Here is a 72,089-nt window from a genome sequence, read left to right as displayed (position 1 = left end):
TAATTTAAATATATAAAAGAACAAATAAAAAAAATTTAAATTAAATATATAAAAGAACAAATAATTAAAATTTAAATTAAATATACAAAAGAACAAATAAAAAATTTAAATTTAAAGTATAAAAAGAACAAATAAAGAAAATTTAGAATTAAATATATAAAAGAACAAATAATAAAATTTAAATTAATATATAAAAGAACAAATAAAAATTTAAATTAAATATATAAAAGAACAAATAAAAATTAAATTTAAATTAAAAGAACAAATAAGAAAATTAAATTAAAATATATAAAAGAACAAACTTAAAAATTAGAATTAAATATATAAAAGAACAAATAAGAAAATTTAGAATTAAATATATAAAAGAACAAATAAAGAAAAATTAGAATTAAATATATAAAAGAACAAATAAAGGAAAATTAAATTTAATATATAAAAAGAACAAAAATAAATTAAATTAAATATATAAAAGAACAAATAAGAAAATTTAAATTAAATATATAAAAGAACAAATAAAAAATTTAAATTTAAATATATAAAAGAACAAATAAGAAAAAATTAAATTAAATATATAAAAAGAACAAATAAGAAAATTAAATTAAATATATAAAAGAACAAATAAAAAATTTAAATTAAATATATAAAAGAACAAATAAGAAAATTAAATTAAATATATAAAAAGAACAAATAAAAAAATTTAAATTTAAATATATAAAAGAACAAATAAGAAAATTTAAATTAAATTAAATATAAAAAGAACAAATAAGAAAATTTAAATTAAATATATAAAAGAACAAATAAGAAAATTTAAATTAAATATATAAAAAGAACAAATAAAAAATTTAAATTAGAATTAAATATATAAAAGAACAAATAAAATTTAAATTAAATTAAATATATAAAAGAACAAATAAGAAAAATTTATTAATTTAAATATATAAAAAGAACAAATAAGAAAATTTAAATTTAAATATATAAAAGAACAAATAAAAAAAATTTAAATTAAATATATAAAAGAACAAATAAAGAAAAATTAGAATTTATATATAAAAGAACAAATAAAAATTAAATTAAATATATAAAAGAACAAATAAAGAAAAATTTAAATTAAATTAAATATATAAAAGAACAAATAAAAAAATTTAATTAAATATATAAAAGAACAAATAAAAATTAAATTTAAATATATAAAAGAACAAATAAGAAAAATTAGAATTAAATATATAAAAGAACAAATAAAAGAATTTATTTAAATTAAATATATAAAAGAACAAATAAAAAAATTTAAATTTAAATATATAAAAGAACAAATAAAAATTAGAATTAAGTATATAAAAAGAACAAATAAAATTTAAATTAAATATATAAAAAGAACAAATAAAATTTAAATTAGTAAATATATAAAAGAACAAATAAAAAATTTAAATTAAATATATAAAAAGAACAAATAAAATTAAATTTAAATATTAAAAGAACAAATAAAAATTAAATTAAATATATAAAGAACAAATAAAAAATTAGAATTAAATATATAAAAAACAAAAAAAAATTAAATTAAATATATAAAAAGAACAAATAAAAAATTTAAATTAAATTAATATATAAAAGAACAAATAAAGAAAATTTAAATTAAATATATAAAAGAACAAATAAAAAATTTAAATTTAAATATATAAAAGAACAAATAAAAATTTAAATTAAATATATAAAAGAACAAAAAGAAAAATTAAATTTAAATATATAAAAGAACAAATAAAATTTAAATTAAATATATAAAAGAACAAATAAAGAAAAATTTAAATTAGAATTAAATATATAAAAGAACAAATAATAAAATTTAAATTAGAATTATATATAAAAGAACAAATAAAAAATTTAAATTAAATATATAAAAAACAAATAAAAAAATTTAAATTAAATATATAAAAGAACAAATAAAAAATTTACCAAATTAAATATATAAAAAGAACAAATAAGAAAATTAAATTAAAGTATATAAAAAGAACAAATATAAAAATTAAATTAAATATATAAAAGAACAAATAAGAAAATTTAAATTAAATATATAAAAAGAACAAATAAAATTAAATTAAATATATAAAAGAACAAATAAGAAAATTTAAATTAGAATTAAATATATAAAAGAACAAATAAGAAAATTTAAATTAAATATATAAAAAGAACAAATATAAAAAAAATTTAAATTTAAATATATAAAAGAACAAATAAAAAAATTAAATTTAAATATATAAAAGAACAAATAAGAAAAATTAAATTAAATATAAAAAAGAACAAATAAAAAAATTTAAATTAAATATATAAAAGAACAAATAAAAAATTTAAATTTAAATTATATAAAAGAACAAATAAAATTTAAATTTAAATATATAAAAAAAAACAAAAAAATTTAAATTAAATTTAAATATATAAAAGAACAAATAAATTTAGAATTTAAATATATAAAAGAACAAAAATAAAAAATTTAAATTAAATATATAAAAGAACAAATAAAAGAATTTAAATTAAATTATATATAAAAGAACAAAAAGAAAAAATTTAAATTAATTATATAAAAGAACAAATAAAAATTAAATTAAATTAAATATATAAAAGAACAAATAAAAAATTTAAATTAGTATATAAAAGAACAAATAAAAAATTAGTAATTAATATATAAAAGAACAAATAAAAAAAATTTAGAATTAAATATAAAAAAGAAAAAAGAAAATTTAAATTAAATATATAAAAGAACAAATAAAATTTAAATTAAATTAAATATATACAAAAGAACAAATAAGAAAATTAGAATTAAATATATAAAAAGAACAAATAAGAAAATTTAGAATTAAATATAAAAAAGAACAAATAAAAGAAAATTTAAATTAAATATATAAAAGAACAAATAAAAAATTTAGAATTTAAATATATAAAAAGAACAAATAAAATTTAAATTAAATATATAAAAGAACAAATAAGAAAATTTAAATTAAATTAAATATATAAAAGAACAAATAAAATTTAAATTTAAATATAAATATATAAAAGAACAAATAAGAAAATTAAATTAATATATAAAAGAACAAATAAGAAAAATTTAAATTAAATTAAATATATAAAAGAACAAATAAAATTTAAATTAATTAAATATATAAAGAACAAATAAAAAAAATTTAAATTAAATATATAAAAGAACAAATAAAAAATTTAAATTAAATAAATATAAAAGAACAAATAAGAAAATTAAATTTAAATATATAAAAGAACAAATAAGAAAATTTAAATTTAAAATATAAAAGAACAAAAAATTTAAATTAGAAAATTTAAATATATAAAAGAACAAATAAAAAAATTTAAATTAATATATAAAAGAACAAATAAGAAAATTTAAATTTAAATATATAAAAGAACAAATAAGAAAATTTAAATTAAATATATAAAAGAACAAATAAAAAATTTAAATTAAATATAAAAAAGAACAAATAAAATTTAAATTTAAATATATAAAAAGAACAAATAAGAAAATTTAAATTAAATATATAAAAGAACAAATAAAATTTAGAATTAAGTATATAAAAGAACAAATAAAAAAATTTAAATTAAATATATAAAAGAACAAATAATAAAATTTAAATTTAAATATATAAAAGAACAAATAAAAAATTAAATTAAATAAAAAGAACAAATAAAAAATTAGAATTAAATATATAAAAGAACAAATAAAAAATTAGAATTAAATATATAAAAGAACAAATAAAAAAAATTTAAATTAATTATATAAAAGAACAAATAAAAAATTTAAATTAATTAAATATATAAAAGAACAAATAAGAAAATTTAAATTAAATATATAAAAGAACAAATAAGAAAATTTAGAATTAAATATATAAAAGAACAAATAAGAAAATTAAATTAAATATATAAAAGAACAAATAAAATTTAAAATTAAATATATAAAAAAAGAACAAATAAGAAAATTAGAATTAAAATATATAAAAGAACAAATAAAATTAAATTAAATTATATATAAAAAGAACAAATAAAGTAAATTAGAATTAAATATATAAAAAAAGAACAAATAAGAAAATTAGAATTAAATATATAAAAAGAACAAATAAGAAAATTTAAATTAAATATATAAAAGAACAAATAAAATTTAAATTAAATATATAAAAGAACAAATAAAAAAATTAATTTAAATATATAAAAGAACAAATAAGAAAAATTTAAATTAAAATATAAAAAGAACAAATAAAATTTAAATTAAATATATAAAAGAACAAATAAGAAAATTTAAATTAAATATATAAAAGAACAAATAAAAAAATTTAAATTTAAATATATAAAAGAACAAATAAAAAAAATTAGAATTAAATATATAAAAGAACAAATAAGAAAAATTTAAATTAAATATATAAAAGAACAAATAAAAATTTAAATTAAATATACAAAAGAACAAAAAAAAAATTTAAATTAAATATATAAAAAGAACAAATAAGAAAATTTAAATTTAAATATATAAAAGAACAAATAAGAAAAATTTAAATTAAATTAAATATATAAAAGAACAAATAAAAAAATTTAAATTAAAAATATATAAAAAGAACAAATAAAAAAATTTAAATTAAATATATAAAAGAACAAAAAGAAAATTTAAAGAATTAAATATATAAAAGAACAAATAAGAAAATTTAAATTTAAATATATAAAAGAACAAATAATAAAATTTAAATTAAAATATAAAAAGAACAAATAAGAAAATTTAGAATTAAATATATAAAAAGAACAAATTAAAAATTAAATTAAATATATAAAAAGAACAAATAAAAAATTAAATTAAATTATATAAAAGAACAAACCAAAAAATTTAAATTAGAATTAAATATATAAAAGAACAAATAAAAATTTAAATTAAATTAAATATATAAAAGAACAAATAAAAAAAATTAAATTAAATATATAAAAGAACAAAAAGAAAAATTAAATTAAATATATAAAAAGAACAAATAAAAAATTTAAATTAAATATATAAAAGAACAAATAAAATTTTTAAATTAAATATATAAAAGAACAAATAATTAAATTTAAATTAAATAAATATATAAAAAGAACAAAAGAAAAATAAAAATTTAAATTTAAATATATAAAAGAACAAATAAAATTTAAATTTAAATATATAAAAGAACAAAAAAAGAAAATTTAAATTAAAGTATAAAAGAACAAATAAATTTTAAATTAAATTAAATATATAAAAGAACAAATAAAATAAAATTTAAATTAATATATAAAAGAACAAATAAGAAAAATTAAATTAAATATATAAAAAGAACAAATAAGAAAAATTTAAATTTAATATATAAAAGAACAAATAAAAAATTTAAATTAAATATATAAAAGAACAAATAAAAGTAAAAATTAAATTAAATATATAAAAGAACAAATAAAAAATTTAGAATTAAATATATAAAAGAACAAATAAGAAAATTAAATTAAATATATAAAAGAACAAATAAAAAATTTAAATTTAAATATATAAAAGAACAAATAAAATTAAAATTTAGAATTTAAATATATAAAAAGAACAAATAAGAAAATTTAGAATTAAATTAAATATATAAAAGAACAAAAATAAAATTTAGTAAATTAAATATAAAAGAAAAATAAGAAAATTAAATTAAATATATAAAAGAACAAATAAAAAATTAAATTAAATATATAAAAGAACAAATAAAAAAATTAAATTTAAATATATAAAAGAACAAATAAAATTTAAATTAAATATATAAAAGAACAAAAAGAAAATTTAAATTTTAAATATATAAAAGAACAAATAAGAAAATTAAATTAAATATATAAAAGAACAAATAAGAAAATTAAATTAAATTATATAAAAGAACAAATAAAATTAAATTAAATATATAAAGAACAAATAAAAAAATTAATTAAATATATAAAAGAACAAATAAAAAATTTAAATTAAATTATATAAAAAGAACAAATAAATTTAAAATTTAAATATAAAAGAACAAATAAAATTTAAATTAAATATATAAAAGAACAAATAAAATAAATTTAAATTAAATATATAAAAGAACAAATAAAATTTAGAATTAAAAATATAAAAAGAACAAATAAAGAAAAATTAAATTAATATATAAAAGAACAAATAAAAAAATTTAAATTATATATAAAAGAACAAATAATAAAATTTAAATTAAATATATAAAAGAACAAAAAGAAAATTTAAATTAGAATTAATATATAAAAAGAACAAATAAGAAAAATTAGAATTAAAATATATAAAAGAACAAATAAAAAATTAGAATTAAGTATATATAAAAGAACAAATAAGAAAATTTAGAATTAAATATATAAAAGAACAAATAAGAAAAATTAAATTAAATATATAAAAGAACAAATAAAAAAATTTAGAATTAGAAATATATAAAAGAACAAATAAAATTTAAATTAAATATATAAAAAGAACAAATAAAATTAGAATTAAATATATAAAAGAACAAATAAAAAAAAATTAAATTAAATATATAAAAGAACAAATAAGAAAATTTAAATTAAATATATAAAAGAACAAAAATAAAAATTAAATTAAATATATAAAAGAACAAATAAGAAAATTTAAATTTAATATATAAAAGAACAAATAATTTAAATTTAAATTAAATATATAAAAGAACAAATAGAAAAATTTAAATTTAAATATATAAAAGAACAAATAAGAAAATTTAAATTAATATATAAAAGAACAAATAAATTTTAAATTAGAGTATATAAAAGAACAAATAAGAAAATTAAATTTAAATATATAAAAGAACAAATAAGAAAATTTAAATTTAAATATATAAAAGAACAAATAAAAAATTTAAATTAAATATATAAAAGAACAAATAAAGAAAATTTAAATTAAATATATAAAAGAACAAATAAGAAAATTTAGTAAATTAAATATATAAAAGAACAAATAATAAAATTTAAATTAAATATATAAAAGAACAAATAAAAAAAATTAAATTAAATATATAAAAGAACAAATAAAGGAAAATTTAGAATTAAATATATAAAAGAACAAATAAAAAAATTAAATTAAATATATAAAAGAACAAATAAGAAAATTTAATTAAATATATAAAAGAACAAATAGAAAATTAGAATTAAATATATAAAAGAACAAATAAAGGAAAATTTAAAGGGTAAATATATAAAAGAACAAATAAAAATTAAATTAAATATATAAAAAGAACAAATAAAAAAATTAGAATTAAATATATAAAAGAACAAATAAAGAAAAATTTAAAATTAGAATTATATAAAAAAAGAACAAATAAAAAGAATTAAATTAAATATAAAAAGAACAAATAGAAAATTTAAATTTAAATATATAAAAGAACAAATAAAAAATTTAAATTAAATATATAAAAAGAACAAATAGAAAATTTAGAATTTAATATATAAAAAGAACAAATAAAAAAATTTAGAATTAAATATATAAAAGAACAAATAAGAAAATTTAAATTAGGGTTAAATATATAAAAGAACAAATAAAAAAATTTAAATTTAAATATATAAAAGAACAAATAAAAAAATTAAATTAAATTAGTATATAAAAGAACAAATAAGAAAATTTAGAATTAAATATATAAAAGAACAAATAAAAAAATTTAAATTAGAATTATATATAAAAAACAAATGAAGAAAATTTAAATTAAATATATAAAAGAACAAAAATAAAATTAATTAAATTAAAATAAAAGAACAAATAAAATTAAATTAAATATATAAAAGAACAAATAAGAAAATTTAAATTTAAATATATAAAAGAACAAATAAGAAATTTAAATTAATTAAATATATAAAAGAACAAATAAGAAAATTTAAATTAAATATATAAAAGAACAACAAATAAATTTAAATTAGAATTTAAATATATAAAAGAACAAATAAGAAAATTTAAATTGTAAATATATAAAAGAACAAATAAAAAATTTAAATTAAAAATAAAGAACAAATAAAAAATTTAAATTTAAATATATAAAAAGAACAAATAAAATTAATTAAATATATAAAAGAACAAATAAGAAAATTAGAATTAAATATATAAAAGAACAAATAAAAAATTTAAATTTAAATATATAAAAGAACAAATAAAATTTATTAAATTAAATATATAAAAAGAACAAATAAAAATTAGAATTAGTATATAAAAGAACAAATAAAATTTAAATTAAATATATAAAAGAACAAATAAAAAATTTAAATTAGAATTAAATATATAAAGAACAAATAAAAATTAGAATTAAATATATCTAAAAGAACAAATAAAAATTAGAATTAAATATATAAAGAACAAATAAAAATTAAATTAAATATATAAAAGAACAAATAAGAAAATTTAAATTAGAATTAAATATATAAAAGAACAAATAGAAAATTTAATTTATATATAAAAGAACAAATAAAGAAAATTTAGGGTTTAGTATACAAAAGAACAAATAAAATTTAATTTAAATTTAAATATATAAAAGAACAAATAAGAAAAATTTTAAATTAATATATAAAAGAACAAATAAAGATTTAGAATTAAATATATAAAAGAACAAATAAAATAAGAATTAAATTATATAAAAGAACAAATAAAGAAAAATTTAAATTTAATATATAAAAGAACAAATAAGAAAATTTAGAATTAAATATATAAAAGAACAAATAAAAATTTAAATTTAAATATAAAAGAACAAATAAAAAAATTAGAATAAAATATAAAGAACAAATAAGAAAATTAAATTAAATATATAAAAGAACAAATAAGAAAATTTAAATTAAATATATAAAAAGAACAAATAAAAAACATTAGAATTAAATATATAAAAGAACAAATAAAATTTAAATTAAAGTAAATATAAAAGAACAAATAAAATTTAGAATTTAATATATAAAAGAACAAATAAGAAAATTTAAATTAAATTAATATAAAAAAGAACAAATAAAAATTAAATTAAATATATAAAAGAACAAATAAAAGAAGAATTAAATTAAATATATAAAAGAACAAATAAAAAATTTAAATTAAATATATAAAAGAACAAATAAGAAAATTTAGAATTAAATATATATAAAGAACAAATAAAAAAAATTAGAATTTAAATATATAAAAGAACAAATAAAATTTAAATTAAATATATAAAAGAACAAATAAAAAATTAAATTAAGTATATAAAAGAACAAATAATAAAATTAGAATTTAAATATATAAAAGAACAAATAAGAAAATTTAAATAAATATATAAAAGAACAAATAAAGAAAATTTAAATTTAGTATATAAAAGAACAAATAAGAAAATTAGAATTAAATATATAAAAAGAACAAAATAAAATTTAAATTAAATATATAAAAGAACAAATAAGAAAATTTAGAATTAAATATAAAAAAGAACAAATAAGAAAATTTAAATTTAAATATATAAAAAAAGAACAAAATAAAATTTAGTAAATATATAAAAGAACAAATAAAATTTAAATTTAAATATATAAAAGAACAAATAAGAAAAATTAAATTTAAATATATAAAAGAACAAATAAAAAAATTAGAATTAAATATATAAAAGAACAAATAAGAAAATTTTAAATTAAATATATAAAAGAACAAATAAAAAAAAATTTAGGGTAAATATATAAAAGAACAAATAAAAAATTTAAATTAAATATATAAAAGAACAAATAAAATTAGAATTAAATATATAAAAGAACAAATAAAAATTTAAATTAAATATATAAAAGAACAAATAAGAAAAAAATTTAAATTAAAAGTATATAAAAGAACAAATAAGAAAATTTAGAATTATATATAAAAGAACAAATAAAAATTTAAATTAAATATATAAAAGAACAAATAAAGAAAAAATTTAAATTTAAATATAAAAAAGAACAAAAAAAAATTAGAATTAAATATATAAAAGAACAAATAAAGAAAATTTAAATTTAAATATATAAAAGAACAAATAAAAAAATTAAATTTAAAATATAAAAGAACAAATAAAAAAATTAAATTAAATATATAAAAGAACAAATAAAATTTAAATTTAGAATTTAAATATATAAAAGAACAAATAAAGAAAATTTAAATTAAATATATAAAAAGAACAAATAAAAATTAAAATTAAATTAAATATAAAAGAACAAATAAAATTTAAATTTAAATTAAATATATAAAAGAACAAATAAAATTTAAATTAAATATATAAAAGAACAAATAAAATTAGAATTAAATATATAAAAGAACAAATAAAAAAATTTAAATTTAAATATATAAAGAACAAATAAAGAAAATTTAGAATTAAATATATAAAAGAACAAAAAAAATTTAAATTTAGAATTAAATATATAAAAAGAACAAATAAAAGGAAAATTTAAATTAAATATATAAAAGAACAAATAAAAATTTAAATTAAATATATAAAAGAACAAATAGGAAAATTTAGAATTAATATAAAAAAGAACAAATAGAAAAATTAGAATTTAAATATATAAAAACAAACAAAAAAAATTTAAATTAAATATATAAAAGAACAAATAAGAAAAATTAGAAGTAAATATATAAAAGAACAAATAAGAAAATTTAAATTTAATATATAAAAGAACAAATAAGAAAATTTAAATTAAATATATAAAGAACAAATAGAATTTAAATTAATATAAAAGAACAAATAAATAAAATTTAAATTAAATATATAAAAGAACAAATAAAATTTAAATTTAAATTAAATATATAAAAGAACAAATAAAAATTTAGAAAAATTAAATATATAAAAAGAACAAATAAGAAAATTTTAAATTTAATATATAAAAGAACAAATAAGAAAATTTAAATTAAATATATAAAAGAACAAATAAAATTAAAATTAAATTATATATAAAAGAACAAAAATAATTTAAAATTAGGAATTAAATATATAAAAGAACAAATAAGAAAATTTAAATTTAAATATATAAAAGAACAAATAAGAAAATTTAAATTAAATATATAAAAAGAACAAATAAATAAAAATTAAATTTAAATATAAAAAGAACAAATAAGAAAATTTAGAATTTAAATATATAAAAGAACAAATAAAATTTAAATTTAAATATATAAAAGAACAAATAAGAAAATTTAGAATTAAATATATAAAAGAACAAATAAGAAAATTAGAATTAAGTATATAAAAGAACAAATAAAAAAATTTAAATTAGTAAATTAAATATATAAAAGAACAAATAAGAAAAATTAGAATTAAATATATAAAAGAACAAATAAAAATTTAAATTAAATATATAAAGAACAAATAAGAAAAATTAAATTAAATATATAAAAGAACAAATAAAAAAATTAGAATTAAATATATAAAAGAACAAATATAAAAATTAAATTAAATATATAAAAGAACAAATAAGAAAATTTAAATTAAATTATAAAAAAGAACAAATAAAAAATTTAGGGTAGTATATAAAAGAACAAATAAAAAATTTAGAATTTAAATATAAAAGAACAAATAAAAAAATTTAAATTTAAATATATAAAAGAACAAATAAAAAATTAGAATTAAATATATAAAAGAACAAATAAATTAAATTAGGGTATATAAAAAGAACAAATAAAAAATTAGAATTAAATATATAAAAGAACAAATAGAAAAATTTAAATTAAATATATAAAAGAACAAATAAAAAATTTAAATTAGAATTAAATATATAAAAGAACAAATAAAATTTAAATTAGAATTATATATAAAAGAACAAATAAAAATTTGCAAATTTAAATATATAAAAGAACAAATAAAAAAATTTAAATTAAATATATAAAAGAACAAATAAGAAAATTTAAATTAATGTATAAAAGAACAAATTAGAAAAATTGGGAATAAAAATATATAAAAGAACAAATAAGTAAAATTTAAATTAAATATTAAATATATAAAAGAACAAAATAAAAATTAAATTAGTATATAAAAGAACAAACAAAAAAATTTAAATTTTAAATATATAAAAGAACAAATAAAATTTAAAATTTAAATATATAAAAGAACAAATAAGAAAATTTAGAATTAAATATATATAAAGAACAAATAAGAAAAATTTAATTAAATTAAATATATAAAAGAACAAATAAAAAAATTAGAATTTAAATATATAAAAGAACAAATAAGAAAATTTAAATTATTATATAAAAAGAACAAATAAGAACAAATAAAAAATTTAAATATATAAAAGAACAAATAAGAAAATTTAGAATTAAATATATAAAAGAACAAATAGAAAAATTTAAATTAAATATATAAAAGAACAAATAAAGAAAATTAAAAATTATATATAAAAGAACAAATAACAAAAATTTAAATTTAAATATATAAAAGAACAAATAAGAAAATTTAGAATTAAATATATAAAAGAACAAATAAAAAAAATTAAATTAAAATATAAAAGAACAAATAAGAAAATTTAAATTAGGGTAATATATAAAAAGAACAAATAAGAAAATTTAAATTTATATACAAAAGAACAAAAAAAAAATTTAAATTTAGAATTGAAATATATAAAAGAACAAATAAGAAAAGAATTAAATATATAAAAAGAACAAATAAAAAATTTAAATTAGAATTAAATATATAAAAAGAACAAATAAAAAATTTAAATTTAAATATATAAAGAACAAATAAAAAAATTAGAATTAAATATATAAAAGAACAAATAAAATTTAAATTTAAATATATAAAAGAACAAATAAAGAAAATTTAAATTAAAAGTATATAAAAGAACAAATAAAATTAGAATTAACAATATAAAAGAACAAATAAGAAAATTAAATTAAATATATAAAAGAACAAATAAAAAAATTAGAATAAATATATAAAAAGAACAAATAAGAAAATTTAAATTAGTATAAAAGAACAAATAAAATTTAAATTTAAATATATAAAAAAGAACAAAAATAAAAATTTAAATTTAAATTATATAAAGAAAAGAACAAATAAAAAATTAGAATTAAAGTATATAAAAGAACAAATAAGAAATTTAAATTAGAGGTATATATAAAGAACAAATAAAATTTAAATTAAATATAAAAGAACAAATTAAAATTAAATTTAAATATATAAAAGAACAAATAAGAAAATTTAAATTAGAATAAATATAAAAAGAACAAATAAAAAAAAATTTAAATAAATATATAAAAGAACAAATAAGAAAAATTAGAACAAATAATATAAAAAAACAAAATAAAATTTAAATTAAATATATAAAAGAACAAAAAGAAAATTAGTAATTATATATAAAGAACAAATAAAATTTAAATTAAATTATATAAAAAGAACAAATAAGAAAAATTTAAATTAAATATATAAAAGAACAAATAAAATTTAAATTAAATATATAAAAGAACAAATAAGAAAATTTAAATTAAATTATATAAAAGAACAAATAAGAAAAATTAGAATTAAATATATAAAAGAACAAATAAAAAAAGAATTAAATATATAAAAGAACAAATAAAGAAAATTTAAATTAGAATTAAATATATAAAAGAACAAATAAAAAATTTAAATATATAAAAGAACAAATAAAAAATTTAAAATTAAATATATAAAAGAACAAATAAGAAAAAGTAATTAAATATATAAAAGAACAAATAAAAAAAATTTAAATTAAATATATAAAAGAACAAATAAAAAATTTAAATAAATATATAAAAGAACAAATTTAAAATTAGAATTAAATATATAAAAGAACAAATAAGAAAATTTAAATTAGAATTAATATATATAAAAAGAACAAATAAAATTTAAATTTAAATATATAAAAAGAACAAATAAAAAAAGAAAATTAGAATTAAATATATATAAAAGAACAAATAAGAAAATTTAAATTAAATATATAAAAAGAACAAATAAGAAAATTTAAATTAAATATATAAAAGAACAAATAAGAAAATTTAAATTAAATATATAAAAGAACAAATAAAATTTAAATTAGAATTAAATATATAAAAGAACAAATAAAGAATTTAAATTTAAATATATAAAAGAACAAAAATAAAATTTAAATTTAAATATATAAAAGAACAAATAAAATTTAAATTAAATATATAAAAAAGAACAAATAAAAAAAAATTTAATTTTAAATATATAAAAAGAACAAATAAAAAAAAATTAAATATATAAAAGAACAAATAAAGAAAATTTAAATTAAATATATAAAAGAACAAATAAGAAAGAAATTTAGAATTAATATATAAAAGAACAAATAAAATTTAAATTAGAATTAAATATATAAAAGAACAAATAAAAAGAAAATTAGAATTAAATATATAAAAGAACAAATAAAAAATTAAATTAAATATATAAAAGAACAAATAAAAAATTTAAATTAAATATATAAAAGAACAAATAAAATTAGAATTAAATATATAAAAGAACAAATAAAAAATTTAATTTAATATATAAAAGAACAAATAAAAGAAAAATTTAAATTAAATATATAAAAGAACAAATAAAAAATTTAGAATTAATATATAAAAAGAACAAATAGAAAATTAGAATTAAATATATAAAAAGAACAAAAATAAAAATTAAATTTAAATATAAAAGAACAAATAAAATTTAAAAATATAAAAAACAAATAAGAAAATTTAGAATTAAATATATAAAAGAACAAATAAGAAAATTAAATTAAATAATATATAAAAGAACAAATAAACCAAGAAAAATTTAAATTAAAAGTACAAAAGAACAAATAAAAATTTTTAAATATAAAAGAACAAATAAGAAAATTTAGAATTAAATATATATAAAAAGAACAAATAAGAAAATTAAATTAAATATATAAAAGAACAAATAAAAGGGGAAAATTAGAATTAAATATATAAAAGAACAAATAAGAAAATTAAATTAAGTATATAAAAGAACAAATAAAAAAATTTAAATTAAATATAAAAGAACAAATAAGGAAAATTTAAATTAAAGAATATAAAAAAGAACAAATAAGAAAATTAAATTTAAATATATAAAAAGAACAAATAAATTAAAATTAGAATTAATATATAAAAGAACAAATAAGAAGAATTTAAATTAGAATTAAAGTATATAAAAGAACAAAAGAAAATTTAGAATTAGAATATATAAAAGAACAAATAAAAAATTTAGAATTAGTAAATATATAAAAGAACAAATAATAAAAATTTAAATTGGTATATAAAAGAACAAATAAAATAAAATTTAGAATTAAATATATAAAAGAACAAATAAGAAAAAATTAAAATTAAATATATAAAAAGAACAAATAAGAAATTTAAATTAAATATATAAAAGAACAAATAAAAAAATTTAAATTAGGGTAAATATATAAAAGAACAAATAAGAAAATTTAAATTAATTAAATATATAAAAGAACAAATAAGAAAATTTAAATTAAATATATAAAAGAACAAATAATAAAATTTAAATTTAAATAATATAAAAGAACAAAAATAAAATTTAAATTAGAATTAAATATATAAAAGAACAAATAAGAAAATTTAAATTAAATATAAAGAACAAATAAAAAATTTAAATTAATATATACAAAAGAACAAATAAAAATTAGAATTAAATATACAAAAGAACAAATAAAATTTAGAATTAAATATATAAAAGAACAAATAAGAAAATTTAAATTAAATTATATAAAAGAACAAATAAGAAAAATTTAAATTTAAATATATAAAAAGAACAAATAAAATTAAATTTAAATATATAAAAGAACAAATAAGAAATTAAATTAAATATATAAAAAGAACAAATAAATAAATTTAGAATTTAATATATACAAAAGAACAAATAAAAAATTTAAATTTAATTAGTATATAAAAGAACAAATAAGAAAAATTTAAATTTAAATATATAAAAGAACAAATAAGAAAATTTAAATTAAATATATAAAAGAACAAATAAGAAAATTTAAATTAAATATATAAAAGAACAAATAAAAAAAATTAAATTAAATATATAAAAGAACAAATAAGAAAATTTAAATTAAATATATAAAAGAACAAATAAGTAAAAATTAAATTAATATATAAAAGAACAAATAAGAAAAATTTAATTAAATATAAAAAGAACAAATAAGAAATTTAAATTAGAATTAAATATATAAAAGAACAAATAAGAAAATTTAGAATTTAAATATATAAAAGAACAAATAAAAAATTTAAATTAATATATAAAAGAACAAATAAAATTTAGAATTAAAGTATATAAAAGAACAAATAAGAAAATTTAAATTAGACAAATAAAATATATAAAAGAACAACAAGAAAATTTAGGGTAAATATATAAAAGAACAAATAAAAAAATTAAATTAAATATATAAAAGAACAAATAAAAAAAAATTTAAATTAATATAAAAGAACAAATAATAAAATTAAATTAAATATAAAAGAACAAATAATCAAAAATTTAGAATTTAAATTATATAAAAGAACAAAAAATTTAAATTTAGAATTAATATATAAAAGAACAAATAAAATTAAATTAAATATATAAAAGAACAAATAAGAAAATTTAAATTAAATATATAAAAGAACAAATAAGATTTAAAAGAAATAAAAAAGAACAAATAAAATTTAAATTATAATAAAAGAACAAATAAGAAAATTTAAATTAAATATATAAAAGAACAAATAAGAAAATTTAATTAAATATATAAAAGAACAAATAAGAAAATTTAGATTTAAATATATAAAAGAACAAATAAGAAAAATTAGAATTAAATATATAAAAGAACAAATAAAATTTAAATTAAATATATAATAGAAAGAACAAAAATAAAATTAAATTAAATATATAAAAGAACAAATAAAAATTTAAATTTAGTATATAAAAGAACAAATAAGAAAAATTTAATTTAAATTAAATATATAAAAGAACAAATAAAAAATTTAAATTAGAAATATATAAAAGAACAAATAAAAAATTTAAATTTAAATATATAAAAGAACAAATAATTAAAATTTAGAATTAAATATATAAAAGAACAAATAAAAGAATTAGAATTTAAATATATAAAAGAACAAATAAGAAAAATTAAATTAAATATATAAAAGAACAAATAGAAAATTTAAATTAAATATAAAGAACAAAGAACAAAAAATTTAGAATTAAATATATAAAAGAACAAATAAGAAAATTTAAATTAGAAGTATATAAAAGAACAAATAAGAAAATTTAGAATTAAATATACAAAAGAACAAATAAGAAAAATTTAAATTAAATATATAAAAGAACAAATAAAATTTAAATTAAATATAAAAAAGAACAAATAAGAAAATTTAAATTAGAATTATATAAAAAGAACAAATAAAAAAATTAGAATTAAATATATAAAAGAACAAATAAAATTTAAATTAGAATTAAATATATACAAAAGAACAAATAAAAAATTAAATTAAATTAAATATATAAAAGAACAAATAAAAATTAAATTAAATATAAAAAGAACAAATAAGAAAAAGGTTAAATTTAAATATATAAAAGAACAAATAAAAAATTTAAATTAAATATATAAAAGAACAAATAAAAAATTTAAATTAAATGTATAAAAGAACAAATAAGAAAATTTAAATTAAATATATAAAAGAACAAATAAGAAAATTTAAATTTAGTATATAAAAAGAACAAATAAGAAAAATTTAAATTTAAAATATAAAAGAACAAATAAAAAATTAGAATTAAATATATAAAAGAACAAATAAGAAAAAATTAGAATTAAATATATAAAAGAACAAATAAAATTAAATTAAATATATAAAAGAACAAATAAAAAATTAAAATTTAAATATATAAAAGAACAAATAAAAGAAAATTTAAATTAAATATATAAAAGAACAAATAAGAAAATTTAGAATTAAATATATAAAAGAACAAATAAAATTTAGAATTTAAATATATAAAAGAACAAATAAGAAAATTTTGGGGTAAATATATAAAAGAACAAATAAGAAAATTTAAATTAAATATATAAAAAGAACAAATAAAAAAATTTAAATTAAATATATAAAAGAACAAATAAAGAAATTAGAATTAAATATAAAAGAACAAATAAAATTAATTAAATATATAAAAGAACAAATAAGAAAATTAGAATTTAAATATATAAAAGAACAAATAAAAAATTAAAATTAAATATAAAAAGAACAAATAAAATTTAAATTTAAATATATAAAAGAACAAATAAGAAAATTTAGAATTTATATAAAAAGAACAAATAAGAAAATTTAAATTTAATATATAAAAGAACAAATAAAAAATTTAAATTAAATATATAAAAGAACAAATAAGAAAATTAGAATTTAAATATATAAAAGAACAAATAAGAAAATTAGAATTAAATATATAAAAGAACAAATAAAGAAAATTTAAATTTAAATATATAAAAGAACAAATAAAAAAAATTTAAATTAGAAAATATATAAAAGAACAAATAAAATTAGAATTTAAATATATAAAAGAACAAATAAAAAATTTAGAATTAAATATATAAAAGAACAAAATAAAATTTAAATTAGAATTATATATAAAAGAACAAATAAATTTAAATTAAATATATAAAAGAACAAAAAAAAATTTAAATTAAATATATAAAAGAACAAATAAAATTTAAATTTTAAATATATAAAAGAACAAATAAAAAAAATTAAATATATAAAAGAACAAATAAAAAATTTAAATTTAAATTAAATATATAAAAAGAACAAATAAGAAAATTAGAATTTAAATATATAAAAGAACAAATAAGAAAATTTAAATTAAATTAAATATAAAAGAACAAATAAAAAAATTAAATTAAATATATAAAAGAACAAATAAAAGAATTAAATTAAATATATAAAAGAACAAATAAAATTAAGTAAATTAAATATATAAAAAGAACAAATAAAAATTAAATTAGAATTAAATATATAAAAGAACAAATAAGAAAATTAGAATTAAATATATAAAAGAACAAATAATAAAAATTAAATTAAATATATAAAAGAACAAAAAGAAAATTTAAATTTAATTAATATATAAAAGAACAAAATAAAGAAAAATTTAAATTAAATATATAAAAGAACAAATAAGAAAAATTTAAATTTAAATATATAAAAGAACAAATAAGAAAATTTAAATTAAATATATAAAAGAACAAATAAGAAAAATTAGAATTAAATATATAAAAGAACAAATAAAAAATTTAAATTTAAATATATAAAAGAACAAATAAGAAAATTTAAATTTAAATTAAATATATAAAAGAACAAATAGAAAATTAGAATTTAGTATATAAAAGAACAAATAATTAAAATTTAGAATTAAATATATAAAAGAACAAATAAGAAAAATTAAATTAATATATAAAAAGAACAAATAAGAAAATTTAAATTAAATATATAAAAAGAACAAATAAGAAAAATTAGAATTAAATATATAAAAGAACAAATAAGAAAATTTAAATTAAATATATAAAAGAACAAATAAAAAAATTAGAATTAAGTATATAAAAGAACAAATAAGAAAATTAGAATTAAATATATAAAAGAACAAATAAGAAAAAAAATTTAGAATTAAATATATAAAAGAACAAATAAAGAAAAGCAAATTAGTATATAAAAGAACAAATAAGAATTAAATTTAAATATATAAAAGAACAAATAAAATTTAGAATTAAATATATAAAAGAACAAATAAAAAATTTAGGTAAATATATAAAAGAACAAATAAGAAAATTTAGAATTAAATATATAAAAGAACAAATAAGAAAAATTAAATTTAATTATATATCTAAAAAGAACAAATAAAAAAATTAGAATTAGGGTAAATATATAAAAGAACAAATAAAATTTAAATTTAAATATAAAAAAGAACAAAAATAAAAAATTAATTTAAATATATAAAAGAACAAAAAGAAATTTAAAATATATAAAAGAACAAATAAATTTAAAATTAGAATTAAATATATAAAAGAACAAATAAGAAGAATTTAAATTAAATATATAAAAGAACAAATAAGAAAAATTAGAATTAAATATATAAAAGAACAAATAAGAAAATTTAAATTCAAAATTAAATATATAAAAAGAACAAATAAAAAATTAGAATTAAATTATATACAAAAGAACAAATAAGAAGAAATTAAATTAAATATATAAAAAGAACAAATAAGAAAATTTAAATTGAAATATATATAAAAGAACAAATAAGAAGAATTTAAATTAGAATTTAAATATATAAAAGAACAAATAAAATTTAAATTAAAATATATAAAAGAACAAATAAAAAATTTAAATTAATATATAAAAGAACAAATAAAGAAAATTAATTAGTATATAAAAGAACAAATAAGAAAAAAATTTAGAATTAAATATATAAAAAGAACAAATAAAAAAAATTTAAATTAATATATAAAAGAACAAATAAAAAAATTAGAATTTAAATATATAAAAGAACAAATAAGAATTAAATTTAGAACAATATAAAAGAACAAATAAAGAAAAATTAGAATTTAAATATATAAAAGAACAAATAAGAAAATTAGAATTAAATATATAAAAAGAACAAATAAGAAAATTTAAATTAAAAATATAAAAGAACAAATAATAAAATTTAAATTAGAATTAAATATATAAAAGAACAAATATCAAAAATTTAAATTAAATATAAAAAGAACAAATAAAAATTTAGGTAAATATATAAAAGAACAAATAAAGAAAAATTTAAATTAGTATATAAAAGAACAAATAAAAAAATTTAGAATTAAATATATAAAAGAACAAATAAGAAAATTTAAATTAAATATATAAAAGAACAAATAAAATTTAAATTTAAATTAAATATATAAAAGAACAAATAAGAAAATTTAGAAATTAAATATATAAAAGAACAAATAAGAAAATTAGAATTTATATAAAAAGAACAAATAAAATTTAAATTTAAATATATAAAAGAACAAATAAGAAAATTTAAATTAAATATATAAAAGAACAAATAAGAAAATTTAAATTTAAATTAAATATATAAAAGAACAAATAAAATTTATTTAAATTAAATATAAAAAGAACAAATAAAAATTTAGAATTAAATATATAAAAGAACAAATAAAAAAATTAAAGAAATATATAAAGAACAAATAAAAATTAAATTAAATTAAATATATAAAGAACAAATAAAAAATTTAGAATTAAATATATAAAAGAACAAATAAAGAAAATTTAGAATTTAGTATATAAAAGAACAAATAAAAATTTAGAATTAGGGTAAATATATAAAAAGAACAAATAAGAAAATTTAAATTTAAATATATAAAAGAACAAATAAAGAAAAATTAAATTAAATATATAAAAGAACAAATAAAATTTAAATTTAAATATATAAAAGAACAAATATAAAAAATTTAAATTAAATATATAAAAGAACAAATAAAGAAAATTTAAATTAAATATAAAAGAACAAATAAAAATTTAAATTAAATTAAATATATAAAAGAACAAATAAGAAAATTTAAATTATAAATATAAAAAGAACAAATAAGAAAATTAAATTAAATATATAAAAGAACAAATAAGAAAAATTTAAATTAGTAAATATAAAAGAACAAATAAGAAAATTTAAATTTAAATATATAAAAGAACAAATAAGAAAATTAGAATTTAAATATATAAAAGAACAAATAAGAAAATTAGAATTAAATATACAAAAGAACAAATAAAAAAATTTAAATTAAATATATAAAAGAACAAATAAGAAAACAATTTAAATATAAAAGAACAAATAAGAAATTTAGAATTAAATATATAAAAGAACAAATAAAATTTAAATTAGAATTAAATATATAAAAGAACAAATAAAATTTAAATTTAAATTAAATATACAAAAGAACAAATAAAAAAAAATTAGAATTTAATATATAAAAGAACAAATAACAAAAATTTAGAATTAAATATATAAAAGAACAAATAAGAAAAATTAAATTAAATATATAAAAGAACAAATAAAAATTTAAATTTAAATATATAAAAGAACAAATAAATTTAAATTAGAATTAAATATATAAAAGAACAAATAAGAAAATTTAAATTTAAATATATAAAAGAACAAATAAAATTTAAATTTAAATATATAAAAGAACAAATAAGAAAATTTAAATTTAGAATTAAATATATAAAAGAACAAATAAAAAAAATTTAGGGTAAATATATAAAAGAACAAATAAAAAAATTAAATTAAATATATAAAAGAACAAATAAGAAAATTTTTAAATATATAAAAAGAACAAATAAAATTAAATTAATATATAAAAGAACAAATAAGAAAATTTAAATTAAATATATAAAAGAACAAATAAAAAAATTTAAATTAAATATATAAAAGAACAAATAAAAAAAATTAGAATTAAATATATAAAAGAACAAATAAAAATTAAATTCAAATATATAAAAGAACAAATAAATTTAGAATTAAATATATAAAAGAACAAATAAAAAATTTAGAATTAAATATATAAAAGAACAAATAAGAAAATTTAGAATTTAAATATATAAAAAGAACAAATAAAATTTAAATTTAAATATATAAAAGAACAAATAAGAAAAATTTAAATTAGTAAAATATAAAAGAACAAATAAAAATTTAAATTTAAATATATAAAAGAACAAATAAGAAAATTTAGAATTAAATATATAAAAGAACAAATAATAAAATTTAAATTAAATATATAAAGAACAAATAAAGAAAATTTAAATTTAAATATATAAAAGAACAAATAAAAAATTTAGAATTAAATATATAAAAGAACAAATAAGAAAATTTAAATTTAAATATATAAAAGAACAAATAATAAATAAATTTAATTAAATATATAAAAAGAACAAATAAAAAAATTAGAATTAAATATATAAAAAGAACAAATAAATTTAAATTAAATTAAATATATAAAAGAACAAATAAAAAATTTAAATTTAAATATATAAAAGAACAAATAGAAAATTTAAATTAAATATATAAAAGAACAAATAAAGAAAATTTAGAATTTAAATATATAAAAGAACAAAATAAAATTAAATATTAAATATATAAAAGAACAAATAAGAAAATTAAATTTAGAATTAAATATATAAAAGAACAAAAATAAAATTTAAATTAAATATATAAAAAGAACAAATAAAATTAAATTAGTATATGAAAAAGAACAAATAAATAAAATTTAGAATTAAATATATAAAAGAACAAATAAGAAAATTAGAATTTAAATATATAAAAGAACAAATAAAATTTAAATTTATTAATATATAAAAGAACAAATATAAATTTAAACAAATATAAAAGAACAAAGAACAAATAAGAAAATTTAGAATTAAATATATAAAAAGAACAAATAAGAAAAATTAAATTAAATATATAAAAGAACAAATAAAAATTTAATTTAGTAAATATATAAAGAACAAATAAAAAATTAGGGGTAAATATATAAAAGAACAAATAAGAAAAATTAAATTAAATATATAAAAGAACAAATAAGAAAATTTAAATTAAATTATATAAAAGAACAAAAAAAAAATTTAGAATTAAATATATAAAAGAACAAATAAGAAAAATTTAGAATTAAATATATAAAAGAACAAATAAGAAAATTAGAATTAAATATAAAAAGAACAAATAAGAAAATTAGAATTAAATATATAAAAGAACAAATAAAAAATTTAGAATTTAAATATATAAAAGAACAAATAAGAAAATTTAGAATTAGAATTAATATATAAAAGAACAAATAAGAAAATTTAAATTTAAATATATAAAAGAACAAATAAGAAAATTAGAATTTAAATATACAAAAGAACAAATAGAAAAATTTAGAATTAAATATATAAAAGAACAAATAATAAAATTTAAATTAGAATTAAATATATAAAAGAACAAATAAGAAAATTTAAATTAAATATATAAAAGAACAAATAAAAAATTTAAATTTTAAATATATAAAAGAACAAATAAAATTAAATTTAAATATATAAAAGAACAAATAAGAAAATTTAAATTTAAATATAAAAAGAACAAATAAGAAAATTTAAATTTAAATATATAAAAGAACAAATAAAAAATTAGAATTAAATATATAAAAGAACAAATAAAAAAATTAGAATTTAAATATATAAAAGAACAAATAAAAAATTTAGAATTAAAAATATATAAAAGAACAAATAAATAAAAAAATTAGAATTAAATATATAAAAAGAACAAATAAAAAATTTAAAAATATAAAAGAACAAATAAATAAAAAAATTAGAATTAAATATAAAAGAACAAATAAAAAGTAAATTTAGAATTAATATATAAAGAACAAATAGAAAATTAAATTAAATATATAAAAGAACAAATATAAAAAATTGGAAAAATATAAAAGAACAAATAAAAGAATTTAAATTAAATATATAAAAGAACAAATAAGAAGAAATTAGAATTAAATATATAAAAGAACAAATAAAAATTTAAATTAGGGTAAATATATAAAAGAACAAATAAAATTTAAATTAAATATATAAAAGAACAAATAAGAAAATTTAAATTTAAATATATAAAAGAACAAAAAAAAATTAGTAATTAAATATATAAAAGAACAAATAAGAAAATTTAAATTAGAATTAAATATATAAAAGAACAAATAAGAAAATTAAATTAAATATATAAAAGAACAAATAAAAAAATTTAAATTAAATATATAAAAGAACAAATAAAAAATTTAGAATTAATTATATACAAAAGAACAAATAAAATTTAGAATTAGAATTTAAATATATAAAAGAACAAATAAGAAAATTTAGAATTAATATATAAAAGAACAAATAAGAAAATTTAGAATTAAATATATAAAAGAACAAATAAAGAAAATTTAAATTAAATATATAAAAGAACAAATAAGAAAATTTAAATTTATATATAAAAGAACAAATAAGGAATTTAGAATTTAAATATATAAAAGAACAAATAAGAAAAATTTAAATTTAAATATATAAAAGAACAAATAAGAAAATTTAAATTTAGAATTAAATATATAAAAGAACAAATAAGAAAATTTAAATTTAAATATATAAAAGAACAAATAAGAAAATTTAAATTAGGTAAATATATAAAAGAACAAATAAAAAATTTAGAATTAAATATATAAAAGAACAAATAAAATTTAGAATTAAGTATATAAAAGAACAAATAAAGAAAATTAAATTAAATATATAAAAGAACAAATAAGAAAAAATTAGAATTAAATATATAAAAGAACAAATAAGAAAATTTAGAATTAAATATATATAAAAGAACAAATAAGAAGAATTTAGAATTAATATATAAAAGAACAAATAATAAATTTAGAATTTAAATATATAAAAGAACAAAAAAAATTTAAATTAGAATTAAATATATAAAAGAACAAATAAAAAATTTAAATTAAATATATAAAAGAACAAATAAGAAAATTTAAATTAAATATATAAAGAACAAATAAGAAAATTAGAATTTAAATATATAAAAAGAACAAATAAAAGAAAATTTAGAATTAAATATATAAAAGAACAAATATAAAATTTAGAATTAAATGTATAAAAGAACAAATAAAAAATTTAGAATTAAATATATAAAAGAACAAATAAAAAAATTAAATTAAATATATAAAAGAACAAATAAAAAATTTAGAATAAATATATAAAAAGAACAAATAAGAAAATTAAATTAATATATAAAAGAACAAATAAGAAAATTTAAATTAAATATATAAAAGAACAAATAAAAAAATTTAAATTAAATATATAAAAGAACAAATAAAAAAATTTAGAAAAATATATAAAAGAACAAATAAGGAAAATTTAAATTAAATATATAAAAGAACAAATAAAAAATTTAGAATTAAATATATAAAAGAACAAATAGAAAAATTTAGAATTAAATATATAAAAGAACAAATAAAAAATTTAAATTTAAATATATAAAAGAACAAATAAGAAAAATTAGAATTATATATAAAAGAACAAATATAGAAAATTTAGAATTAGAAATATAAAAAGAACAAATAAAGAAAATTTAAATTAAATATATAAAAGAACAAATAAAAAAATTAAATTAAATATATAAAGAACAAATAATAAAATTTAAATTTAAATATATAAAAGAACAAATAAGAAAATTTAGAATTAAATATATAAAGAACAAATAAGAAAAATTAGAATTTAAATATATAAAAAGAACAAATAAAAAATTTAAATTAAATATATAAAAGAACAAATAGAAAAATTTAATTAAATTAAATATATAAAAGAACAAATAGGAAAATTAGGGAATTAAATATAAAAAGAACAAATAAAAAATTTAAATTAAATATATAAAAAGAACAAAAAAGAAAATTTAGAATTAAATATATAAAGAACAAATAAGAAAATTTAAGTTAAATATACAAAAGAACAAATAATAAAAATTTAGAGGGTAAATATATAAAAGAACAAATAAGAAAATTAGGGCAAATTAAATATATAAAGAACAAATAAGAAAATTTAGAATTTTTAAATATATAAAAGAACAAATAAGAAAAATTTAAATTAGAAATATATAAAAGAACAAATAAAAAATTTAAATTAGAAATATATAGAAAAGAACAAATAAAAATTTAGAATTAGTATATAAAGAACAAATAAAAAATTAAATTTAAATATATAAAAGAACAAATAAGAAAATTTAGAATTTAAATATATAAAAGAACAAATAAGAAAATTTAGAATTAAATATATAAAAGAACAAATAAAAAATTAAATTAAATATACAAAAGAACAAATAATAAATTTTAAATTAAAAATATAAAGAACAAAAGGAACAAATAAAAATTTAAATTTAGTATATCTAAAAGAACAAATAAAATTAGAATTTAAATATAAATATATAAAAAGAACAAATAAAAAAAATTTAGAACAAATATATAAAAGAACAAAAAAGAACAAATTTAAATATATAAAAGAACAAATAAAAATTTAAATTAGGGTAAATATATAAAAGAACAAATAAGAAGAATTAGAATTAGTATATAAAGAACAAATAAAAATTTAGAATTAGGAAATATATAGAGAACAACAAATAAGAAGAATTTAGAATTTAAATATATAAAAGAACAAATAAGAAGAATTTAAATTTAGTATATAAAGAACAAATAAGAAAATTTAAATTTAAATATATAAAAGAACAAATAGAAATTAGAATTTAGTATATAAAAGAACAAATAAATTAATTAAATATATAAAGAACAAATAAAAAATTATAAATAAATATATAAAAAGAACAAATAAAGAAATTAAATTAAAATATATAAAAGAACAAATAAAATTTAAATTTAAATATAAAAGAACAAATAAGAAAATTTAAATTAAATATACAAAAGAACAAATAAAATTAAATTTAAATATATATATAAAAGAACAAATAAAAGAATTAAATTAAATATATAAAAGAACAAATAATAAAATTTAAATTGTAAATATATAAAAGAACAAATAAGAAAATTAAAATTTACAATATATAAAAGAACAAATAAGAAAATTAGAATTAGGAACAAATATATAAAAAGAAAAATAAACAAACAAATTAGAATTAAATATATATAAAAGAACAAATAAGAAGAACAAATTAGAAAGGGTAAATATAAAAGAACAAAAAAAAAATTAGAATTAGAATTAAATATATAGAGAAAAGAACAAATAAAGAGGACAAATTATAAAGTATATAAAAGAACAAATAAGAAAATTTAGAATTAAATATATAAAAGAACAAATAAAAAAATTAAATTTAAATATATAAAAAGAACAAATAAAAAATTTAAATTTAATATATAAAAGAACAAATAAGAAGAAATTTAAATTACAAATATATAAAAGAACAAATATATAAAATTATAAAAAATTAAATATATAAAAGAACAAATAAGAAAATTAAATTAGAATTAAATATATAAAAGAACAAATAAAAATTTAAATTTAGAGACAAATATATAAAAGAACAAATAAGAAGAATTTAGAATTAAATATATAAAAGAACAAATAAAAATTTAAATTAAATATAAAAGAACAAAAAATTTAAGAAATTAGAATTAAATATATAAAAGAACAAATAAAAATTTTAGAGTAAAATATATAAAAGAACAAATAAATTTAGGGTATATATAAAAGAACAAATAGAAAATTTAGAATTTAAATATATAAAAGAACAAATAAGAAAAATTTAGAACAAATTTAAAATATAAAAGAACAAATATAAAAAATATTATAAATATATAAAAGAACAAATAAGAAAATTTAAATTTAATATATAAAAGAACAAATAAGAAACAAATTAGTATTAATATATATAAAAGAACAAATAAAGAAAAATTTAGAATTAAAGATATATAAAAGAACAAATAAATTAAATTAGGGTAAATATATAAAGAACAAATAAAATTAAATTTAAATGAAAAAAGAACAAATAAAAATTTAAATATGTAAATATATAAAAAGAACAAATAAATAAAAGAACAAATTTAAAAATATATAAAAGAACAAATAATAAAAATTAGAATTAGTATATAAAAGAACAAATATATAAAAATATATAAAAGAACAAATAAAAATTAGAATTAAATATATAAAAGAACAAATAATAAATTAGAACAAATATATAAAAGAACAAATATAGAAAAATTTAAAATTAGAACAAAATATAAAAGAACAAATAAGAAAATTATAAATATATAAAAGAACAAATATATAAAAATTAGAAGTATAAATATATAAAAGAACAAATATAAGAAAGAATAAATATATAAAGAACAAATAAAGAAAATTAGAATTAAATATATAAAAGAACAAATAAGAAAATTTAAATTTAAATATATAAAAGAACAAAATGTATAGAATTAGAATTAAATATATAAAAGAACAAATAGAAAATTTAGACAAATATATAAAAGAACAAATAAGAAAATTTACAAATTTAAATATATAAAAGAACAAAGAACAAATTAGGGTAAATATATAAAGACAAATATATAAAAATTTAAATTAGAATTAAATATAAAAAACAAATAAAAATATATAAATTTAAATTAGTAGTATATAAAAGAACAAATAGAACAAAATTTAAATATATAAAGAACAAAAATAAAAGGGTAGTATAAAAGAACAAATAATAAAATTTAGAACAAATATATAAAGAACAAATAAAATTAGAACAAATATATAAAAGAACAAATAAGAAAAATTTAACAAATTTAAATATATAAAAGAACAAATAAGAAAATTTAAATTTAATATATAAAAAGAACAAATAAGAAAATTTAGAATTAAATATACAAAAGAACAAATAGAAAAAATTTATATTAGAATACAAAAGAAAAAACAAATAAGAAATTTAGGGTAAATATATAAAAGAACAAATAAGAAAATTTAAATTAAAATATATAAAAGAACAAATAAAAATTTAAATTAAATATATAAAAGAACAAAAAAATTTAAATTTATAGAAAGGAACAAATATATAAAAGAACAAAAGAACAAATAAGAACAAATTTAGAACAAATTAAATATATAAAGAACAAATAAGAAAATTTAGAATTAAAATATATAAAGGAACAAATAAAAGAACAAATATTAAATATATAAAGAACAAAATATAAATTGGGACAAATAGAATTAAAATATATAAAAGAACAAATAAATTAGAATAAATATATAGAAAAGAACAAATATAAAGAACAAAAATTAAAGTATATATAAAAGAACAAATAGAAATTTAAATTAAATATAAAAGAACAAATAAAAATTTAAATTAGGACAAATATATAAAAGAACAAATATAAAATTTAAATTAAATATATAAAAGAACAAATATAGAGGAATTTAGAACAAATATATAAAGACAAATAAGAAAATTTGGAATTAGTATATAAAAGAACAAATAAGAAAATTAGAATTAAATATATAAAAGAACAAATAAAAAGAACAATTAGAATTAAATATATAAAAGAACAAATAAAAATTTAAATTAGAATTGAAATATATAAAAAGAACAAATAAAAAGAATTTAAATATATATAAAAGAACAAATAAAAAATTTAAATTTTAAATATATAAAAGAACAAATAAAATTTAATTAGGGACAAGTATATAAAAGAACAAATATAGAAAATAAATTTAAATATTAAATATATAAAAGAACAAATAAAAAATTTAGAATTAAATATATAAAAAGAACAAATAGAGAAAATTAAATTAAATATATAAAAGAACAAATAAGAAAAATTTAGAATTTAAATATATAAAAGAACAAATAAGAAAATAAATGTTAGAAATATATAAAAAGAACAAATATAAAATAAAATTAAATTAAATATCTAAAAAGAACAAATAAGGAAAATTTAATGTAGAATTATATATAAAAAGAACAAATAAGAAGTATTAAATTAAATAGTATATAAAAGAACAAATAAAATTTAAGGAAATGTATAAAAGAAAAATAAGAAAATTTAGAATTAAATATATAAAAGAACAAATAAGAAAATTTAAATTAGAATTAGTATATAAAACACAAATAAGAAAATTTAATTTATAAACAAAAGAACAAATAAAAAATTTATTTAATATATAAAAGAACAAATAAGAAAATTTAAATTTAAATATATAGCAAAAGACAAATAAAAGGAAATTTAAATTTAGTATAAAAAGAACAAAAGAAAATTTAAATTAAATTATATAAAGAAAAATAAAATTTAGGGAAATATATAAAGAACAACTATTAAAATTTAAATGTTAGAACAAATATATCTAAAAGAACAAATAAGAAGAATTTAACTTAAATTGAAATGTAAAGAAAATAAAAAATTGGGGAAATATATAAAAGAACAAATAAAAAATTTAAATTAGAATTAAATATATAAAAGAACAAATAAGAAAATTTAATTTATGAAACAAAAGAACAAATAAAGAAATTTAAACAAATATATAAAAGAACAAATAAGAAAATTTAAATTATATTAGTATATAAAAGAACAAATAAGAAAATTTATTAAGTGAAACAAAAGAACAAATAAAATTTAAATTTAAATATATAAAAGAACAAATAAGAAAATTTAGAATTAAATATATAAAAGAACAAATAAGAAAATTTAAATTTAAATGTAAAGAAAAGAATAAATAAGAAAATTAGAATTAAATATATAAAAGAACAAATAAGAAAATTTAAAATTAGAATTAAATATATAAAGAACAAATAAAATTTAAATTAAATATATAAAAGAACAAATAATAAAATTTAGAATTTAAATATATAAAAGAACAAATAAAATTTAGTAAATATATAAAAGAACAAATAGGAAAATTAAATTAAATATATAAAAGAACAAATAAAGGGATTTAAATTAGGGTAGTATATAAAAGAACAAATAAGAAAATTTAATTTAAGAAACAAAAGAACAAATAAAAATTAAATTAAATATATAAAAGAACAAATAAAAAATTTAGGTTAAATATATAAAGAACAAATAAGAAAAAATTAAATTAGTTAAATATATAAAAGAACAAATAAAAATTTGGGTTAAATATATAAAAGAACAAATAATTTAAATTTAGGGTAAATATATAAAAGAACAAATAGGAAAATTTAAGTAAATATATAAAAGAAACAAATAAGTATTAGAATTTAAATATATAAAAGAACAAATAAGAAATTTAAATTAGGTTAGTATATAAAAGAACAAATAAGAAGAATTAGAATTAAATATATAAAAGAACAAATAAAGAATTTAGGGGTAAATGTATAAAAGAACAAATAAGAAAATTTAAATTTACATTAAATATAAAAAGAACAAATAAGAAAATTTAAATTTGAAATATATAAAAGAACAAATAAGAAAATTTAAAATTTAAATATATAAAAGAACAAATAAAATTTAGGACAAATTTATATATATAGAGAAATAGAAGAATTAGAATTAGTATATAAAGAACAACTATTAAAATTTAAATTAGAATTAGTATATCTAAAAGAACAAATAAGAAGAATTTGCTTAAATTAGTGTAAAGAAGAAAATAAAAAATTTAAATTTAGTATACAAAAAGGAACAAATAAGAAGAATTTAAATTTAGAATTAAATATATAAAAGAACAAATAAGAAAATTTAATTAAGGAAACAAAAGAACAAATAAGAAAATTTAAATTTAGTATATAAAAGAACAAATAAAGAAATTTAGAATTTATATTAGTATATAAAAAGAACAAATAAGAAATTTAATTTAATGAAACAAAAGAACAAATAAGAAAATTTAAATTTAAAGTATGTAAAAGAACAAATAAAATTTAGAATTTAAATATATAGAAAGAATAAATAGAAGGGAATTTAAATTAGAATTAGTATATAAAAGAATAAATAGGAAATTTAGAATTTAGTATATAAAAGAACAAATAAGGAATTTAAATAAGTATATAAAAAGAACAAATAGAAGACAAATTTAGAATTTAGTATATAAAAAGAACAAGTAGAAAATTTAGAATTTAGTATATAGAGAACAAATAAGAAAAATTTAAATTAAATATATAAAAGAACAAATATTAAAATTTAGGGTAAATATATATAAAGAACAAATAAAAGGGAATTAGAATTAAATATATAGAAAGAACAAATAAGAAAGAATTTAGAAATTTAAATATACAAAGAACAGGTAGAAAAATTAGGGTAAATATATAAAAGAACAAATAAGATAAATTTATATTAAGTATAAAAGAACAAATTAGCAAAAATTAGAATTTAGTATATAAAGAACAAGTGAAAATTTAAATTAGAATTAAATATATAAAGAACAAATAAGAAGAAATTAGAATTGAATATATAAAGAGACAAATATTAAAATTTAAATTAGAATTAAATATCTAAAAGAACAAATAGAAAAGGGTTAAATTAGAATTAGTATATAAAAGAACAAATAAGAAGGTTGGAATTTAGTATATAAAAGAACAAATAAGGTTGGGAATTTAAATATGCAAAAGAACAAACAAGAAGGGTTAGAATTTAAATATATAAAAGAACAAATAAGAAAATTTAAATTAGAATTAAAGTATATAAAAGAACAAATAAGGAAAAATTTAAATTTAAATATATAAAAGAACAAATAAGAAGAATTTAGAATTAGTATATAAAAGAACAAATAAGTTTAGATTTAGTATATAAAGACAAATAGCCAAAATTTGGGTTAGGTTAGTGTATCTAGAGGACAGATAGGAGGGTTGGGTTAGGTTAGTGTATAGAGGACAGATAGGAGGGTTTTATAGATGACAGATAGAACATCTGGAGGGACACAACCCTCCTATCAAACAGCTCTTTCATACTGACCATCGCCAAGATGCCCTCGGCATTATGGGCCACATGACTGGCGAACCCAGCGAAACAAAGTCCCTCTGTGTCCTGCTATATATATATATATATATACACACACACACACACACACACACACACACACACACACACACACACACACACACACACACACACACACACACACACACACACGTGTTCTCAAAGAGCAGAACAGTGACCACTTAAGAATCTCCCAGTAGTGAAAGGGGGTTGTTCAACAATGTATTCAACTGAAATGTGAATGGTAGAGGTACGGGCCTTAATCGTCAGGCCTGGGGAACAGTGGGTTAACTGCCTTGCTCAGGGGAACAGTGGGTTAACTGCCTTGCTCAGGGGCAGAATGACACATTTGTACTTTGTCATCTCTGGGATTCGATCCAGCAACCTTCCACTTACTGGCCCAACACTTTAACCACTTGGCTAAGTGCCATAGTGACACAGTGTGTGACGTTTCTGTCTCTGTTTTTCCTCCAGGTCGCTGAGAAGAGGGAACACAGTGATCCAGGACCTGAGAGTCTAACTGTCTCTCTCTGTGTGTGTGTGTGTGTGTGTGTGTGTGTGTCTGAGTCTCTGAGAGTCTGTCTGTCTGTGTGTGTCTGAGTCTCTGAGAGTCTCTCTGTCTGTTTGTGTCTGAGTCTCTGAGAGTCTGTCTCTCTGTTTGTGTCTGAGTCTCTGAGAGTCTGTCTGTCTGTTTGTGTCTGAGTCTCTGAGAGTCTGTCTGTCTGTTTGTGTCTGAGTCTCTGAGAGAGTGTCTGTCTGTTTGTGTGTGTGTCTTTGAGTGTGTGTCTTGTTGTTGCTGCATCTGTGTGAGTGAGGATGAGGTCATCAGGACTACTGCTGTGTGTACTGGCTGTAGCGACGGTGTCCTCCTCCCGGTTCCCCCGTGACACGTCATCTCAGAGCCCCAGGGTCATTACGGAGGAGACCAACCCCACAAACCTTCTCCTGGACACTCTGAACCCCAACAGCTCCCTCCCTGTCCCCCCTCTCTCTCCCGCCTTCCGACCACGCCCACCAGGCCCCTACCCCCCCATGTGTATCAAGCCCACAGAGATTAAACAAGCCTTTAAGTATGTGAACACGGTGGTGAGCTGTGTGATCTTGGTGGTGGGGATGATCGGTAACTCCACCTTATTAAGGATCATCTATAAGAACAAGTGTATGAGAAACGGACCCAACGTTCTGATTGGCTCTCTTGCCTTGGGGGATCTTCTCTACATCCTCATCGCTATCCCCATCAACGTCTTCAAGGTAGGGAGGGGTCACACTAACCCTAACCCCATAAAAAAATGGAACAAACACATGCCGTCAACAGTTATAATAATCAATAGTTATAATAATCAATAGTCAATAGTAGTTATCAATAGTTATCAAAAGTTATAATATTCAATAGTTATAATAATCAACAGCTGTAGCTGTCAGCAGTTATAGTAGTCAACAGTTCTGACCGTCAATAGTTATAGCTGTCAACGGGTTTAGCCGTCAACAGGTTAAGCCATCAACATATTATAGTAGTCAACAACAGTTACAGTAGTCAACAGTTACAGTAGTCAACAGTTACAGTAGTCAACCGTTACAGTAGTCAACAGTTACAGTAGTCAACAGTTACAGTAGTCAACAGTTATAGTAGTCAACAGTTATAGTAGTCAACAGTTATAGTAGTCAACAGTTACAGTAGTCAACAGTTACAGTAGTCAACAGTTATAGTAGTCAACAGTTACAGTAGTCAACAGTTATAGTAGTCAACAGTTATAGTAGTCAACAGTTACAGTAGTCAACCGTTACAGTAGTCAACAGTTACAGTAGTCAACCGTTACAGTAGTCAACCATTACAGTAATCAACAGTTACAGTAGTTAACAGTTATAGTAGTCAACAGTTACAGTAGTCAACAGTTATAGTAGTCAACAGTTACAGTAGTCAACAGTTATAATAGTTAATAGTTACAGTAGTCAACAGTTATAGTAGTCAACAGTTACAGTAGTCAACAGTTATAGTAGTCAACAGTTACAGTAGTCAACAGTTATAGTAGTCAACAGTTACAGTAGTCAACAGTTATAATAGTTAATAGTTACAGTAGTCAACAGTTATAGTAGTCAACAGTTATAGTAGTCAACAGTTATATTAGTCAACAGTTATAGTAGTCAACAGTTACAGTAGTCAACAGTTATAGTAGTCAACAGCTATGATAGTCAACAGTTATAGTAGTCAACAGCTATGATAGTTAACAGTTATAGTAGTCAACAGTTATAGTAGTTAACAGTTATTGTAGTTAACAGTTACAGTAGTTAACAGTTATAGTAGTTAACAGTTATTGTAGTTAACAGTTATAGTAGTCAACAGTTATGATAGTCAACAGTTATAAAAGTAAACAGGTACGTTTACAAACATATTTTTTGAAAATAGAATTGAAAGTTGTCTCATTATGGTGGTGAAATAGGTATAGCCAGTTACAATTGTAATGGCTTATTTGACTTTTATTTAGCTAGGCAAGTCAGTTAAGAACAAATTGTTATTTTCAATGACAGCCTAGGAACAGTGGGTTAACTGCCTGTTCAGGGGCAGAATAACTTTCAATACAACATTTTTTTATTGAAAGTTGTTACAAATGATGGAGTCACGCATGATTCACCAAATGATATTTTGAAAAAGGAAGTAAAGTACTTTAAGAATATGTTTTTGTTTCAGTCTCCTCCATCTCCACTAACCGAAACTAATACAGAAACACACATGTGAAGGCTAAATTAAAGAAAGACTCTTGTGAAGGCCAAATTACAGAAAGACTAATGTGAAGGCCAAATTACAGAAAGACTCGTGTGAAGGCCAAATTACAGAAAGACTCATGTGAAGGCTAATTTACAGAATGTCACGGTCGTCCTCCTCTTCATCTGAAGAGGAGAGCCGAGAAGGATCGGAGGACCAAAATGCGGCGTTGTATGTGTTCATCATGAATTTTAATAAAGAAAATACTGAACACTGAAACACTATACAAAAACAATAAACAAAATAACAACCGTGAAGCTAATGCGAGCTGCGCTGAAACAAGCCATCAACAAAGACAATCACCCACAAACAAACAGTGCAACCCAGGCTACCTAGGTATGATTCTCAATCAGAGACAACTAATGACACCTGCCTCTGATTGAGAACCATACTAGGCCGAAACATAGAAATCCCCAAATCATAGAAAAACAAACATAGACTGCCCACCCCAACTCACGCCCTGACCATACTAAATAATGACAAAACAAAGGAAATGAAGGTCAGAACGTGACACAGAAAGACTCATGTGAAGGCCAAATTACAGAAAGACTCATGTGAAGGCCAAATTACAGAAAGACTCATGTGAAGGCCAAATTACAGAAAGACTCATGTGAAGGCTAAATTACAGAAAGACTCATTTGAAGGCCAAATTACAGAAAGACTCATGTGAAGGCCAAATTACAGAAAGACTCACGTGAAGGCTAAATTACAGAAAGACTCATTTGAAGGCCAGATTACAGAAAGACTCGTGTGAAGGCCACATTACAGAGGAGGAACTTCTTGATGCAATTAAAGCCTTTGAGGTGGGGAAAACTCCAGGGCTGGATGGCATACCAGCGGAGGTATACCAAACTCCAGGGCTGGATGGCATACCAGTGGAGGTATACCAAACTCCAGGGCTGGATGGCATACCAGTGGAGGTAGACCAAACTCCAGGGCTGGATGGCATACCAGTGGAGGTATACCAAACTCCAGGGCTGGATGGCATACCAGTGGAGGTAGACCAAACTCCAGGGCTGGATGGCATACCAGTGGAGGTAGACCAAACTCCAGGGCTGGATGGCATACCAGTGGAGGTATACCAAACTCCAGGGCTGGATGGCATACCAGTGGAAGTATACAACACTTTTTGACATGCTCAGATGACCTTTATTAGCATGTTTTAACCACTCCTATATAAATGGTAGATTATCAGACACGCAACAAGAAGGTCTGATATCATTATTACTGAAACAGGACCCAAGTGGAATATATAAAGATCCAGTCCATTTAAAACATTGGAGACCTCTTACACTTCAGTGTTGTGATGCAAAAATCCTAGCAAAATGCATGGCGCATAGAATTTAAAAAGTATTGTCAGATACTATTCATCCTAATCAGACAGGTTTTTACATGGACGATACCTTGGAGATAATATAAGACAAGTACTGGAAACAATAGAATACCTTGAAATATCGGGGACACTAGGCCTGGTTTTCATCACTGACTTTGAAAAGGATTTTGATAAAGTACGACTGGAGTTTATATATAAATGTCTAGAATGTTTCAATTTTGGGGAATCTCTTGTAAAATGAGCTAAAGTTAGGTGTAAAATAGTAAATAATGGCTACATCTCAGAAAGTTTTAAACTCTCTTGTAACGATTGTCTTCGGGTGAAAGAGAGGAGGACCAAAATGCAGCGTGACGATAATCCATATTTTAATGGGATACTTAAACAACGAACAAAACAATAAACTGACAAAAAAATCAACGAAAACGAAACAGTCCCGTAATGTGAACACTAACACAAAGGGACACTGGTAACAGGAACAATCACCCACAAAATACCCAAAGAATATGGCTGCCTAAATAACGATAGACAGCTGCCTCTAATTGAGAACCAATCTAGGCAACCACAGACTTACAAAAACACCTAGAATAGGGAAAACACCCATAAACATACAAAACCGCTAGACAAGTCTAAAACACATACATCACCCAAGTCACACCTGACCTAACCAAAATAACAAAGAAAACAAAGAATACTAAGGTCAGGGTGTGAAAGTACCCCCAAAGGTGCGGACTCCCGGCCGCACACCTAACACTATATGGGAGGGTCTGGGTGGGCATAAATCCGAGGTGGCAGTTCTGGCTCGGGACGTGGACCCCGCTCCACTTCACCCTTACTTAATGTCTCTGGAGCGGGTACCCTCACCGCCGACCACGGACTAGAGGACGCCACTGGACTGATGGTCGAGTCTGGAGTGAGTGGCGCCTCTGGATTGGAGGGAGACTCTGGCGGATCCGGACTGGAGGGAGACTCTGGCGGATCCGAACTGGTGGGAGACTCTGGCGGATCCGGACTGGTGGGAGACTCTGGCGGATCCGGACTGGTGGGAGACTCTGGCGGATCCGGACTGGTGGGAGACTCTCGCGGATCCGGACTGGTGGGAGACTCTGGCGGATCCGGACTGCGACCCGTCGCGGTAGGTTCCGGACTGCGACCCGTCGTGGTAGGTTCCGGTCTGCGGCCCATCGTAGGAGGTTCCGGTCTGCGGCCCATCGTAGGAGATTCCGGTCTGCGGCCCGTCGTAGGAGGTTCCGGTCTGCGGACTACCGCCGGACGCTCTGGACTGGGTAATATTGCCGGACGCTCTGGACTGGGTACTGTTGCCGGACGCTCTGGACTGGGTACTGTTGCCGGACGCTCTGGACTGGGTACTGTGGCCGGACGCTCTGGACTGGGTACTGTTGCCGGACGCTCTGGACTGGGTACTGTTGCCGGACGCTCTGGACTGGCGAGGTGCACTTTAGGCCTGGTGCATGGTGCCGGCACTGATGGTACTGGGCCAAGGACACGCACCTCAGGGCGAGTGCGGGGAGGAGGAACAGGGCGTACTGGAATGCCGAGTCGCACTATAGGCCTGGTGCGTGGTGCCGGCACTGGAGGTATCGGGCTGGGGACACGCACCTCAGGGCGAGTGCGAGGAGCAGGAACAGGGAGTACTGGACCCTGGAGGCGCACTGGTGGCCTGATGCGTGGTGTTGGCACTGGTGGTACTGGATTGACCGGACCGTGAAGACGCACTGGAGGTCTCGAGCTAATGGCCTGCACAACCCGTCCTGGCTGGATGGTGACTCTAGCCCGGCACGTGCGGGGTGCAGGCACCGGACGCACTGGGCTGTGCAGACATACGGGAGACACAGTGCGCAACGCCGGCGCAGAATATCCTGGCCGAGGAGACCCACTGGCCGTCTGGAGAGCAGGGCTGGCACCATCTGCCCTGGCTGGATGCGGGGAGCTGGGATGTAGCGCACCGGGCTAAGCATGCATACTATGGACACCGTGCGCTCCACCGCATAACACGGTGCCTGACCAGTACGAACCCCTCTCTCTCCACGGTAAGCAAGGGGAGTTGGCGCAGGTCTCCTACCTGGCTTCGCCACACTCCCCGTGTGCCCCCCCCAAGACATTTTTGGGGCTGCCTCTCGGGCTTCCAGCCGTGCTGCCATGCTGCCTCTTCATACTGCCGCCTCTCCGCTTTGGCGGCCTCCAGCTCTGCCTTGGGGCGGCAATATTCCCCCGGCTACGTCCAGGGTTCTTCTCCATCCAGTATCTCCTCCCAAGTCCAATAGTCCTGATTGCGCTGCTCCTCCTGCTGCTGCCCGTTACCACGCTGCTTGGTCCTTTGGTGGTGGGTGATTCTGTAACGATTGTCTTCGGGTGAAAGAGAGGAGGACCAAAATGCAGCGTGACGATAATCCATATTTTAATGGGATACTTAAACAACGAATAATCCATATTTTAATGGGATACTTAAACAACGAACAAAACAATAAACTGACAAAAAAATCAACGAAAACGAAACAGTCCCGTAATGTGAACACTAACACAAAGGGACACTGGTAACAGGAACAATCACCCACAAAATACCCAAAGAATATGGCTGCCTAAATAGGGAGCTGCCTCTAATTGAGAACCAATCTAGGCAACCAAAGACTTACAAAAACACCTAGAATAGAAAACACCCCCATAAACATACAAAACCCCTAGAGAAGACAAAAAGCACATACATCACCCATGTCACACCCTGACCTAACGAAAATAACAAAGAAAACAAAGAATACTAAGGTCAGGGTGTGACACTCTAGAGGATTAAAACAAGGTTGTCCACTATTAGCATATCTATTTATTATTGCCATCGAATATTAGCTGTTAAAATTAGATCAAACAATAATATTAAGGGGTTAGAAATCTGTGGCTTAAATACTAAGGTGTCATTGTACGCTGATGATTCATGTTTTCGTTTAAAACCACAATGTGAATCCCTCCACGGCCTCATAAGGGATCTAGATACTTTTTATATAACCTCTCTGGATTAAAACCAAATTATCCTGTCTAACAGCCCGTGAAATTGCAGGGCGCCAAATACAACTGAAATCAACTGAAATTCAGGGCGCCAAATTCAACTGAAATCTCATAAATCAAATCTCTCAAACATACAAGTATTAGGCACCATTTTAAAGATACAATTCTCATTAATCCAGCCACAGTGTCTGATTTAAAAAATGCTTTACAGCGAAAAATCCACAAACGATTATGTTAGGTCACCACCAAGCCACAGAAAAACCCAGCCATTTTTCCAGCCAAAGAGAGGAGTCACAAAAAGCACAAATAGAGATAAAATGAATCATTAACCTTTGATGATCTTCATCAGATGACACTCATAGGACTTCATGTTACACAATAGATGTATGTTTTGTTCGATAAAGTGCCTATTTATATAAAAAATCTCATTTTACATTGGCGCGTTACGTTCAGTAGTTCTAAAACATGCAGTGATTGTGCAGAGAGCCACATGAATTCACAGAAATACTCATTATAAATGTTGATGAAAATTAAAGTGTTATGCATGTAACTTTAGATACACTTCTCCTTAATGTAACCGCTGTGTCAGATTTCAAAAAACCTTTACAGGAAAAACCTTAATCTGAGTTCGGCACTCAGAGCCCAAACCAGCCAAAAGAAATATCCGCCATGTTGCGCAGTCAACATTAGTCAAAAATAGCATTATAAATATTCACTTACCTTTGATGATCTTTATCAGAATGCACTCCCAGGAATCGCAGTTCCACAATAAATGTTTGTTTTGTTCGATAATGTCCATCATTTATGTCCAAATAGCTTCTTTTGTTAGGGCGTTTGGTAAACAAATCCAAACGCGCGTCAGGTTTAGGTCCAGCCAGACGAAAAGTTAAAAAAGTTACATTACAGGTTGAAGAAACTTGTCAAACTAAGTATAGAATCAATCTTTAGGATGTTTTTATTATAAATGTTCAATAATGTTCCAACCGGAGAATTCCATTGTCTGTAGAAAAGCAATGGAACGCAGGTCACTCTCATGTGAAATGCGCGTGACCAACCCGTGGCTCTCTGCCAGACACCTGACTCATTCCCCTCTCATTCAGCCCCACATCACAGTAGAAGCCTCATTCAAGTTTCTAAAGACGGTTGACATCTAGTGGAAGCCTTAGGACGTTCAACATAATGCATATCCCACTGTGTATTCGATAGGGCTGAGTTCAAAAACTACAAACCTCAGATTTCCTGTTTGGAATTTGTCTCAGAGTTTTGCCTGCCATATGAGTTCTGTTATACTCACAGACATCATTCAAACAGTTTTTAGACACTTCAGAGTGTTTTCTATCCAATACTAATATCAATATGCATATATTAGCATCTGGGAGAGTAGGAGGCAGTTTACTCTGGGCACGCTATTCATCCAAAAGTGAAAATGCTGCCCCCTATCCCAAAGAAGTTATGATAAGTGTACTTACTATATTATGTATTGGATCACTAAAGAAATGCAAATTTTACATTACCGTGTAGGTTACCAATAAAATGGTCTGAAAGGGATGTGAACATACTCGGTATACAAATCCCAAAAGAAAGAAATCTCACTCCAATACATTTTTATAGAAAGTTAGCAAAAATAGATAAGATCTCACTACCATGGAAAGGAAAATACCTGTCTATTCGTGGAAAAATCACCCTGATTAACTCTTTAGTCATATCACAGTTTACCTATTTGCTTCTGATTTTGCCTACAACTAGTGACCTGCTTTTTAAATTAAATGTGCCTTTTTCCCTTTATTCAGATTACACCTGCTGACTTTCGGTTCTTTGAAAAGGAAATCATCTCCAAAATATTGTTATTTTATAAACAAGCCTTAGAAAGTTGGTTGTAATTTCAGTTTAATCTACCTAAAAAAGACAGAACAAATAAAACAACAAATATTGTGGTTAAACTCAAATATACTAATTGATTAAGAAAAACTTATTTTTAACAACAGTTACAGTCGTCAACAGTTAGTAGTCAACAACAACAGTTACAGTAGTCAACAATTATAAGTCAACAACAGTTACAGTAGTCAACAGTTACAGTAGTCAAGTTATATTAGTCAACAGTTACAGTAGTCAAGTTATATTAGTCAACAGTTACAGTAGTCAAGTTATATTAGTCAACAGTTACAGTAGTCAAGTTATATTAGTCAACAGTTACAGTAGTCAAGTTATATTAGTCAACAGTTACAATAGTCAAAAGTTACAGTAGTCAAGTTATATTAGTAAACTGTTACAGTAGTCAACAGTTATAGTAGTCAACAGTTGCAGTAGTCAACAACAGTTATAATAGTCAACAACAGTTATTGTAGTCAACAACGGTTACAGTAGTCAAGTTATATTAGTCAACAACAGTTACAGTAGTCAACAGTTACAGTAGTCAACAACAGTTATTGTAGTCAACAGTTACAGTAGTCAACAACAGTTACAGTAGTCAACAGTTATAATAGCCAACATTTATAATAGTCAACAGTTACAGTAGTCAACATTTACAGTAGTCAACAGTTACAGTAGTTAACAGTTAGAATAGTCAACAACAGTTACAGTAGTCAACAGTTATAATAGCCAACATTTATAATAGTCAACAGTTACAGTAGTCAACATTTACAGTAGTCAACAGTTACAGTAGTTAACAGTTAGAATAGTCAACAACAGTTACAGTAGTCAACAGTTATAATAGTCAACAGTTACAGTAGTCAACAGTTATAATAGTCAACAACAGTTATTGTAGTCAACAGTTACAGTAGTCAACAACAGTTACAGTAGTCAACAGTTATAATAGTCAACAGTTAGTCGTCAACATTTACAGTAGGCAACAGTTACAGTAGTCAACAGTTATAATAGTCAACAACAGTTACAGTAGTCAACATTTACAGTAGTCAACAGTTACAGTAGTCAACAGTTACAGTAGTCAACAGCTGTAGCTGTGTTTATTTAGGCATGCTGTGGGCTAAATTCAGCCACATGTAATGAACCAAATCACATTTACAACTTCAAACCGTTTTTCCTAACCACCCCATGTTAGTCTCTGTACCTGTAAACCTCAGATTCCTCCCTCTGTCAGTCTCTGTCCCTGCTAACCTCAGATTCCTCCCTCTGTCAGTCTCTGTCCCTGCTAACCTCAGATTCCTCCCTCTGTCAGTCTCTGTCCCTGCTAACCTCAGATTCCTCCCTCTGTCAGTCTCTGTCCCTGCTAACCTCAGATTCCTCCCTCTGTCAGTCTCTGTCCCTGTAAACCTCAGATTCCTCCCTCTGTCAGTCTCTGTCCCTGTAAACCTCAGATTCCTCCCTCTGTCAGTCTCTGTCCCTGCTAACTTCAGATTCATAGAGAGAAATACGAGGAGTGACTGTAATCATCTCTGTGGAGGATTGTGTAGTGCGAGGAAAAGTTCAGAGTCAACACCGTAAACCATTGATAACGACACTCTAATGCCTTTAGGGACACGTTCATAAAGATGCTCTAACACACAGTGGACTGTAAATGGAGTCAAAACCAGGGCATCTATATTACACGAATGACCTGTCAGAGTTCATCAGTCCTGTAAGAGCCACGTCTTAATAACAGCTGACTGCAGTCCCAGTTCCCTTGACAGATGACCTGGAGGACAGGGAGGATCCTCTGAATAACAGAGATATGATGATGTTGGCTAGATCCCCTGTCATAACAGGAGAGGAATGAGAGAGGAGACCCTCATATAGAGACAGAGTCCTGGACTGACCCTCATATAGAGACAGAGTCCTGGACTGACCCTCATATAGAGACAGAGTCCTGGACTGACCCTCATATAGAGACAGAGTCCTGGACTGACCCTCATATAGAGACAGAGTCCTGGACTGACCCTCATATAGAGACAGAGACATAGACCTGGACTGACCCTCATATAGAGACAGAGTCCTGGACTGACCCTCATATAGAGACAGAGTCCTGGACTGACCCTCATATAGAGACAGAGTCCTGGACTGACCCTCATATAGAGACAGAGTCCTGGACTGACCCTCATATAGAGACAGAGTCCTGGACTGACCCTCATATAGAGACAGAGTCCTGGACTGACCCTCATATAGAGACAGAGACAGAGTCCTGGACTGACCCTCATATAGAGACAGAGTCCTGGACTGACCCTCATATAGAGACAGAGTCCTGGACTGACCCTCATATAGAGACAGAGTCCTGGACTGACCCTCATATAGAGACAGAGTCCTGGACTGACCCTCATATAGAGACAGAGTCCTGGACTGACCCTCATATAGAGACAGAGTCCTGGACTGACCCTCATATAGAGACAGAGTCCTGGACTGACCCTCATATAGAGACAGAGTCCTGGACTGACCCTCATATAGAGACAGAGAGTCCTAGAGACAGAGTCCTGGACTGACCCTCATATAGAGACAGAGTCCTGGACTGACCCTCATATAGAGACAGAGTCCTGGACTGACCCTCATATAGAGACAGAGACAGAGTCCTGGACTGACCCTCATATAGAGACAGAGTCCTGGACTGACCCTCATATAGAGACAGAGTCCTGGACTGACCCTCATATAGAGACAGAGTCCTGGACTGACCCTCATATAGAGACAGAGTCCTGGACTGACCCTCATATAGAGACAGAGACATAGACCTGGACTGACCCTCATATAGAGACAGAGACAGAGTCCTGGACTGACCCTCATATAGAGACAGAGACAGAGTCCTGGACTGACCCTCATATAGAGACAGAGACAGAGTCCTGGACTGACCCTCATATAGAGACAGAGACAGAGTCCTGGACTGACCCTCATATAGAGACAGAGTCCTGGACTGACCCTCATATAGAGACAGAGTCCTGGACTGACCCTCATATAGAGACAGAGTCCTGGACTGACCCTCATATAGAGACAGAGTCCTGGACTGACCCTCATATAGAGACAGAGTCCTGGACTGACCCTCATATAGAGACAGAGACATAGAGACAGAGACATAGAGACAGTCCTGGAGACCTGGACTGACCCTCATATAGAGACAGAGACAGAGTCCTGGACTGACCCTCATATAGAGACAGAGTCCTGGACTGACCCTCATATAGAGACAGAGACAGAGTCCTGGACTGACCCTCATATAGAGACAGAGACAGAGACCTGGACTGAACCTCTTATAGAGACAGAGTCCTGGACTGACCCTCATATAGAGACAGAGTCCTGGACTGACCCTCATATAGAGACAGAGTCCTGGACTGACCCTCATATAGAGACAGAGACATAGACCTGGACTGACCCTCATATAGAGACAGAGACAGAGTCCTGGACTGACCCTCATATAGAGACAGAGACAGAGTCCTGGACTGACCCTCATATAGAGACAGAGACAGAGTCCTGGACTGACCCTCATATAGAGACAGAGTCCTGGACTGACCCTCATATAGAGAGAGTCCTGGACTGACCCTCATATAGAGACATAGACCTGGACTGACCCTCATATAGAGACAGAGACAGAGACCTGGACTGAACCTCTTATAGAGACAGAGTCCTGGACTGACCCTCATATAGAGACAGAGTCCTGGACTGACCCTCATATAGAGACAGAGTCCTGGACTGACCCTCATATAGAGAGAGTCCTGGACTGACCCTCATATAGAGACATAGACCTGGACTGACCCTCATATAGAGACAGAGACAGAGTCCTGGACTGACCCTCATATAGAGACAGAGACAGAGTCCTGGACTGACCCTCATATAGAGACAGAGTCCTGGACTGACCCTCATATAGAGACAGAGACAGAGTCCTGGACTGACCCTCATATAGAGACAGAGACAGAGACCTGGACTGAACCTCTTATAGAGACAGAGTCCTGGACTGATCCTCATATAGAGACAGAGACAGAGTCCTGGACTGACCCTCATATAGAGACAGAGACAGAGGGAAATTAAAATGTGAAAAATAAGCTGCTAACTGATCTCTTCCCGCCTTTCTCCTCATCTCCTCCTTTCCTCCTCTCTTCCTCTCTCCTCTCTTCCTCCTCACCTCCTCTTCTCTCACATGCTCTCTGCTCCTTTTCTCTCCATTTCCTCTCCTCCCCTCCTTCTCCTCTCTCTCCTCTCCTCTCTCTCTTCTCTCCTCTCTAGCTGATAGCAGAGGACTGGCCGTTTGGGGTTCATGTATGCAAGTTGATGCCATTTATCCAGAAGGCTTCAGTAGGAATCACTGTCCTCAGCCTGTGTGCCCTGAGCATCGACAGGTCAGTAACAAACACACACACACACACACACACACACAAACGGATGACCGCACATTCACACACATATGGATAGTAAGTGGAGAAAATGTCTCTGTGTGTGTGTGTGTAGGTACCATGCGGTGACATCGTGGAGTAGGGTGAAGAGGATAGGGATCCCTCTGTGGAAGGCTATGCAGGTCACATTCATATGGCTGGTTGCTGTCCTGCTGGCTGTTCCTGAGGCTGTGGCCTTTGACATGATGGAGATGCCTTACAGAGGCAGCAAGCTACGAGTCTGTCTGTTACACCCCCAACAGAACACTGCTTTTATGAAGGTACACACAAACACATTGTATCTTCACTGCCCCCCATATATATATGTTCTACCCTGACATTAAACCAATATATCACCCTCTGTTCTAACATGACATTACCCCAATATATCACCCTCTGTTCTACCCTGACATTACCCCAATATATCACCCTGTACTACCATCACATTACCCAAATATATTACCCTCTGTTCTACCATGACATTACCCCAATATATCTCCCTCTGTTCTACCATCACATTACCCAAATATATCACCTTGTACTACCATCACATTACCCCAATATATCACCCTCTGTTCTACCATCACATTACCCCAATATGTCACCCTCTGTTCTACCATCACATTACCCCAATATATCACCCTCTGTTCTACCATGACATTACCCCAATATGTCACCCTGTACTACCATCACATTACCCCAATATATCACCCTGTTCTACCATGACATTACCCCAATATATCTCCCTCTGTTCTACCATCACATTACCCAAATATATCACCTTGTACTACCATCACATTACCCCAATATATCACCCTCTGTTCTACCATCACATTACCCCAATATGTCACCCTCTGTTCTACCATCACATTACCCCAATATGTCACCCTGTACTACCATCACATTACCCCAATATATCACCCTCTGTTCTACCATGTCATTACCCCAATATATCACCCTGTTCTACTATCACCTTAACCCAATATATCACCCTCTGTTCTACCATGACATTGCCCCAATATATGACTGCTGAAAGCAGCAGACTTGTGCCAGTGTTGTAACCATGATATGTGTGTTCTCAGTTCTACCAGGATGTGAAGGACTGGTGGTTGCTGGGGTTTTATTTCTGTCTTCCTCTGGCCTGCACCGGCATCTTCTACACCCTGATGTCCTGGGAGATGTTGAGCAGGAAGAAAGGCATGAGGATCGCTCTCAACGACCACATGAAACAGGTCTGTCTGTCTGACTGACCTGTCTGTCTTTCTCTCTGTCCGACCTGTCTGTCTGACCTGTTTGTCTGTCTGTCTGATCTGTCTGTCTGTCTGTCCTTCTGTATAACCTGTCTGGCTATATAACCCATGTTTCTGTCTGTCTGTGTGTTTAACCTGTCTGTGTGTGTGTTTAACCTGTCCTTCAGTCTGTATTCCAACGAGCATCACATTCCTTAACACAGATGGACTATTAAATACAACCCCAGCCCTACAGTATTCATCTATATGTCAGTTTGAAGTATGTCCTGTCAAACAGATAGTGGATAGATGAGTGGATTTGGCTATTTCAGCCATAGCCGTTGATGACTGATGTATAAAATGGAGCACACAGCCATGCAATCCCATAGACAAACATTGACAATGTTGACTTTCAACGTGGCACTGTCATAGGAAGCCACTTTTCCAACAAGTCAGTTTGTCAAATGTCAGCCCTGCTAGAGCTGCCCCGGTCAACTGTTAGTGCTGTTATTGTGAAGTGGAAACCTCTAGGAGCAACAACAGCTCAGCCACATATCTCATATGTATACACTGTATTCTATTCTACTGTATTCTACTGTAGTCAATGCCACTCCCACATTGCTCGCCCTAATATTTATATATTTCTTAATTCCATTGTTCTACATTTAGATTTGTGTGTATTGTTGTGAATTATTAGATATTACTGCACTGTTGGAGCTAGGAACACAAGCATTTCACTACACTCGCAATAACATCTGCTAAATATGTGACCAATAAAATGTGATTTGAAGTGGTGGGCCACATGCTCAGAGAACGGGGTTACTGAAGTGTGCAGCTTGTAAAAATCATCTGTCCTTTGTTGCATCACTACCGAGTTCCAAACTGCCTCTGGAAGCAATGTCAGCACTATAACTGTTAGTCGGGAGCTTAATGAAATGGTTTTCCATGGCCGAGCAGCCGCACACAAGCCTAAAATCACCATGCACAATGCCAAGTGTTGGCCGGAATGGTGTAGAGCTCCCTGTCATTGGACTCTGGAGCAGTGGAATCACATTCTCTGGAATGATGAATCACGCTTCACCGTCTAGCAGTCTGAAGGACGAATCTGGGTTTGGTGGATGCCAGCTAACACTACCTGCCCCTATGCATAGTGCCAACTGTAGAGTTTGGTGGAGGAGGCATGGTCTGGGGCTATTTTTCATGGTTCGTGTTAGGCACGTTAGTTCCAGTGAATGGAAATCTTAACATGACAGCATACAATGACATTCTAGAGGATTCTATGCTTTCAACTTTGTGGCAACAGTTTAGCAAAGGCCCTTTCCTGTTTCAGCATGACAATGCCTCCGTGCACAAAGTGAGGTCCATACAGAAATTGTTTGTCAAGTTCGGTGTGGAAGAACTTGACTGGCCTGCACAGAGCCCTGACCTCAACCTCATTGAACACCTTTGGGATGAATTGGAATGCCGACTGCAAGCCAGGCCTAATCACCCAACATCAGTGCCCAATCTCACTAATGCTTGTGGCTGAATGGAAGTAAATACCCGCAACAATGTTCCAACATCTAGTGGAAACCCTTCCCGGAAGAGTGCAGGCTATATGTATTGTCCATAATTCAAGTGTTTTATCTCCCGTGATATGTGTTGTCTATAAATGTTGCATGTATTGTCCATAAGTCAAGTGTTTTATCTCCCGTGATATGTGTTGTCGTCTATAAGTGTTGTATATCCCGTGAAATGGGTTGTCTATACGTTTTTTTATTATTTTATTTCACCTTTATTTAACCAGGTAGGCCAGTTGAGAACAAGTTCTCATTTACGACTGCGACCTGGCCAAGATAAAGCACAGCTGTTCGACACATACAACAACACAGAGTTACACATGGAATAAACAAACATACAGTCAATAATACCGTAGAAAAAAGTAAAGTCTATATACAGTGTGAGCAAATGAGGTGAGATAAGGGAGGTAAGGCAATAAATAGGCCATTGTGACGAAGTAATTATAGCAATATAGCAATTAAACACTGGAATGGTAGATGTGTAGAAGATGAATGTGTAAGTGGAGATACTGGGGTGCAAAGGAGCAAGATAAATAAATACAGTATGGGGATGAGGTAGATTGGATGGGCTGTTTACAGATGGGCTAAGTACAGGTGCAGTGATCTGTGAGCTGCTCTGAGAGCTGGTGCTAAAAGAGGGAGATAAGAGTCTCCAGCTTCAGTGATTTTTGCAGTTCGTTCCAGTCATTGGCAGCAGAGAACTGGAAGGAAAGGCGGCAAAAGGAGGAGTTGGCTTTGGGGGTGACCCATGAGATATACCTGCTGGAGCGTGTGATACGGGTGGGTGCTTCTATGGTGACCAGTGAGCTGAGATAAGGCGGGGCTTTACCTATCAGAGACTTATAAATGACCTGGAGCCAGTGTGGGTTTGGCGAATAGTATGAAGCAACGGCCAGCCAACGAGAGTGTACAGGTTGCAGTGGTGTGTAATATATGGGGCTTTGGTGACAAAACGGATGGCGCTGTGATAGACTGCATCCAATTTGTTGAGTAGAGTGTTGGAGGCTATTTTTTGAAGACATCGCTGAAGTCGAGGATCGGTAGGATAGTCAGTTTTACGAGGGTATGTTTGGCAGCATGAGTGAAGGATGCTTTGTTGCGAAATAGGAAGCCGATTCTAGATTTAATTTAGGATTGGAGATGCTTAATGTGAGTCTGGAAGGAGAGTTTACAGTCTAACCAGACACCTAGATATTTGTAGTTGTCCACATATTCTAAGTCAGAACCGTCCAGAGTAGTGATGCTGAACGGGCGGGCGGGTGCTGGCAGTGATCAGTTGAAGAGCATGCATTTGGTTTTAGTTGAATTTAAGAGCAGTTGGAGGCCACGGAAGGAGAGTTGTATGGCATTGAAGCTCGTCTGGAGATTTGTTAACACAGTGTCCAAAGAAGGGCCAGAAGTATACAGAATGGTGTCGTCTGCGTAGAGTTGGATCACCAACAGCAAGAGCAACATCATTGATGTATACAGAGAAGAGAGTCGGCCCGAGAATTGAACCCTGTGGCACCCCCATAGAGACTGCCAGAGGTCCGGACAACAGGCACTCCGACTTGACACACTGAACTCTATCAGAGAAGTAGTTGGTGAACCAGGTGAGGCAATCATTTGAGAAACCAAGGCTGTTGAGTCTGCCAATAAGAATGTGGTGATTGATAGAGTCGAAAGCCTTGGCCAGGTCGATGAATACGGCTGCACAATAATGTCTCTTATCGATGGTGGTTAGGATGTTGTTTAGTACCTTGAGCGTGGCTGAGGTGCACCCATGACCAGCTCTGAAACCAGATTGCATAGCGGAGAAGATACGGTGGGATTCGAAATGGTCGGTAATCAGTTTTTTTAACTTGGCGTTCGAAAACCTTAGAAAGGCAGGGTAGGATAGATATAGGTCTGGGTCTAGAGTGTCTCTCTTTAAATAGGGGGATGACCGCGGCAGCTTTCCAATCTTTGGGAATCTCAGGTGATACGGAAGAGAGGTTGAACAGGCTAGTAATATGGGTGGCAAAATTTTCGGCAGGTAATTTAAAAAAAAGAGAGTTGCAAAGATTTTGCAACTCTTTAAGAGCATCAGCTATATGGATTTGGGTGAAGGAGAAATGGGGAGACTTGGGCAAGTCTTCCTGAGCCGTGATTCAGACACGGCTAGGACATCTGGGTTGGCAGAGTGTGCTAGGGCAGTGAATAAAACAAACTTAGGGATTAGGCTTCTAATGTTGACATGCATGAAACCAAGGCTTTTAAGGTTACAGAAGTCAACAAATGATAGCGCCTGGGGAATGGGAGTGGAGCTAGGTACTGCAGGGCCTGGATTAACCTGTGTATGTGTTGTATCTCCTGTGATATGTATTGTCTATAGGTGTTCTATGTCCTGTGATATGTGTTGTCTATAAGTGTTGTATCTCCTGTGATATGTGTTGTCTATAAGTGTTGTATCTCCTGTGATATGTGTTGTCTATAAGTGTTGTATGTCCTGTGATATGTGTTGTCTATAAGTGTTGTATGTCCTGTGATATGTGTTGTCTACAAGTGTTGTATCTCCTGTGATATGTGTTGTCTATAAGTGTTGTATCTCCTGTGATATGTGTTGTCTATAAGTGTTCTATGTCTTGTGATATGTGTTGTCCTAAATTCAAGTGTGGGAGGTCCAAGAGACCAGAGGTGGCAGAATGGAGCATAGTCTGAAGGTAGGGAGGGGCAGCTGTTCCATAGGGAAGCACCATCTTGTAGTGGCCTTATAGTGGATGGGTTGGGGTGTAGGGTTGGAGCTGAAGGTAGGGAGGGGCAGCTGTTCCATAGGGAAGCACCATCTTGTAGTGGCCTTGTAGTGGATGGGTTGGGGTGTAGGGTTGGAGCTGAAGGTAGGGAGGGGCAGCTGTTCCATAGGGAAGCACCATCTTGTAGTGGCCTTGTAGTGGATGGGTTGGGGTGTAGGGTTGGAGCTGAAGGTAGGGAGGGGCAGCTGTTCCATAGGGAAGCACCATCTTGTAGTGGCCTTGTAGTGGATGGGTTGGGGTGTAGGGTTGGGAGCTGAAGGTAGGGAGGGGCAGCTGTTCCATAGGGAAGCACCATCTTGTAGTGGATGGGAGTTTCAACTGGAAGCGAGTGGAGTGTGCAGAGGAGCGGGTGACTTGGAAAGATTGAAATCCAGGCGGGCTGCAACATTCTGATTAAGTTGCGGGGGGGGGTGCATTTTCCAATTAAGAACATTCAAAACCAAAATTATAAGATATTGGACAACAATATGACAAAGTGACAGTAACTAAAAAATAAATACAAATAATATATACTAAAATACAATAAATTAAAGTCATAATACAAATTTTAAAAATAACAAAACATTTAAATCTAAAAATAATAAGTCAGTGGATCATATCGTAGGCTGTTGTATGCTACATATTATACATTACTTGTGAAACATTATGTGAGGATTATATATAGATTCAATCAATGTGATTTGGGGGGAGAATCTCCATATAGTCAATAAAAGGTTGCCAAATTCTGTAAAATGTCTCTTAACTTATTCCTCAAGCAGGAAGTGATTTTCTCCAGTGGAATACAACTATTAACTTCTGTTGGCCACATTGCAACTGGCAGGGGGGAATCTGATTTCCATTTCAAGGCACTACATTTCCTGGCAATCGCTAGCAATATTTGTGTTAGCTTTATAGTATGGTTTTGACTAAGATTGGTGTTATTTAAGTTACCCAGTAGACAGACCTCCGGGTCTAAAGGGAATTCAACCCCGTGAATTGAGGATATGGTATCGCATACCCCCTGCCAGAAACCGTGTAGTTTTGAACACTGCCAAGTGGAATGGAGGAATGTTCCTTCATCTGAGTTCATATAAACATGTCAAACGATGTTTATATTTAATCCTCAGGTTGTTTTTAGCCTAAATAATCGATAATATTTCAACCGGACAATAACGTCGTCAATATAAAAGGCAAACAAGAAAGGCACTCTCTCGGTCGCGCGCATGAAAAAGCTTGGGTCCACTCATCCAGACTGCTCTTACTCCCTCATTTTTCAGAATACAAGCCTGAAACAATTTCTAAAGACTGTTGACATCTAGTGGGAGGCATAGAAACTGCAATTTGAGTTCTAAGTCAATGGATACTGTAATGGCATTGAATAGAAAACTACAAAAAAAATCTAATCCTACTTCCTGAATGGATTTTTCTCCTGCCAAATCCTGCCATATCAGTTCTGTTATACTCGCAGATATTATTTTGACAGTTTTGGAAACTTTAGAGTATTTTCTACTAATTATATGCATATCCTATATTCTGGGCCTGAGTAGAAGGCAGTTTAATTTGGGCATGCTTTTCATCCAAAATTCCAAATGCTGCCCCCTACCCTAGAGAAGTTAAGTGTTGCAGTCATTTCAGTCGCTGTAGTAGCTGCCGTGTATAGTGGGTAGTCATCCTTATACATAGACATACTGCCTTTACTCAAAGCCAATGACATGTCGTTAGTAAAGATTGGGAAAAGAAATGGACCTAGACAGCTGCCCTGGGGAATTCCTGATTCTACCAGTAATGGGCCTAGACAGCCGCCCTGGGGAATTCCTGATTCTACCTGGATTATGTTGGAGAGTCTTCCATAAAGAACAACCTATTTTTATCCACAATATAGCATGGGGTGTAAAGCCATAACACATACATTTTTCCAGCAGCAGACTATGATCGATAATGTCAAAGCCGCACTGAAGTCCACCTGGAGTGGCCTCCTGGGTAGGATGCAATCCAAGAATGTGCAGAGCCTGAGACACCCAGTCCTGAGAGGATGGATAGGAGGCAGAGCCTGAGACACCCAGCCCTGAGAGGATGGAGAGGAGGACCTGATGGTTCACGTGTCGAAGGCAGCGGATAGATCTAGGAGGATGAGAACCGAGTGAGAGTCAGCTTGGAAGTGTGGAGAGCCTCCGTGACATAGAGGAGAGCAGTCTGGGTTGAGTGACCCGTCTTGAAGCCTGACTGGTTAGGATCTAGAATATTGTTCTGAGAGAGATAGCGAGAGAGTTGGTTAGAGACAGCACGCTCAAGTGTTTTGGAAAGAAATGAAAGAAGGGATACAGGTCTGTAGTTTTTGACGTCTGATGAGTCAAGTGTTGATTTCTTGAGGAGGGGAGCGACTCTGCCATTTTGAAGTCAGAGGGGATGCGCCAGTGGTCAGGGATGAGTTGATGAGGGAAGTGAGGAATGGGAGAAGGTCTCCAGAGATGGTCTGGAGAAGGGAGGAGGGGATGGGGTCAAGTGGGCAGGTTGTCGGGTGGCCAGACCTCACTAGTCACAGATTTTCATCAGGAGAGAGAGGAGAGAAAGAGGTCAAGGCGTAGGGTAGTTCTTTGCCAGTGGGACCAGTGGACTCAATAGGATGAGTGAATGAGGAGCGAATGTCGTCAACCTTCTTTTCAAAGTGTTTGACAAAGTCGTCCGCAAAGAGATAGGAGGAGGGGGTGGAGGATTGAGAAGGGAGGGGAAGGTGGAAAATAATTTTCTTAGGATTAGAGGCAGAAGCTTGACATTTAGAGTGTTAGAAAGTGGCTTTAGCAGCAGATACAGAGGAACAGAAGGTAGAGAAGAGGTTCACCAATTACTTTGCAGACAGAGTTCAGTGTGTCAAATCGGAGGGCATGCTGTCCGGTCCTCTGGCAGTCTCTATGGGGGTGTCACAGGGTTCAATCCTTGGGCCGACTCTTTTCTCTGTATATATCAATGATGTTGCTCTTGCTGCGGGCGATTCCCTGATCCACCTCTACGCAGACGACACCATTCTATATACTTCCGGCCCATCCTTGGACACTGTGCTATCTAACCTCCAAACGAGCTTCAATGCCATACAGCACTCCTTCCGTCGCCTCCAACTGCTCTTAAACGCTAGTAAAACCAAATGCATGCTTTTCAACCGTTCGCTGCCTGCACCCGCACGCCTGACCAGCATCACCACCCTGGATGGTTCCGACCTTGAATATGTGGACATCTATAAGTACCTAGGTGTCTGGCTAGACTGTAAACTCTCCTTCCAGACTCATATCAAACATCTCCAATCGAAAATCAAATCAAGAGTCGGCTTTCTATTCCGCAACAAAGCCTCCTTCACTCACGCCGCCAAACTTACCCTAGTAAAACTGACTATCCTACCGATCCTCGACTTCGGCGATGTCATCTACAAAATTGCTTCCAACACTCTACTCAGCAAACTGGATGCAGTTTATCACAGTGCCATCCGTTTTGTCACTAAAGCACCTTATACCACCCACCACTGCGACTTGTATGCTCTAGTCGGCTGGCCCTCGCTACACATTCGTCGCCAGACCCACTGGCTCCAGGTCATCTACAAGTCCATGCTAGGTAAAGCTCCGCCTTATCTCAGTTCACTGGTCACGATGGCAACACCCATCCGTAGCACGCGCTCCAGCAGGTGTATCTCACTGATCATCCCTAAAGCCAACACCTCATTTGGCCGCCTTTCGTTCCAGTTCTCTGCTGCCTGTGACTGGAACGAATTGCAAAAATCGCTGAAGTTGGAGACTTTTATCTCCCTCACCAACTTCAAACATCTGCTATCTGAGCAGCTAACCGATCGCTGCAGCTGTACATAGTCTATCGGTAAATAGCCCACCCATTTTTACCTACCTCATCCCCATACTGTTTTTATTTATTTACTTTTCTGCTCTTTTGCACACCAATATCTCTACCTGTACATGACCATCTGATAATTTATCACTCCAGTGTTAATCTGCAAAATTTTAATTATTCGCCTACCTCCTCATGCCTTTTGCACACAATGTATATAGACTCCCCTTTTTTTTCTACTGTGTTATTGACTTGTTAATTGTTTACTCCATGTGTAACTGTGTTGTCTGTTCACACTGCTATGCTTTATCTTGGCCAGGTTGCAGTTGCAAATGAGAACTTGTTCTCAACTAGCCTACCTGGTTAAATAAAGGTGAAATAAAATGAAAATATATTTTTTTTAAAGAATGATTTAGTTTTCCTCCATTTTCACTCAGCTGCCTGCAGCCCTGTTCTGTAAGCTCACAATGAGTCGTTCAGCTGCCTGCAGCCCTGTTCTGTAAGCTCCTAATGAGTCATTCAGCTGCCTGCAGCCCTGTTCTGTAAGCTCGTAATGAGTCATTCAGCTGCCTGCAGCCCTGTTCTGTAAACTCGTTAGGAGTCACTCAGCCACGGAACAGGAGGGGAGGGCCGAGCCGGACGGGAGGAAAGGGGACAGTGTGTGTCATAGGATGTGGAAAGGGAGGAGTGTAGGGTCGAAGAGACAGAATCAGGAGACAGAAGGGAGAAGGATTTAACTGAAGGGAGAGTTGATAAGATAGAAGAGGAGAAAGTAGTGGGAGAGAGAGAGCGAAGATTGTGATGGACAATGACCATCTGGGTAGGGGGTGAGTGGTTAGGGTTGGAGGAAAGGGAGATTGAAAAGGAAACAAAGTAGTGATCAGAGACCAAAGGTCAAAAGAGGCAAGGATGGGAAAGAGTTGGAAAGAAATGAATTGATGGCAGACGTCGGGAGTTTGAAGTTGAAGTGTCAAGCTGATTGAGGAACTCTCCAAGGTGTCTAGCTCATTGAAGAACTCTCCAAGGTGTCAAGCTCATTGAGGAACACTCCAAGGTGTCAAGCTCATTGAGGAACTCTCCAAGGTGTCAAGCTCATTGAGGAACTCTCCAAGGTGTCAAGCTCATTGAGGAACTCTCCAAGGTGTCTAGCTCATTGAGGAACTCTCCAAGTTGTCAAGCTCATTGAGGGACTCTCCAAGGGCACCTGGTGGGCGATAGATGACAACAATGTTAAGCTTGAGTGGACAGCAGACAGTGACATCATGGAATTCAAATGAGATGGACAGGTGAGAAAAGAGAACATCTCCACTTAGGAGAATTGAGTAGCCCTGTGCCACCACTGTGATGACCAGATGATCTCAGACTATGAGAGAAACATAGTCAGATGAAGAGAGAGCAGCTGGAGTAGTAGTGTTCTCTGGGGTGATCATATCTCTGCTGGTGAATTTATTTTCACCAGAAAAACTCTCTGTTATATGACAGATTGAATATCAGTTGTGCTGCTACTTCAGTGTGTATTCTCTTACAAAAAACATTCACAGTTTCACGTGTGGATTTGAAGATTCACGTGTTGAATTGAAGATTCACGTGTGGTTGAAATAATGTTATTTTCCTCACGTGAAAAGATGTTGCAGTAGTAGGGTAGCAGTGTAGCAGTGTAGCAGGGTAGCAGTGTAGCAGGGTAGCAGTGTAGCAGTGTAGCAGGGTAGCAGTGTAGCAGTGTAGCAGTGTAGCAGGGTAGCAGGGTAGCAGTGTAGAAGTGTAGCAGTGTAGCAGTGCAGCAGGGTAGCAGTGTAGCAGTGTAGCAGGGTAGCATGGTAGCAGTGTAGCAGGGTAGCAGTGTAGCAGTGTAGCAGTGTAGCAGGGTAGCAGTGTAGCAGGGTAGCAGTGTAGCAGTGCAGCAGGGTATAAGGGTAGCAGTGTAGCAGGGTAGCAGTGTATCAGTGTAGCAGTGTAACAGTGTAGCAGGGTGGCAGTGTAGCAGGGTAGCAGTATAGCAGTGTAGCAGGGTAGCAGTGTAGCAGGGTAGCAGTATAGCAGTGTAGCAGGGTAGCAGTGTAGCAGGGTAGCAGTGTAGCAGTGATTTACACTGACATTTGACATTTGTGGAACAGTGGACAGTCATTTTTTGGGTGTGCAGGTTAATGCATCACGTTCAATTGGCAACATAGTTCTGCTGTATGAAGGTCACGGCCTGAGGGGCAATCCTTATTAGCTACATCCATTTTTTAGAATTATAAATGATTGATATGTACCTATGGATTCTTGAAGAATATAGCTTATAAATGCCTCATGGGTTTAGGTCAAATGTCGTACCCCATCAGAACTCAAAATATTAGCTTGTTTTACTCCAATGTTTGTAAACAAGGTCAATGTAAACAAACACTGCATAGCCTCAACATATTGTTAAACCTATACTGTTGATATCATGGTCAGTCCTTGCATCCATACCTGTGTCTTTGAATTTGAGAGTGGTTGCACTTCTCCAGCCCCACCCTTCAGCTTTTTACTGAAACAGTGGCAGAGTAAACACTGTTAATGCTTCAATTAAAGGTTGCCGCTTTAAACACCTTTAATATAGTAATAGTGTTATTATATGGTGCAGTTCTCTAGTGAGGGAGTTTCTGTTTGTACCATACTGTAAAGCAAAACTGCTGAAGTCAAGAACAAAATTCTTGGTATTGCAAACAAAAATAATAATATTGAAAGCAAAATATTGCAAGGAAATCATTTTGAAATGTGGGAACTAATGAATTGTAAATGGAAGCAAAATTATTTATTTTTTAATAATAACGCGATTAAATAAAACACTTTCCTGTAGTTTCCCCTATCTTCAGTTGTTACTTTCCTGTAGTTTCCCCTATCTTTAGTTGTTACTTTCCTACAGTTTCCCCTATCTTTAGTTGTTACTTTCCTGTAGTTTCCCCTATCTTTAGTTGTTACTTTCCTGTAGTTTCCCCTATCTTTAGTTGTTACTTTCCTGTAGTTTCCCCTATCTTTAGTTGTTACTTTCCTGTAGTTTCCCCTATCTTTATTTGTTACTTTCCTGTAGTTTCCCCTATCTTTATTTGTTACTTTCCTGTAGTTTCCCCTATCTTCAGTTGCTACTTTCCTGTAGTTTCCCCTATCTTTAGGTGTTACTTTGCTGTAGTTTCCCCTATCTTTAGTTGTTACTTTCCTGTAGTTTCCCCTATCTTTATTTGTTACTTTCCTGTAGTTTCCCATATCTTTAATTGTTACTTTCCTGTAGTTTCCCATATCTTTAGTTGTTACTTTCCTACAGTTTCCCCTATGTTTAGTTGTTACTTTCCTGTAGTTTCCCCTATCTTTAGTTGTTACTTTCCTTACAGCATGTGGTGGTGTGTGTGTGTGTACAGTATATAACAGCAGCCCAGAGGGAGCCTTCTTCACATGACCTTTTCACATAAACACGTTAAAAATAAACTCATCAATCTCTGCTGTCATCAAATATATGAACTATGATAACCTATGTGATATACATGCTGTGTAAAAGCCTAACCCTATATGTGTCTGTGTAGCGTCGCGAGGTGGCTAAGACAGTCTTCTGCTTGGTGGTGATCTTTGCACTGTGCTGGCTACCGCTCCATCTCAGCCGCATCCTGAAGAAAACAATCTATGATCAGAACGACCCCAACCGCTGTGAACTACTCAGGTACACACACCAGGTCTGCCCGGTGGTCCATTGTTCTGTGGTTCCTGACTTCCTGTTGATGTGATGCTGACCCCTGATCTATAACCCCTGTAGTTTCCTGCTAGTGATGGATTATATCGGTATCAACATGGCGTCTCTCAACTCCTGTATCAACCCTGTCGCTCTCTACTTTGTCAGCCAGAAGTTCAAAAACTGTTTCAAGGTGAGAGTATTTTATCATACAGCTGTCTGCAGAAATGGAAAACGAAAACCTCTATTGAATGTGCAGCTGTTATGAACCCTCTACCTCTATTTAATCTGCAGCTGATATGAACCCTCTACCTCTATTTAATCTGCAGCTGTTATGAACCCTCTACCTCTATTTAATCTGCAGCTGTTATGAACCCTCTACCTCCATTTCATGAAAGAGATAAAGGGATTGCAATGTACCAAAATTCAGATAGAAACTAAAGCTGAGGCATTGAATCTAACTCGTATTTGTGTGTCTGTAGTCTTGTCTGTGCTGCTGGTGTACAAGGAGCAGGAATGTGATTCCAGAGAGAGACGGTGTCCGCTGGAAGGGAAGCTGTCATGGCAACGAACTCGACAGAACAAGCTCTCGTTCCAGTCAGAAATACACCTCCACCTAAACACACACACACACACACACACACACACACACACACACACACACACACACACACACACACACACACACACACACACACACACACACACACACACATGCATGAACACACACTAGCCCTTCCCTCCTGTCCAGTCCAGCTAAACCCAACCTAACCCAGCCCCATACCCCCTCCTTCTAAACCCAACCCAACCTAACCCAGCCCCATCCCCTCTCCTTCTAAACCCAACCTAACCCAGTCCCATCCCCTCTCCTTTTAAACCCAACCCAACCCAGCCCCATCCCCTCTCCTTCTAAACCCAACCTAACCCAGTCCCATCCCCTCTCCTTCTAAACCCAACCCAGTCCCATCCCCTCTCCTTCTAAACCCAACCTAACCCAGCCCCATCCCCTCTCCTTCTAAACCCAACCTAACCCAGCCCCATCCCCTCTCCTTCTAAACCCAATGTAACCCAGTTCCATACCCTCTCCCTTGGCCCCATTCCCAGTCACATGTTCTTACTGGGACTGACGGGTCGACAATGCTGTGATATCACTGTGTAGCAATGAAACACAGCCTGCATCGGACGAAAACAAACCAATGACCCAAGCTAGCCCTAATACTTACCATGGAGTGAAGCAAAGCAAAGCTATCCCTAAGCAAAGCTATCCCTAATACTTACCATGGAGTGAAGCAAAGCAAAGCTATCCCTAATACTTACCATGGAGTGAAGCAAAGCAAAGCTATCCCTAAGCAAAGCTATCCCTATTACTTACCATGGAGTGAAGCAAAGCAAAGCTATCCCTAATACTTACCATGGAGTGAAGTAAAGCAAAGCTATCCCTAATACTTACCATGGAGTGAAGCAAAGCAAAGCTATCCCTAATACTTACCATGGAGTGAAGCAAAGCAAAGTTATCCCTAATACTTACCATGGAGTAAAGCAAAGCAAAGCTATCGCTAATACTTACCATGGAGTGAAGCAAAGCAAAGCTATCCCTAAGCAAAGCTATCCCTAAGACTTACCATGGGGTGTGGGTAGAGCAACGCTATCCCTAAGCAAAGCTTTCCCTAATACTTACCATGGAGTGAAGCAAAGCAAAGCTATCCCAAATACTTACCATGGAGTGAAGTAAAGCAAAGCTATCCCAAATACTTACCATGGAGTGAAGCAAAGCAAAGCTATCCCAAAGCAAAGCTATCCCTAATACTTACCATGGAGTGAAGCAAAGCAAAGCTATCCCTAATACTTACCATGGAGTGAAGCAAAGCAAAGCTATCCCTAATACTTACCATGGAGTGAAGCAAAGCAAAGCTATCCCTAATACTTACCATGGAGTGAAGCAAGGCGAAGCTATCCCTAATACTTATCATGGAGTGAAGCAAAGATATCCCTAAGCAAAGCTATCCCTAATACTTACCATGGAGTGAAGCAAAGCAAAGCTATCCCTAATACTTGCCATGGAGTGAAGCAAAGCAAAGCTATCCCTAATACTTACCCTGGAGTGAAGCAAAGCAAAGCTATCCCTAATACTTACCATGGAGTGAAGCAAAGCAAAGCTATCCCTAATACTTACCATGGAGGGAAGCCAGGCTAGCCTTAATACTTACCATATTGACATCTGAATTAGATGTTGAGTTACACATGATGACCAGACCAGACAAAAGCTAGTGTTTCTCACAGTAGCAGACAAGGTTTATCTCAATACTGGCATCAGACAGAGAGGGGCCAACTTAATGTCTGCAGGGCTGCATCATCATGTGATACACAGCACAGAGCAGAGCCAGGAGAGGACAGACATGAAATGCCATGGCACATTAGAGTCATGCGGTCGGATCGACTTCACAAAGACCGTTAACAAGCGACAGGTAAATCTCTGTAATACTGTTATGATCATGTTAAGATCTGTGTATGCTGTTGTTTCGTCTTCTTACAGCTAGTGGTACTCTGTAGAAAGCCTTACCTGAGGTTGCAAAGTTCCCAGAACTTTCTCAAAATTACCAGGTTTTCCCGAAGTCCTGGTTGGTGGATTCTGGATTTCCTGTCTAGGCCTATTCTCTCCTGATTCTGGGAATCTTCCAAACCGGAATGTCTGGAAAACCTGGGGATTTTTGGGAAAGTTAGCGTCATTTTGTAACCCTAATATAGCCTTCCCACCAGTATGTATAAAGCTTCCAACTTGGTCTAAAGATTGCCTGAGTGCCTTCAGATGTATTTTTATAAAAAAATATCTTATTGCAAGACATTTTTTCAAACTGTCCAAATTATTGCCACTTATCTTTACAAATACTGTATTATATGTTGTGATTATCATCAAATATATTTACTTTACCAATGTGTTTTCCGATTATGTAAAATATAACTATTGCTGGAGTTTTTCATATTAACAACGCTTTTCTATTGAACCTATACCTGTATCTATTACCTGTATAACTAACCTGCCTGTATCTAATGCAGCAATAAATACTATTTTATCACATTGTGGTTTCAAACTCTCTGGATCCCAATATGGTTAGAGTCAACCCTCAGAGAAATATAACTCTGGATCCAATAAGATTATAGTTAACCCAAGTCAGAATAATACAACTCTGGATCCAATAAGAGGCCAGCGTGATACTCTACTCAGACAGGCCAGCATGTTACTCTACTCAGACAGGCCAGCGTGTTACTCTACTCAGACAGGCCAGCATGTTACTCTACTCAGACAGTTCAGCGTGTTACTCTACTCAGACAGGCCAGTGTGTTACTCTACGCAGACAGGCCAGCGTGTTACTCTACTCAGACAGGCCAGCATGTTACTCTACTCAGACAGGCCAGCGTGTTACTCTACTCAGACAGGCCAGCGTGTTACTCTACTGAGACAGGCCAGCATGTTACTCTACTGAGACAGGCCAGCGTGTTACTCTACTCAGACAGGCCAGCATGTTACTCTACTCAGACAGGCCAGCGTTTTACTCTACTCAGACAGGCCAGCGTGTTACTCTACTCAGACAGGCCAGCGTGTTACTCTACTCAGACAGGCCAGCGTGTTACTCTCCACTCCTGTTCAGACAGGCCAGCGTGTTACTCTACTCAGACAGGCCATCATATTACTCTACTCAGACAGCCCAGCGTGTTACTCAACTCAGACAGGCCAGCGTGTTACTCTACTCAGACAGGCCAGCGTGTTACTCTACTCAGACAGGCCAGCATGTTACTCTACTCAGACAGGCCAGCGTGTTACTCTACTCAGACAGGCCAGCATGTTACTCAACTCAGACAGGCCAGTGTGTTACTCTACTCAGACAGGCCAGCGTGTTACTCTACTCAGACAGGCCAGCATGTTACTCTACTCAGACAGGCCAGTGTGTTACTCTACTCAGACAGGCCAGCGTGTTACTCTACTCAGACAGGCCAGCGTGTTACTCTACTCAGACAGGCCAGCGTGTTACTCTCCACAGGCCCTGTTCAGACAAGCCAGCGTGTTACTCTACTCAGACAGGCCAGCATGTTACTCTTCTCAGACAGGCCAGCATGTTACTCTACTGAGACAGGCCAGCATGTTACTATACTGAGACAGGCCAGCGTGTTACTCTACTCAGACAGGCCAGCGTGTTACTCTACTCAGACAGAACAGCGTGTTACTCTACTCAGACAGGCCAGCATGTTACTCTACTCAGACAGTTCAGCGTGTTACTCTACTCAGACAGGCCAGTGTGTTACTCTACGCAGACAGGCCAGCGTGTTACTCTACTCAGACAGGCCAGCATGTTACTCTACTCAGACAGGCCAGCGTGTTACTCTACTCAGACAGGCCAGCGTGTTACTCTACTGAGACAGGCCAGCATGTTACTCTACTGAGACAGGCCAGCGTGTTACTCTACTCAGACAGGCCAGCATGTTACTCTACTCAGACAGGCCAGCGTGTTACTCTACTCAGACAGGCCAGCGTGTTACTCTACTCAGACAGGCCAGCGTGTTACTCTACTCAGACAGGCCAGCGTGTTACTCTCCACTCCTGTTCAGACAGGCCAGCGTGTTACTCTACTCAGACAGGCCATCATATTACTCTACTCAGACAGCCCAGCGTGTTACTCAACTCAGACAGGCCAGCGTGTTACTCTACTCAGACAGGCCAGCGTGTTACTCTACTCAGACAGGCCAGCATGTTACTCTACTCAGACAGGCCAGCGTGTTACTCTACTCAGACAGGCCAGCATGTTACTCTACTCAGACAGCCCAGCGTGTTACTCAACTCATACAGGCCAGCATGTTACTCTACTGAGACAGGCCAGCATGTTACTCTACTGAGACAGGCCAGCGTGTTACTCTACTGAGACAGGCCAGTGTGTTACTCTACTGAGACAGGCCAGCGTGTTACTCTACTCAGACAGGCCAGCGTGTTACTCTACTCAGACAGGCCAGCGTGTTACTCTACTCAGACAGGCCAGCGTGTTACTCTACTCAGACAGGCCAGCATGTTACTCTACTGAGACAGGCCAGCGTGTTACTCTACTCAGACAGGCCAGCGTGTTACTCTACTCAGACAGGCCAGCGTGTTACTCTCCACTCCTGTTCAGACAGGTCAGCGTGTTACTCTACTCAGACAGGCTATCATGTTACTCTACTCAGACAGCCCAGCGTGTTACTCAACTCAGACAGGCCAGTGTGTTACTCTACTCAGACAGGCCAGCGTGTTACTCTACTCAGACAGGCCAGCATGTTACTCTACTCAGACAGGCCAGTGTGTTACTCTACTCAGACAGGACAGCGTGTTACTCTACTCAGACAGGCCAGCATGTTACTCTACTCAGACAGGCCAGCGTGTTACTCTCCACTCCTGTTCAGCCAAGCCAGCGTGTTACTCTACTCAGACAGGCCAGCATGTTACTCTTCTCAGACAGGCCAGCATGTTACTCTACTGAGACAGGCCAGCATGTTACTATACTGAGACAGGCCAGCGTGTTACTCTACTCAGACAGGCCAGCGTGTTACTCTACTCAGACAGAACAGCGTGTTACTCTCCTCAGACAGGCCAGCGTGTTACTCTACTCAGACAGGCCAGCGTGTTACTCTACTGAGACAGGCCAGCGTGTTACTCTACTCAGACAGGCCAGCGTGTTACTCTCCACTCCTGTTCAGACAGGCCAGCGTGTTACTCTACTCAGACAGCCCAGCATGTTACTCAACTCAGACAGGCCAGCATGTTACTCTACTGAGACAGGCCAGCATGTTACTCTACTGAGACAGGCCAGCATGTTACTCTACTGAGACATGCCAGCGTGTTACTCGACTGAGACAGGCCAGCGTGTTACTCTACTCAGACAGGCCAGCGTGTTACTCTACTCAGACAGGCCAGTGTGTTACTCTATTCAGACAGGCCAGCGTGTTACACTACTGAGACAAGCCAGCATGTTACTCTACTGAGACAGGCCAGCGTGTTACTCTACTGAGACAGGCCAGCGTGTTACTCTACTCAGACAGGCCAGCGTGTTACTCTACTCAGACAGGCCAGCGTGTTACTCTACTCAGACAGGCCAGCACGTTACTCTACTGAGACAGGCCAGCATGTTACTCTACTGAGACAGGCCAGCATGTTACTCTACTGAGACAGGCCAGCGTGTTACTCTACTGAGACAGGCCAGCGTGTTACTCTACTCAGACAGGCCAGCGTGTTACTCTACTCAGACAGGCCAGCGTGTTACTCTCCTCAGACAGGCCAGCGTGTTACTCTACTCAGACAGGCCAGCGTGTTACTCTACTGAGACAGGCCAGCGTGTTACTCTACTCAGACAGGCCAGCGTGTTACTCTCCACTCCTGTTCAGACAGGCCAGCGTGTTACTCTACTCAGACAGCCCAGCATGTTACTCAACTCAGACAGGCCAGCATGTTACTCTACTGAGACAGGCCAGCATGTTACTCTACTGAGACAGGCCAGCATGGTACTCTACTGAGACATGCCAGCGTGTTACTCGACTGAGACAGGCCAGCATGTTACTCTACTCAGACAGGCCAGCATGTTACTCTACTGAGACAGGCCAGCATGTTACTCTACTGAGACAGGCCAGCATGTTACTCTACTGAGACATGCCAGCGTGTTACTCGACTGAGACAGGCCAGCATGTTACTCTACTCAGACAGGCCAGCATGTTACTCTACTGAGACAGGCCAGCGTGTTACTCTACTCAGACAGGCCAGCGTGTTACTCTACTCAGACAGGCCAGCGTGTTACTCTACTCAGACAGGCCAGCGTGTTACTCTACTCAGACAGGCCAGCGTGTTACTCTACTCAGACAGGCAGGTGTGTTACTCTACTCAGACAGGCCAGCGTGTTACTCTACTCAGACAGGACAGAGTGTTACTCTACTCAGACAGGCCAGCATGTTACTCTACTCAGACAGGCCAGCGTGATACTCTCCACTCCTGTTCAGACAGGCCAGCGTGTTACTCTACTCAGACAGGCCAGCGTGTTACTCTCCACTCCTGTTCAGACAGGCCAGTGTGTTACTCTACTCAGACAGGCCAGCATGTTACTCTACTCAGACAGGCCAGCGTGTTACTCTACTCAGACAGGCCAGCATGTTACTCTACTCAGACAGGCCAGCGTGTTACTCTACTCAGACAGGCCAGCATGTTACTCTACTCAGACAGGGCAGCGTGTTACTCTACTCAGACAGGCCGGCGTGTTACTCTACTCAGACAGGCCAGCATGTTACTCTACTGAGACAGGCCAGCGTGTTACTCTACTCAGACAGGCCAGCATGTTACTCTACTGAGACAGGCCAGCATGTTACTCTACTGAGACAGGCCAGCGTGTTACTCTACTCAGACAGGCCAGCATGTTACTCTCCACTCCTGTTCAGACAGGCCAGCGTGTTACTCTACTCAGACAGGCCAGCATGTTACTCTACTCAGACAGCCCAGCATGTTACTCTACTCAGACAGCCCAGCGTGTTACTCTACTCAGACAGGCCAGCGTGTTACTCTACTCAGACAGGCCAGTATGTTACTCTACTGAGATAGGCCAGCACGTTACTCTACTGAGACAGGCCAGCGTGTTACTCTACTGAGACAGGCCAGCGTGTTACTCTACTCAGACAGGCCAGCGTGTTACTCTACTCAGACAGGCCAGCGTGTTACTCTACTCAGACAGGCCAGCGTGTTACTCTACTCAGACAGGCCAGCGTTTTACTCTACTCAGACAGGCCAGCGTGTTACTCTACTCAGACAGGCCAGTGTGTTACTCTAGTCAGACAGGCCAGCGTGTTACTCTACTCAGACAGGCCAGCGTGTAACTCTCCACTCCTGTTCAGACAGGCCAGTGTGTTACTCTACTGAGACAGGCCAGCGTGTTACTCTACTGAGACAGGCCAGCGTGTTACTCTACTCAGACAGGACAGCGTGTTACTCTACTCAGACAGGCTAGCATGTTACTCTACTCATACAGGCCAGCGTGTTACTCTACTCAGACAGGCCAGCGTGTTACTCTACTCAGACAGGCCAGCGTGTTACTCTACTCAGACAGGCCAGCATGTTACTCTACTGAGACAGGCCAGCATGTTACTCTACTGAGACAGGCCAGCATGTTACTCTACTGAGACAGGCCAGCGTGTTACTCTACTGAGACAGGCCAGCGTGTTACTCTACTCAGACAGGCCAGCGTGTTACTCTACTCAGACAGGCCAGCGTGTTACTCTCCTCAGACAGGCCAGCGTATTACTCTACTCAGACAGGCCAGCGTGTTACTCTACTGAGACAGGCCAGCGTGTTACTCTACTCAGACAGGCCAGCGTCTTACTCTCCACTCCTGTTCAGACAGGCCAGCGTGTTACTCTACTCAGACAGCCCAGCATGTTACTCAACTCAGACAGGCCAGCATGTTACTCTACTGAGACATGCCAGCGTGTTACTCGACTGAGACAGGCCAGCATGTTACTCTACTCAGACAGGCCAGCATGTTACTCTACTGAGACAGGCCAGCGTGTTACTCTACTCAGACAGGCCAGCGTGTTACTCTACTCAGACAGGCAGTGTGTTACTCTATTCAGACAGGCCAGCGTGTTACTCTACTCAGACAGGCCAGCGTGTTACTCTACTCAGACAGGCCAGCGTGTTACTCTACTCAGACAGGCCAGTGTGTTACTCTACTCAGACAGGCCAGCGTGTTACTCTACTCAGACAGGCCAGCGTGTTACTCTACTCAGACAGGCCAGCATGTTACTCTACTCAGACAGGCCAGCGTGATACTCTCCACTCCTGTTCAGACAGGCCAGCGTGTTACTCTACTCAGACAGGCCAGCGTGTTACTCTCCACTCCTGTTCAGACAGGCCAGTGTGTTACTCTACTCAGACAGGCCAGCGTGTTACTCTACTCAGACAGGCCAGCGTGTTACTCTACTCAGACAGGCCAGCGTGTTACTCTACTCAGACAGGCCAGCATGTTACTCTACTCAGACAGGGCAGCGTGTTACTCTACTCAGACAGGCCAGCATGTTACTCTACTCAGACAGGCCAGCATGTTACTCTACTGAGACAGGCCAGCGTGTTACTCTACTCAGACAGGCCAGCATTTTACTCTACTGAGACAGGCCAGCATGTTACTCTACTGAGACAGGCCAGCGTGTTACTCTACTCAGACAGGCCAGCATGTTACTCTCCACTCCTGTTCAGACAGGCCAGCGTGTTACTCTACTCAGACAGGCCAGCATGTTACTCTACTCAGACAGGCCAGCATGTTACTCTACTCAGACAGCCCAGCGTGTTACTCTACTCAGACAGGCCAGCGTGTTACTCTACTCAGACAGGCCAGCATGTTACTCTACTGAGACAGGCCAGCACGTTACTCTACTGAGACAGGCCAGCGTGTTACTCTACTGAGACAGGCCAGCGTGTTACTTACTCAGACAGGCCAGCGTGTTACTCTACTCAGACAGGCCAGCGTGTTACTCTACTCAGACAGGCCAGCGTGTTACTCTACTCAGACAGGCCAGTGTTTTACTCTACTCAGACAGGCCAGCGTGTTACTCTACTCAGACAGGCCAGCGTGTTACTCTACTCAGACAGGCCAGCATGTTACTCTACTGAGACAGGCCAGCGTGTTACTCTACTCAGACAGGCCAGCGTGTTACTCTACTCAGACAGGCCAGCGTGCTCTCCACTCCTGTTCAGACAGGTCAGCGTGTTACTCTACTCAGACAGGCCATCATGTTACTCTACTCAGACAGCCCAGCGTGTTACTCAACTCAGACAGGCCAGTGTGTTACTCTACTCAGACAGGCCAGCGTGTTACTCTACTCAGACAGGCCAGCATGTTACTCTACTCAGACAGGCCAGTGTGTTACTCTACTCAGACAGGACAGCGTGTTACTCTACTCAGACAGGCCAGCATGTTACTCTACTCAGACAGGCCAGCGTGTTACTCTCCACTCCTGTTCAGCCAAGCCAGCGTGTTACTCTACTCAGACAGGCCAGCATGTTACTCTTCTCAGACAGGCCAGCATGTTACTCTACTGAGACAGGCCAGCATGTTACTATACTGAGACAGGCCAGCGTGTTACTCTACTCAGACAGGCCAGCGTGTTACTCTACTCAGACAGAACAGCGTGTTACTCTCCTCAGACAGGCCAGCGTGTTACTCTACTCAGACAGGCCAGCGTGTTACTCTACTGAGACAGGCCAGCGTGTTACTCTACTCAGACAGGCCAGCGTGTTACTCTCCACTCCTGTTCAGACAGGCCAGCGTGTTACTCTACTCAGACAGCCCAGCATGTTACTCAACTCAGACAGGCCAGCATGTTACTCTACTGAGACAGGCCAGCATGTTACTCTACTGAGACAGGCCAGCATGTTACTCTACTGAGACATGCCAGCGTGTTACTCGACTGAGACAGGCCAGCGTGTTACTCTACTCAGACAGGCCAGTTTTACTCTACTCAGACAGGCCAGTGTGTTACTCTATTCAGACAGGCCAGCGTGTTACACTACTGAGACAAGCCAGCATGTTACTCTACTGAGACAGGCCAGCGTGTTACTCTACTGAGACAGGCCAGCGTGTTACTCTACTCAGACAGGCCAGCGTGTTACTCTACTCAGACAGGCCAGCGTGTTACTCAGACAGGCCACTGTTACAGACAGGCCAGCATGTTACTCTACTGAGACAGGCCAGCATGTTACTCTACTGAGACAGGCCAGCGTGTTACTCTACTGAGACAGGCCAGCGTGTTACTCTACTCAGACAGGCCAGCGTGTTACTCTACTCAGACAGGCCAGCGTGTTACTCTACTCAGACAGGCCAGCGTGTTACTCTACTGAGACAGGCCAGCGTGTCAGACAGGCCAGCGTCTTACTCTCCACTCCTGTTCAGACAGGCCAGCGTGTTACTCTACTCAGACAGCCCAGCATGTTACTCAACTCAGACAGGCCAGCATGTTACTCTACTGAGACAGGCCAGCATGTTACTCTACTGAGACAGGCCAGCATGTTACTCTACTGAGACATGCCAGCGTGTTACTCGACTGAGACAGGCCAGCATGTTACTCTACTCAGACAGGCCAGCATGTTACTCTACTGAGACAGGCCAGCGTGTTACTCTACTCAGACAGGCCAGCGTGTTACTCTACTCAGACAGGCCAGTGTGTTACTCTACTCAGACAGGCCAGCGTGTTACTCTACTGAGACAGGCCAGCGTGTTACTCTACTGAGACAGGCCAGCGTGTTACACTACTGAGACAGGCCAGCGTGTTACTCTACTCAGACAGGCCAGCGTGTTACTCTACTGAGACAGGCCAGCGTGTTACTCTACTCAGACAGGCCAGCGTGTTACTCTACTCAGACAGGCCAGCGTGTTACTCTACTCAGACAGGCCAGCGTGTTACTCTACTCAGACAGGCCAGCGTGTTACTCTACTCAGACAGGCCAGCGTGTTACTCTACTCAGACAGGCAGGTGTGTTACTCTACTCAGACAGGCCAGCGTGTTACTCTACTCAGACAGGACAGCGTGTTACTCTACTCAGACAGGCCAGCATGTTACTCTACTCAGACAGGCCAGCGTGATACTCTCCACTCCTGTTCAGACAGGCCAGCGTGTTACTCTACTCAGACAGGCCAGCGTGTTACTCTCCACTCCTGTTCAGACAGGCCAGTGTGTTACTCTACTCAGACAGGCCAGCATGTTACTCTACTCAGACAGGCCAGCGTGTTACTCTACTCAGACAGGCCAGCATGTTACTCTACTCAGACAGGCCAGCGTGTTACTCTACTCAGACAGGCAAGCATGGCCAGACAGGGCAGCGTGTTACTCTACTCAGACAGGCCGGCGTGTTACTCTACTCAGACAGGCCAGCATGTTACTCTACTGAGACAGGCCAGCGTGTTACTCTACTCAGACAGGCCAGCATGTTACTCTACTGAGACAGGCCAGCATGTTACTCTACTGAGACAGGCCAGCGTGTTACTCTACTCAGACAGGCCAGCATGTTACTCTCCACTCCTGTTCAGACAGGCCAGCGTGTTACTCTACTCAGACAGGCCAGCATGTTACTCTACTCAGACAGCCCAGCATGTTACTCTACTCAGACAGCCCAGCGTGTTACTCTACTCAGACAGGCCAGCGTGTTAC

General features: G+C 29.1%; 1 protein-coding gene across 1 annotated transcript; it reads left to right on the top strand.

Annotated features, from left to right (window-relative positions):
* Window positions 1–34,182: 34,182 nt before the first annotated feature.
* On the top strand, window positions 34,183–60,756 carry LOC112240243 (endothelin receptor type B). Its single transcript, XM_024408570.2, has 7 exons — window positions 34,183–34,713; window positions 46,704–46,816; window positions 46,926–47,130; window positions 47,932–48,081; window positions 59,752–59,885; window positions 59,979–60,087; window positions 60,377–60,756. The coding sequence occupies exons 1-7, from the start codon at window positions 34,279–34,281 to the stop codon at window positions 60,512–60,514; spliced, it is 1,284 nt and encodes a 427-aa protein (XP_024264338.1). The 5' UTR covers window positions 34,183–34,278; the 3' UTR covers window positions 60,515–60,756.
* The last annotated feature ends 11,333 nt before the right edge of the window (window positions 60,757–72,089 follow it).

The sequence above is a fragment of the Oncorhynchus tshawytscha genome, linkage group LG10, assembly GCF_018296145.1.
Source record: "Oncorhynchus tshawytscha isolate Ot180627B linkage group LG10, Otsh_v2.0, whole genome shotgun sequence".
In the NCBI taxonomy this organism is placed as follows: Eukaryota; Metazoa; Chordata; class Actinopteri; order Salmoniformes; family Salmonidae; genus Oncorhynchus; species Oncorhynchus tshawytscha.
Note: the sequence above shows the minus strand (reverse complement) of the source record. Positions and strands in the feature narration are given on the sequence as shown.

Coding starts and splice junctions, on each gene's coding strand:
- LOC112240243 (XM_024408570.2), top strand. CDS start 34,279: ATGAGGTCATCAGGACTACTGCTGTGTGTACTGGCTGTAGCGACGGTG. Junction 46,817..46,925: donor TGTGCCCTGAGCATCGACAG/GTCAGTAACAAA, acceptor GTGTGTGTGTAG/GTACCATGCGGTGACATCGT. Junction 59,886..59,978: donor AACCGCTGTGAACTACTCAG/GTACACACACCA, acceptor TAACCCCTGTAG/TTTCCTGCTAGTGATGGATT.